General features: G+C 42.3%; 1 protein-coding gene across 1 annotated transcript; it reads left to right on the top strand.

The window, feature by feature from the left end:
* Positions 1-404: 404 nt before the first annotated feature.
* Positions 405-49287, top strand: LOC127582498 (mucosa-associated lymphoid tissue lymphoma translocation protein 1-like). The gene is made up of 16 exons (XM_052037804.1): positions 405-613; positions 1760-1926; positions 13037-13167; positions 16279-16423; positions 18498-18664; positions 22411-22507; positions 23962-24009; positions 25125-25178; positions 27819-28022; positions 32490-32667; positions 33570-33644; positions 34821-34948; positions 42769-42918; positions 44178-44335; positions 45460-45594; positions 46858-49287. The coding sequence occupies exons 1-16, from the start codon at positions 474-476 to the stop codon at positions 47386-47388; spliced, it is 2508 nt and encodes an 835-aa protein (XP_051893764.1). The 5' UTR covers positions 405-473; the 3' UTR covers positions 47389-49287.
* Positions 49288-60948: the final 11661 nt, after the last annotated feature.

The following is a 60948-nucleotide window of genomic DNA, read 5'->3' as shown; positions in this document are numbered from 1 at the left end:
ATAGAAGACCAGGTTGATTTCAAATGAATCTGTCAGACATTGAATCGTTGAATTACAGCTTGTTCAGTTTGTTGGTGATGATTCTTCATTTCATCCCATTTTTTCTTTCCACTTACTCTTATATATTCTTTCTACTTAGGTACAAAACCTGTTACCTTTGAAATTATCCTGCATCCCCCCCTGTAGGAATAACTGGTTGTGACAAAGCATTCCAGTTACACTCATTTGCAGAAATGCAACACTACTTCCCCATTCATTCTAGTTCTATTTTTGGAAACAATACTTTCCTGCTTCCTCTTTTATGTTTTGAATTAGGACTCAGAAACAGGACAGATCATTATTACTCAGACTTTGTCAATATGATAGTTTCTATCCCTCTGCCTGATTTGTGTTGGTCACGGCATTCACAATTCCTCTTTGTGATGTGCTTCCAATAGTGTATTCCACTCTGTTGTGAAATTGAAGTAAAAACCATGGATTACTGGAATATGCCTTTAAATAGTCTTGGGGAATTAACACTGAAGAGACTCAGCTCATATCTGGACAACTGCACCATGAAAGGATGGAGGAAACTGGCTGAAATTGTAGGCACAGACAGTCGGTTCAAGTGCAGGTAGGCACCTATTTAATGTTCCATCTGAATGTTAGAAAGGGTGACTATGTTACCATATTTACCAAGATATCAGTTGGTCCTGATGGTATAACCTTTCAATGGGAAATGCTACACAAAAACCTCGACCGAGTGACCATCTTAATGCAAAAGCCAGATTGTGAAGAACAATGGGTTTCTTGACCACAGAGTAACATAACAACTGATCTCAGTTCTAACTCGATCAAACATCATGAACCTATAAAGAAAAGGTTGATGTAAAGTGACTAGGAAGGGGAGCCCTGGTTAACATTTGGCCAGGATTGTTTTAGAGCCAATAGTATTCTCTCTACCAGCATTAGGTACCAACTAACTCACCACAGATTGAATGTGGAATCATCACTTTTAGTTGTTGAACCATTGGGAATGACAATATAATTTTATTTCATCATTCCCACAGTAACTTGTATCCCCATTGAAATTCTGCAAGTATCCATAACTCTGTGTAATTTACTCTCAGCTGCCCACCCAATCCACCTAACCCATCCTTGGGTATCTTTCATTTTCTTCTCCAGTGCCCCTTTCTTCACATGTAGCTCGTTCTTAAGAATCCCTAACTTCCTGTATAGCTGACTCCTAACTGTACATTATTATTAGTTTTAATTAAACACGAGCCCCAGTTTTCCTTGCTGAACAGAATATTCAATAGAAAGTGAAAGGTTTCTCTCTCCTACTATGTCAGTTTGGTTCACCTTATCTGAAATCAAAATACTGCAGGTACAAATCCTATTCCTGGCCATAATCTAGTGTGACGGCCTGCAGAACTGGGGAGTGCCCCATTGTCAGAGGTGCTTCCTTTTATCTGAGGTATTCAATTAATGGACAGACTATCTGCTCAAAAGACTTGTGGTCCATTGGAAATTTTCTCTGTGTGTTAGGCAATATGGTGGGAAGGTGAGAATGAGAGATATGCTATGAAAGTGGGATTAACGGAAATGGTTGGAGAAGGGTAGATAAGGTTCATATCTGAAAAGGGGATGGAATTTTTGGGCCCAATGTCCTTTGCTATCCTAAATGTTCCTGGATTATGTTTTGATCAAAGAGTCAGAGAATGTTACAGAACAGAAGCAGGTCATTTGACCCTTCATTGATGTATAATTCTGTTGCTAGTGAGAAGGAGCTGGAGACCTGCTCGCTGAAGGTTCTTGATCCAGATGGAAGCCCAAGTCGATACTTTATCCAATTAATCGCAGAGCGTGGCTGCCCTGTGAACTATGTACTCAGCTGTCTGGATAAGATGGGTCATACAGAGGCGTTGCAGTGCGTGATATCAATGGGTGAGTAAGATTATGTTGATGACACAATATGAATCATTTAAAGCAGATGCTCAGTTTAGGTAGCAGATGTACTCAGGATGCTGCTCTATATTTTTATCTTATTAGTCATTTCAAGAATATCAAACAATTACATCTTGCAGCCAGAAAGGGTCACCCACCTATATGAGCAATAGAATGAAAAATAAGGTAGATCTTCTGATTCCAAACTGACATCTGTAACTGCAGGCACTTACTGGCAATGGAAGGTCAGAACTCTAGAACTGGTGTGTGTGTAACTTCCTAACTTCCAACTTGTCTTGCCCCTTTAACTTGCTCCCTGCAGTGTGATGCTGAGCTCAACATTGAGTTCAGTGTGAGAGCGTGACATTGTATCTTTTGCTCTCCCCTTGTCCTCTGCTGGCAGCTACTTTGCCAGTGCTTGCCTGGGTTGGCTAACCTGGAGAGCAGAGAAAGCAGGAAAGTAAACAATAAGGTCCACGACCAAGTGGTAAATGAGCTGGCTGGCAAACTACTACTGGCATTCCCACTTTGAGTAATAGATCCTCTAACATATCCTGAGGATGCTTATCAGAGATTTCCATATTTCCTCATGACACAGAAGGAGGCCATTCAGCCCATCGAGTCTATGTTGGAACATAGAACAATCCCATTCCCTCTTCTAATTTTTCCAGTAATCTATTCCCCCACACTCCTAATGATTCTACCATCTGTCTATATTAATGACAATTTACAGTGGCCAGTTAACTTACCAGCCCGCATGTCTTTGGGATGTGGGAGGAAACTCCAGGGAAACCCAGGTGGTCTGAGCGAGAACATGCAAACTCCACATGGGCAGCACTGAAGGTCAGGACAGAACCTGTGTTCACTGAAGTTGTGAGGGAGAAGCTCTACTAGCTGTACCACTGGGCTGACATCTGCTCATAATGTTATAATAGTGCCAGATATAGTGTAGGTTTGATAATTTCTCACTCATTTTTCAAGGCTTGCATTCAAATTTTTGTGCCATGTTTAAAAACAACCTATGGAACCCTTTGTTACTGAAAACAGTATATTTATACAAAGGCAAAATCCTACATTTGACAAAATCCTGATACTCTGGAAATCTCAAATCTAAACAGAAACTGCAGAAAGTATTTGGGTCTGTCAGCGGCTACGGGAAGAGAAACATATTTATTGTTTAGGTCTACGATCTTTCATCAGAACTTGAAAAGGCTACAAATCTAAAACTTTAAACAAACACACCCAAACAATAGATTGCAGGCCAAATTTGACCAGCGGCAGCTCTTGCCTTTCTTCACCATGTACCCAGTGGAATTTTCTCCACAATCTACTGCCATTGTGGAGATCGCAGAGGAATTAGTAGTGGGTTGGGAGAGGACTATCAAGAGAATGGGGCAGAATGGGAGTGAAGGGGTGGTATATGAGGAGTGAAGGGGTGGTATATGAGGAGTGAAGGGGTGGTACACGGGGAGTGAAGGGTGGTATATGGGGAGTAGATTTCTAGGGAGAGCTTCAGGCATGTGCTGAAAGATCCACATAGAGGACAAATAGACCCATAAGTTCAGTCTGTCCATGGAACTTATTTCTGCCCATCTCAACAGATTTTTCTCTCCTTACCTTGTCTCTTCCAGTCTATGTCTCTGATTCTTCCATCTTATTTTAGCAGATTCCAGTTCTTGGGTCCATCTACTTTATGTGTGCTCAGTGGGTTCTTCATCTCAAATGAATTCCGTAGCAGAATGTGCACACTTATATACATGAGGCATGAGAAGTTCAGAAGTTCTCGCAATCTGACTCTGTAACTTCCTGCAAAACATTATCACAACCTAGAGAGCAGCCAACTGACATATTGCTTAAAGGGTGATAGTCTTAAAGTAGCAATCATTGACCACAACCAATATTACATGCTTCACACTAATTAATTGAATGCTTTTATGAATTTCACAAACTTAATCAAGTGATTGATTACTGCACTTTCTGCCATCTTTGTAGTGGTGCTGGTATTGTTGAGTACTCCAAATTGACCTGGTGATTCTAGAACTTGAACACCAAGTTATTGTTGGAGCATTCAAGGACTTTTTGTAGACTATCTCTGGAACTTTCTACAAAATATTGTTGCAATTCAGTGTGCAGTATTATATGGCATAATCTTAAAAGGGGTTGCATCTATTTCTGAACTTGAGCAAGTCACGTCACCTTGATTCTCATCAGAAACATCACACGTTTACTCTTAAGACCAGAAGATATAAGAGCAGATTAGACCATTTGGCCCATTGAGTCTGCTCTGCATTCAATCATGGCTGATTTTTTTTCAACCACATTCTCCTGCCTTCTCCCCATAACCCTTAACCCCCTTACCAATCAAGAACCCATCAATCTCTGCCTTAAATACACCCAATGATTTGTCCTCCACAGCACTCAATGGCAACGAATTCCATAGATACACCACCATATGGCAGAAGAAATTCCTCCTCAGAAGGACATCGCTTTATTATGAGGCTGTGCCCTCGGATCCCAGACTGCAATGGAACTACTAATGGAAACATCCTCTCTACGTCCATTCTATCCAGGCCTTTCAGTATCCAATAGGTTTCAATGAGATCCCCCCTCATCCTTCTGAACTCTGTCGAGTACAGGCCCAGAGACATCAAACGCTTCTCATGTGTCAAGCCTTTCATTCCTGGGATTGTTCTTGTGAACCTCCTCTAGACCTTCTCCAGGGCCAGCACATCATTCCTTATATACGGGGCCCAAAATTGCTCACAATATTCCAAATGTGGTCTGACCAATGCCTTATGAAGACTCAGCAGTACATCCTTGCTTTTAAGTTCTAGTCCTCTTAAAATGAATGCTAACATTGCATTTGCCTTCCTTACTACTGACTCAACCTGCAAGTTAACCTTAAGGGAACCTTGAACTAGGACTCCCTTGTCCCTTTGCACCTCTGATTTCTGAATTCTCTCCCCTCTTGAATAACATTGAATACTCTTCTTGAATAATAATTGAACTTCAAAATTGCTTTGATCTCGCGGTCTCCTCTGCTACTTTCCTGGGTATGGTTCACAAGGGATGAGTGGCCAAGGTAGATTTTAATGCAGCTAGTTGAGCTGCTGCCTCACAGTTCCGGCAACCTGGACTCAATCCAGATATCTGGTACTGGAGTTTTTGAGTGGGCGCTAGATGATTAGTGCAGACTCAGTGGGCAAAAGGGCCTGTTTTTGTACTGAATGCATCTATCACTCCACAACTCTAATTTCTTTCCAATTTTCACAAGATAATTCCTAAATCTGTATACTTCCACTATTTTACTGATGTCCTGTCTCCTCATCTCCAATCTGCCAAGGGGTCTCAGTGCATGAATCCTATCATGCGGAACAAACCTCTTCTCCTAGCTGCTTGTGCCAAGGTACTTTGCCTTTCAACTACATTCTGAGCCTTTTATTCATTAATACTTCAGCAGGAATAAATCCTGACTTGAGTGTGGTGTCGTCCCTCAGCTCAGAACAGCTTCTTTCATGGCGATGTTCAATTGAACTTCCATAATCTGTTTCTCCAATGCCTCCTTTACTCTGCAAACCGATCTTTCTGCTTCCCCATTTGAAGCTGGGTGGTAATGAGAAGTGAAATGGTGTTTAATTCCATTTTTCTTCAAACTGAAACAATCTAATCTGCTGACCTTTATCAGGAAGTCTGTGCGGCAAAGATAGATCTTAATTCCCCTACTAGCGTCCTGTAGAGGAGCATGACTCCTTGTGCTTTCCTTCTAGCCACTTGAATGGCTGTCAATTGACACTAAACGCTTGTCCATTTCTTTCTCACATTGATCCTGAAGGAATGGTTTTGTAGAGCCCTTCCACATGTGGAGTGGTGCCTTAGGAGGTTATGTTCTGCCAGGGGAGCAATCCCTTCCATCCTACTTCCCCTCTTCTTATTCTCTGATACCCCAGGACCTTATTTCCTCTCACATGTGCCCATGATTCTTTTTGACATTAACCTTTCTATCAGCAGTCTGTGGGACGGAGGAGGAAACTTGAGCACCAGAGGTCAGGCGAGAATGTGCATACTCCTCACAGGCAGAACACGGGTCCCTGGAGCTGTGAGGCAGCAACACTAACTGCAACACCACCATGCTGCCCTCACGTGAAACTATCCTCTATTTGCGCTTGATTTTTTTAAAATTTTAGCTGCTACTATGGCTGATCTTTCTTTAATATCTGGTGAAATGGTCCACACAGGAGCAAAGTCTGATCAAAATTCCATATAGTACTGGGTCATTCATATCTGGAAATGACAGGAGCTTGGTCATGTTCTTGGGTTTTCTGGTTCTGTCAATGACTTTGACTTTCTCTTTACCTGACTGCAGCCTATTTTCATCTGTTCTGAAACCAAAATAAATTGTTTCCTTTTGCACCAAAGCACATTTGTTTTTTTTTAAGCTTCGCATGACATTAATGCAATCTTCTACATACTTCCTCAAGAACTTGAGGTTTGCTCCTTTCATGGCCATTACAATTGTGTCATCCTGTTGCATAGCCAGAGCAGATCCCTCACTACAGTGTATCCACTGTCTGGAGTATTTTAAGTAATTATGTATTAGTCATAAGCAATGCTATGAGAATGCAGTTCCCCTGGAAATTACAATCAAATATTCATCATCAACTTTACCCCATTCTGTAGCTTGGTATACCCATCTGGGTGCTATTAACATTACCAGCCATTCCCAGGTAACAAACGGATTCTGTTTTTACGAACGTCCTTAAGTCGACTTTGTCCTTAAAGACAGAAAATACACAAAGGTCACTTGATATGGTAACAGTATTGTAATGAATGACAACAAAAGTACGTAAGATTGATAAGAAAGAACAATTACTAAAATCGAGAGAGAGAGAGAGAAAGAAAGAGAGAGAGGTGGGGACAGAACTAATTCTGCCATTCTTAGGAACAAACATATGTATGTATGTCAAACTTTTGAAATTAGTAACATTACAGGAGCTTGTTCATTTTTAGGGGTGTCCATAAATTGACCATTCTTAACCCGGGGATGGCCTGTAAACTGACTATAAGATTAGAAGTGGTTCAGTTTAGTGAAGAGTTTTGTTCCTGCCAATTCAGCATATGAATCTTGAGATGTAGTTAGTGGGTAGTACTGATCAACTACTTTATTAAAGGCTCCTTATAATCTCCGCAGAGTTAGACAGCTTTAGGTCGCGCAACAATGGATGTCACCCGTCACTCTGTTCCACTTTCACTGACAATCCACATCTCTTAAGTTTTCTTATCTCTTCAACCTGAGTTTTCAGTGTGTAGGGTACTGGGCCAGACTTAACAAAGTTGGTTTGGCTTTCAATTTTATATATAATGAGCTTTGTGTCCTTCAATGCCCTTGAATCTTGGAAGATATCCTCATTGTGTTCCAGAATCTGTTATTCCAATTCATTCTCAACTTTTTCTTCTGTTGCTTCCTAACAGAGCTGATTTGTTGTTGTAATCAGCCACGATAATCAGTGGTCTAGTTTTTTGCTCATTATTGCATTATAGAAGACTACACATGTCATTTGTCACGACAGTATGTTCTTAATTTTAGAAAGTTGCTGGCTAGTAGCAGATTAATGTAACTTCCAGTTCTACCAGTCTCTTCCCGTGTTGGAGCAGTCTGCAGCTATTTGTGTCAATGTTTTGATTATTAATATAAACAAAAAAATGCTGGAAATACTCAGCAGGTCAGGCAGCGTATCAAGAAAGAGAAACAATATTATTGTTTCAGGTCTGAGGCCCTTCATCACTGTCACCAGCATCTTATATTTTTATTTCAGATTTACAGCATTTGGTTTTTTTTTGCTTTTTTTAGTTTTAATTGTTAATTTGAACTCTAATTTTGTAATCGGTGTTTCTTTTTATGACCACTAGGGGTTTATATACTGTGTAAAATGCACTCCTCTTGTTGGTTATTTGTCTCAGTGTTGTGTGAACCTCCCTTCTGAATTTCCTTTACTGTAGTTATTTTCCCTTGACTGGGACACCACTTGTCTGCACGCTTGAGGCTTGTCGTGTCCTACGTAGCTTTACAAACAGCAGCTCTGTGTATTGCTTCCTGCAGGTAAAGCATGTGGCAGCTCTAGATTGACACATGTGCTAAGAGATTGGCAAACATTGGCAAAAGAGATTCACTCTTCATTTCACTCATGCTCACTTGAACCAGACTCAATGTTAGGGTTCCCGGTATCGCTCCTTCCATTTGTCCGCATACCCCATTTACACCAATGTCCTATGCTGACCAGAATTCCTTCATTCTTTTGAAAGATATTTCCATGGATATAGCTGTTTTGTATGCTCATTTGACCAACAAATCTAGGCTGCTTGGTAACATGGACTGGATATGCTCACCCACTAGTCTACATGCTAACCTATTGGCAGCATGTGAAACAGAACTTGACTAAAGCTAAAACGTTGCTCACTATCTCTCCTGACCTTCAGTAGTGGGTTCCAAACTTAGAACCTTCCACACACTCCGATGGTACTGGGTCGAAATATTGTTGTAACTTCTTTATTACTATATTAATTGCTCTGCAAAGAACAAGCAAGTCTGCCAATGTTACACATGGATCTGGCCCTATTTCTATGAACATGATTGTTTTTTTGCATGCAGGTATGGCCACATTCTGGGTATCTTCACCCTCACTCTCTATTTCAATAATGCTTTGCACCAAAGAAAACATTTCCATCCTGTGGCTGGAAGAATTGGAGAGCTCCTTGACTGTTGAGATTTCCAGAACGACCTGGTCTGCTATTTTGTATTGCCTATCACTTTGACAAGTACTAGGCTTGACATTTTATCCAATAATTGCAATCCACTGTCTTTTTGTTTCTTTCCTCATGCTTGAGTCTGCATCTCAGGCTTGCCACAATTAGTCATGAGTTTCACAGGCCTGCCTGACCAACACAATCATGTAGTCACTCAACGTGTGCATTGACTTTGCCACTCTTGATAGTTGATCCTCTATTCTTGTCCTTGCTAAGGTAAATATATGTATGTTTATGACCTTTAACAAAGCATATTGCAGAATGTATCGAGAAATTATATGAGACATGAGGAGCTCAACGAAGGTGGATTATAAGGATTGTTAGGGTAGGCGGCAAGAAGTTTTTTTCTCGTGATGGAGGTGTCTAAAATAAGAGGGCATAGGTTTGAGGTGAGGGGTAGGAGGCTTAGAGGGAATCTGAGGAGGAATTTTCTTTCACGAAGAATGTCATTGAAATCTGGAATGCCGTGCCTGAGGAGGTGATGGAGGCAGATACTCTTACAACATTTAAGAAGCTTCCAGTTTAAGCACTTGAATTTCTAAGATAGAAGGCTAGGGACTTAATGTGGGTAAATGGGATTAGTGTAGGTGGGTGCAATAGTTGGCATGGACATGGTGAACTGAAGGGCCTGTTTCTGCACTGCGTGAATCTATGGCCCTATGTTGGATGTGGTTTTATTCCATCACTTTTCACAGACTATGTAATAACGTGTGCAACCTGCTCATGAATGAGATCATCTGATCAGCTGCCTCTGCCGCTTCCTCCTTTCCACTAGTCCATGAGCCAAACTTCTTCAAAGGTTCCACTCATCCTGACACTGAAATCCTCTCTTTCTGTAGTTTATCTCCTATTTCTCCTCATTGACCCTCCCCTTCCACAAGATCCACCTCCTCTTCCCTTGACCATAATCCCCAAAACCCTAGCTCATTCTGATTCCTCTTACTTCTCACCAAAATGCTGTCCATATTTGCAAACTTTAATTTCCGCAAGATCGCTGGCAGCACCTGCTTTACCTCATATGATTTCTCTTGACCCCTCCATTAGTATGAAGTTCTAAACTGTCTGCATAACATCCAGAAATGGATAAGCCAAAATTTCTTCCAGCTAGATATTGGGAAATCTATTTATTCATTATCTTTAGTCCCCTTCACATATACGTTCCTCTTTCTTGCAACTGTTTGTATTTGAATCAGATAGTTCACAAACTTGGTGTAATTTTCTGTCTCTGAAACATTACCTGATTCCACCTCTTATCTACGTCTTTCTTACCTCTAGGCAATGATTCCAATTCATTCCTGATTGGTGTATCCCACTTTCTCATAACACTTGAGTTCATTCTGAACTCAGCTGCCAATGTATAAAATAAGGTCATGCTTAGATAGAGTAAGTAGGAAGGACCATTTTCCCTTTGCAAAGGGGTGAAAAACTAAAGGCCACAGATTAATAGGAATTGGTAGAAGTATCAGAGGGGAGAGGAAGAAAAACCTTTTCGCCCAGAGGAACTCTGTTTATAAAACTGTAGAGGCAGAAACCCTCAACACACTTAAATAGCACTTGGATGTGTACCTGAAGAAGGTGTACATGATCTGTAGGGCTATGGACCATGTGCTGGAAAGTGGGATTAGGCTGGGTAACTCTTATTCAACCAGCGCAGACACGATGGACCAAATGATGTCCTGTATCGGAAATTTTCTACACTTCTACTCCATGATTCTGTGAATCACATGTCTGATGTAATCATCACTCTGGTTATTGCTGATTTATGTGGTTTCCGATTAAGCAATTTCCTGGTTTTAAAATTCTCTTCCTTGCTTCCAGAATCATCCTCCATCACCCCACCTCTCCCTATCCCACACTCGAGCTACTTGACTTATCCACAGTCTTCCAATTCTGGTCTCTTAAATATGTCTAGTTTTAATCACTCCACAACTAGTGACTGTCTCCTCAGCTGACAAAACCTAAGCTCTCCCTAAACCACCTTTCTACTCCTTTCTATTGTAAAACACTCTAAAATCTACCTCTTTGACCAAGCTTTCAATTATCTGCCTTAACATCTCCCGATATTGATTGGTGTCACTTCTTGTTTGGTAAGACTCTTGTGGCAAAACATGGGGCATTTGATTATTATAAATGCTATATAAATACAATATGTTGTTATTGAGCAATTTCATCCATTGAACAACTGTTTTGCTGACTTGTCTCATGTCTTCTACATAAAAGGCTTTACTATTGGAATCTGTATGTGTCCTGGTTATGGCGATATTTTCCTGGGACTCATGGACAGTCCTTTGTCCCAGTTCTATGCTTATCTCCATCTGTATGGTACATCACTTTCTGGTACAGTGAAAATCCATCAGTTCTACTTCCTGCTTCTGCCCCAAACTGGAAAATTTCACCAACTTTTCAACCAACTTCCACCCATCCCTCATCGTCATGTGATCTGTCTTCTTGCCATCCTTGATTTCTGGGGCCAAGATATTGACCCATATTGAGCATTGAGTATCCCACCATGACCTTACCAAACCTTTCCCCTGCCAGCCAGCTTCCATTAAGGATATTATTCTGTTTCCCCAGTAAATATTATTTTCATTCTGACCTGCAGACTCCTTGAGGTAGAGGACTGTTCACCACTGACTCCAGTGAAGATGCAAAGTGTGACTATGAGCTTTCAGTCACTCACCATTATTATTCATTGTCCCCACCCCCTCCCACTGTAGTCTTTCCATCCTCCAGCTTCTAAGTTGTACCAGTAAAGCTCAACAGAAGCACAAGTCATAGCACTTTGTTTTTGATTGACATGTCCCACCGGTGAGATCCCTGAGCCCTGGCAGTGCAGACCTCTATGGATTATCTCACCAGTCTAATGGTCTTTTTTGTGGGATATAGCTGTGCTCCAATTGGCTGCTGCATTGTCTGCATTACAAAAGGGATATAATTTTTAAAGAAAAGATATCATTGACAGCCAAATGTCCTGCAATGTCCAAGCTTAAGATATGGGAAGAAATGCACACCACACAACAGGCGAGCAGAAACTCTACTCAAGTCGCTGTTTCTCAGCACTCTTCCTCAGAGACACCCATACACAGATAGGTTTGCCCATGTGCCAGCATCTGACCTACAAAAACATTTTTACAAGTGTCAAAACACAAATGATCAATAGAATCAAAACAGTCGCAAGAACATTCCAGAAGCTCTCTGTAAAGTTTCCGTTGAAAATAAAAATTGAAGCTTTGCTCAAGGATGTCAACTGAACTGATTGCTTTCCAATCAAAATAAATCAGGACAGTACAGCCAGAATACAGTGTAAGATACATCATGAAGGACCCTCACCACCCGGGACATGCCCTCTTCACGTTAGTGCCATTGGGGAGGAGGTACAGGAGCCTGAAGACCCACACTCAATGATTCAGGAACAGCTTCTTCCCCTCCGCCATCAGATTTCTGAATGGTCCATGAACCTATGAACACTACCTTGTTATCGCTCTTTTGCACTATTTATTTTTATAACTTATAGTAATTTTTATGTCTTGCACTATACTGCTGCCGCAAAACAACAAATTTCATGACATATGTCAGTGATAATAAACCTGATTCTGATCAGTTCCAATGTAAGCCTTTAACCCAATTTGATTCTATCCTTGTGGAGTCCCCACTATATTATTCAGTGATTTCTTAAGTAACTCTGGAATGTTGGCCTTTGCCACCCTCCCTGATAACAGACTCCTGCTGCTGACCGGTATCTGGGACATCTGTCCTAGCCTTATCTTTCACCCCCAAGGACACAGCAGTGTGGTTATGTGATTGCAGTAATAAACAGGCTTGAAATGATAATCTGGACAGTACATTCAAATTCCACGAACAAAATCTAGAAATTAAAACTTGGTATCTGAAGGAGTGTCCTTGAAGCTGATAAACTGGTTCACCTTTTGAAAAAGATACGACTCCAGGCCACACAGCATGGTTGGCTCTTAACTGTCCTCCAAAGTGATCAGGAACCAATATCAACATCACTAGTGCAGTTTTAGAAGGCAGTCACTGCTACCTTTTCTAGACTAGGAGGTTTGGGCAACAAATTCAGACTCATGACATGCCCCGATCATCAAAATGAAAAGAAATGACTGTAAAGTAAATTATAATGTAACGTTTGGAATAACTTGCTTAGGAGGGATAGAATTGGATGAGAGTGAATAAGACATGAGAGTGAATGGAAAGAAGGAGCTTAAAGGGGATGTTGCTGAAAGAGTAAGTTCTATTTCTTGCTGTATCCATCATGCGTTGTTACAGTTACTGATGTCTGCCTTTCCCACAGCCTTGGACACTATACAAATCATTGTGCAGCCCAAGTCACAGGATGTTACTGTTGGAGACAGGGTGTCTCTCTGCTGTCAAGCCATAGGGCCCCCAGGTCTCAGCTACCAGTGGTTTCGAGGAAAGAACGAGGTGAGAATGGTGACTTCAGCTATCTTCTTCTACGGAAGGTACAGAAAAATAAGAAAATGGGGAATGGAAGCAATGCGATTGCTCTCCTGGGAGCCAGCTAGCAGCCAATGGGCCAAATGATATGTCCACTGTGCCATCAAGATCGATGAAGTTCACAGTGCAATTTGGGGAGCAGCTCTTCAACCATTACAAGGTGTCAGTTAAGGAGGACACTCGCAATGACGTTCCCTGTGGCAGACAGAAGGAAAACCTCTCTCTGGTTACTGTAGTTTGATTTGTCTCCTTTCTTGAAGATGGTGCCTCCCTGGCCTGTCTTCCCCTTCCCAGATTTGGGAGATGTGATTGTGAATTTGTGACTGAAGGTCTTCTCTGCCGACTGTTAGAACTTCACCAGGGATGTGCTTGTCCTTCTTCAGTTGGCAAATGGTCTTTTCAACTTCCTGTCAGTCTGGGATGGTGGCCAGGCTGGATCAGATAGAGTCAAAGGGATTCATGTCAAAAATAGAGTCATGGGTGAGGAGCTCTTCAAACTGGCCATCACATTAGACATTCATATGATAGCTATATCAAATTTGTATTCTATATCATCTAGAATATATGAAAGATATCTGAAAGCTTTAAAATATTGGGACAGATGAGGTAAATGTCTCTTATAGTATGGCAGGTGAGGAAAAGCCAATTGTAATTAGAAATATCCCTTCATAGAGGATGTGCAGTAATATAGCAGTACTAAATGAGGTAGCTGGATAGGTGAGATAGCTTTTCTTCTTGGGCAGTCCGTTGGAGTTGAATATGACTTGCTTACACTCAAAATTTGTGGGCTATGAGGTGACTGGTATGAGGCAATGTGGGAATCACAGGCTGCTCTGCAGATGGGGCAGGAGGTGGCTGATGGGGTGGGCATGTGGGTAGGTTGTGAGGTGGTACACTCCTTCCATTGCTTCTGTATGCTCCCTATGTAAGGCTGTGAGGTTCTAATACCATCCTGAATGCTTCATCTCCACTTTGAATGATCACGATGTAACTATCATGATAGTGGAACAGATGAAGTGTCTCCCATTAAACTGATTTGGAAAGTACTGTATATCCCATCACATGATATGAACATACATGAATTAGGAGTAGAGTAAGCTCCTTGGCCCTTGAGCCTGCTCTGCCATTCAATGAGATCATAGCTGACACAAGTGTAACCAGAACTTTACACTCCCACCTCACTTCAACAGCCTTCTCACCTCTTGCTTGTCAAAAATCTGTCTTAAAAATATTCAAGGCTTGGGTTTCCACCAGCCTTTGAAGAATAGATTTCCAAAGATTCATGACCTCCAAGAGAAAATTTTTGTCTTATCTCCCTCTTAAATGGGTGACCACTAATTCTAAACAGTTAAATCTAGTTGTAGAATCTCCCACAAGAGGGACTATATGTCTAGACCCTTCAAGATCTTGTGTTTCAATCAAGTCTCCCCTCAACTCTTCTAAACTCCAGAAAGTGTAAGCCCAGCCTATCCAACCTTTCCTGCTCACTCCAGGTATCAGACTAGTAAGCCTTCTCCAAACTGCTTCCAATGCATTTACATCATTCCTTAAATCAGGAGACAAATAATGTACACAGTGCTCCAGACATGGTGTCACCAATACCCTATATAACTGAAACATAACCTCATTACTTTTACATTCAATTCCTCTTGTGATGAATGATAGTATTCTATTGCCTTTCCTAATTACTTGAGATACCTGTGCACTAGTTTTTTTGTGAATCATCCAGATCCCTCTGTGTGTCAGATCCATGCAAACTCGCACCGTTTGGATTACATGCTACTTGTTTAGTTTTCCTGCCAAAATGGACATTTTACCACATCTGCAAGATCTTTGCTCACTCACATAACCTATTTATATTTGTCTGTAGCCTCCTTTGCTCCACTACATCCTTACTATCTTACCTATCATTGTGTCATCAACAAATTTAGCAATGATACTTTCAGTTCCTTCATCCAAGTGATTTATATAAATTGTAAAAGTTTGAAACCCCAGCTCCAATCCCAGTGGAACACAATTCATTACATCTACCCAGTCAGACAAAGACAGGTGAGGTTTCTCCTACAATAGCTGGACAGATAAGGTAACTCCCATTGTATTGGGGCAGCTGAGGGATTCCCATTATAGTGGCTCATGTGAGGGACCTCCCATTGTAATATGGCAGATAAGATACCTCCCATTATAGTGGGACGAGAGAGTAACCTCCCATCATATTGCAGCAGATAAGCTACTTCCCATTAGAGAGGGACACATGAAGTATCTTTCATTACAGTGGGACAGGTGAGGTAGCTCCCAATATAGTAGGGCAGATGAGGTATCTTCCAAAGTAGTGAGACAGATAAGGCACCTCCCTTTGTAGTGGGATATATAAGGTACTTTAAATTATACTGGGATGTGAGATATCTCTTTTGATAGTGAGACAGGAGAGATATCTGCAAATGTACTGAGATAGGGGAGGCATCTCTTAATCTAGTGAAACAGATGGGATATTGACATTACTGGACTTACAAAGAATCAGCTGCAGACAGCAAGTGTTACTGAGAGACAATGGGGTAGGTTGCCCAGGCTTACGACAGCAGTAATGAAAAATATAATATCTTGCAGTATCCAGGGAGGTGCTTCCACTGTGCTGTCACCCTAGAGTATAGTCATGGAGTGCAGATTGCTAAGTTTACAACAGGAGAACTCAATCCAATGGAAAATCTACGAAGGCACATTTTTACAGATCCATAATGTAATCATCTTCAGGAGGTTTTGGATATTTATGCTGATAAGTTCAGTTGAGGTCTGAAATACCTGTACAGTCTGAAATACCTGTACTCTTGTGGCACACTGTTACCTGCCACCAAGGTTACAGTGAACTTCCAACAACCTGTCCATTGCTTCTGGGCCAGAATGCACACAGGATGGGGTTGAGTGGTAAAAATTGCGAGGAAGAATTAAAATGTTGGTATTTGCATACAGTGACATTTTCTCATGCCTTTTGTCTTACTTGTACTCATCTGCCGTATTTGCGGTTTGTTAAGGGTGAATGCCATTCCATATGACTTAACTATGAAATTTGTTTCATTTTACTAGGTCAGGGGTGGAAATTCTTCAGAGCTTCTTTTTAATTGTGTGGACCGTGGTGATGGTGACTGGTATGTCTGCAGAGTTCACTGTGGAAACCAATATTCATTTTCTGAATGGGTACGGCTGCGTGTTTATAGCAGCCCAACAACAGGCAAGTCAAAGCATCCTTGTGAAATCATACATTAGAGGTCTGCTTGGTATAAAGTTGTAACCAACCATGGCTAATACAAACCTGTGCCAAGCCCCAGCATTTATAATTCTTTCCAGACCAAACCTGATCCAACCATTGCGGGCAAATGGGATTAGTATAGATGGGCAGAAAGGTCATCTCACTAGGAATGGGATCTGAGTGGTTCTATGTAATGGTAACAAATTGGATGCAATTGCTTTGATCCTTTGTTTTCCCATCCCATTTCCTGAAGGCACTGACTATCTCTATAGTACAGGATCTCCATCCAAAACTGAACCAGAAGCAAGGAATGGTTTCGGTGGTGATCATCACTGACCACCAAAGAGCCATCTTGTTTAAATCTGAGCCACGAGCAAGTTGTATAGAGAATTTCTGAAAGTTTTAAAAAAGGGGCACTGTCACTTTAAGAAGTTGTGAAGTGCAAATTCTTTGCAGCATCTGTGCCAGTGGCTCAATATTCTTAGCTCTGCTAGTTCCTTCCTCTTTTTCACACCCTGTATATTGATGTGATTATTTTCTATTAGTAACGTTAGCCACTGGTTTAACTTTGAGCCAGCTAAATTCTGCATTCTCACTATGGTTGTTTGATGTGGTCATGAACAAGCCTTCAGGTGTCTGCTTGTCAGCTATTCGGACCTAACCAAGGCTCTCCCTCTAAATCTTTTTATGTTTCAAAATTAGTGTATGTTTCAATTAGTGTATGATTAGAGAGCTGTGAGTAGATCACAGTTATTCACTGGTTTGTCAAGGCAATGCTCCCAGTTATTCTCGATCATCATACTAATGGGAGGCCCTGTGATCACACAGTCTGATTTCACCCACACTTCTGTGAAGAGGTACAAGATGTAAAATTTCTGAATTGGCTGCTCTCATCCTGGGGGCTGTTGGGTGCTATATTTGACTTCAGCAGCTGGAACTAAGAGATCAACATAGATCTGTGATGAAAATCAAAGCAATTGCGGATATTAGAAATTTGAAAACAGAAAACGTTGGAAACACTCAACAGGTCCTGCAGCATCTGTGGAAAGAGAAACCGAGCTAACATTTAAGGTTCAAGACCCTTCGTCAGAACTGCATCTGTGATCAGAATCAGAATCAGGTTTATTTTCACTGACTTATGTTGTGAAATTTGTTGTTTTGCGACAGCAGTACAGTGCAAGACATAAAAATTACTATAAGTTACAAAATAAATAAATAGTGCAAAAGAGGAATAACGAGGTAGTTCATGGGTTCACGGACTGTTCAGAAATCTGATGACAGAGGAGAAGAAGCTGTTCTTAAAACGTTGAGTGTGAGTCATGCAAAATCACTGTCCAGTGTTCTAGTACAATGAGATGGACTCTTGACCTCACAATCTACCTTGTTATGGCCTTGCACCTTATTATCTGCCTACACTGCCCTTTCCCTGTAACTGTAACACTTTATTCTGCATTCTGTTATTGTTTTCCCTTGTACTATCTCAGTGCACTGATGTGATGAAATGATTTGTATGGATAGCATGCAAAAGAAAGTTTTTCACTGTACCCCAGTACATGTGACAATAACAAACCGATTTACCCGTAAATGTACCCAGAAGATATGTTTGAGTTTTGGAGGAGGTTAGGATTGGATTTTGAAACTTCCTGTTAACATGCAGATTAATGTTTATTTAGTGAAGCACATCAGAGGGTGGAGGAAATGCCAGAGTCCACAATTAGCCAAATGATACCCAGGGACACTCTCCAACAAACCTCACTACAGAGAGCCTGGCTGATCTTTCACCACTTTCAGCAAGACTGAGACCAATTGTAGCTTATGTAGCACTACTGCACCCACCCACTCCCTATCCCCCTCCATCTGCAAGAAAACTCTGCTGACCATATTAAAACCAGGACCTGCTGCCACGTCTGACTGAGTCGCAAAAAGTGCTGTGACTTTTACCACCGTGATTAGCATGCTTATTGTGCTGCAGTGTTGTCTGATTTATCTGAGACTAAACAAATTTGATCTTGTTATCTCCCTTTATGTTGATATATTTATTTTGCTCTTCCTGCAGTAAGTAAATTTTGCAAGGTCAATATCTTGGTGCATCCCATCTCCCTGAGCCTGAAGGAGGGTGATACCATGGTGCTTTCATGTTCTGCAGTGGGCAATCCTCCACCACAGTACCAGTGGTTCCGAAATGACCAGCTGTTGCCTGAGGCGAATAAACCAGACCTGGAGGTTTGTGACCATTCCCAGCTCAAGAGACCAGCTTAACCTTGAACATTCAGACTCAAATAGAGGTTCCTTCTTTCTCAAGGGTTATAAGCATGAGTGATAACTGATGCTGTCAAACTACAATGATGTGTGAATGGTGTAAATTAGGACACAGGCAGCAGAGCTTTGGATGAATTCAAGTTTACAGAGGTAGAAAATGGGAAGTTAACAGGAATGCATTGGAAAAGTGAAGCTAAATCCAAAGTCATTGATGGGAATTTCAGCACCACTTGGCAGATCAGTGGAGTGGGTGAATTTAAGGAGCTGGAAATAGGCAATTCTTGTGATGACATTGATAGGAAACTCATCTCACAATCAGATTAGAGAGTCAGATACAACACGAAACAGGCCCATCATTGATATTCATCCTATCCTAACATAGTTCATTCAACACCCCCATTCACATCAACTCCCCCCATATTCTACCACTCACCTACAGACCAAGGGCAATTTGCAGTGGCCAATTAACCCACCAACCTGCACATTTTTGAGATGTGGAAGGAAACTGGAGAAAGCCCACACGGTCACGGGGAGAATTTACAAACTCCACTAGGCAGCACCAGAGGTCAGGATTGAACCTGGGTCACTGGAGCTCTGAGCTCTGAGCTCTGCCGGCTGCACCACTCTGACACCCTGAAGCATTAAGGTCATGTGCAGACTGATTCTGCCTGGTACAGTTGCCAATGGGAGGGATTGAGCCAGTAGCAGTCGAGTGGCATTTGGCTTCAGTTTTCCTAGTATTTGGGCAGGTGATATTGCTTCTCATTCAGTACTCGATGCCAGAGGAACAGCATGACATTTCAAAGACAGGATGGGTTGAGAGAGGTGAATAGAGCTGAGTATCACTTGACCTCAGAAGATGTTACTGAGGGGTCAGGGAGAGATCCTTGTGACCATCTGAGGTAGTGGCAGGGAGCAGGAGGCCATTGCAGGTGATTCTTTGGGTAGATTGGATGGGAGGCAGGCATTCCATACAACTGCAGGATGGGGAGGATGATGATCAGTATAGGCTGAGGCAGGATGATTTACTGTTGCAAGAGTCACATAGGATCTCACTTGTGATTATGATAAAAACTGTTTTGATACCATGGTGGGTGAAGGAAACTGATTGGAAGAATACAGAGGTTACTAGAGAGATGGGCTTGGAGTTTGGAGCATACAACATATCCAGGGACCTTGGAGAGGAAAAAGACGTTGTTGTTAAGGAACGAAAGGTCAAGGTCTACTTTTTATTAGGTGGTATAAACTATCAAAAAAAAACAATTTTAAAGAAGGAGAAAATTGTCCTTGGCTGCATACATTAAGTGTGCATTATAGCAGCAAAGTCAATGAAACTGACAATGTGGGTAAGCCACTATATCAGGTTTTAGCACATCTGATGAGTAATGAAGTTCTACACCAAGGAGCCAACATCTGGAATGGCTGGTGAATTTAGCAAGCAAATGTTTTTTAAAGGAGGAGTTAAGGAAGAGTTACCTATTTGTTTTAAGTAATGAGGCAAATCTTACAGCTAGATCGAGCCATATCTGCCAACCAAATAAATGGGCTTTACTCCACCGGAGACTGAAGTACAACTTTGCATTACACCAAGTCAAAGTCCTTGGATCCAGGCTCTCAGCAGGAGACTGGACCCAGGGCTATGCTGGAAGGAACAACGTGGTCCAGCTCTAGTAGATGGTAGGTTCATGTTAAGGCTTCCCCTCTACCACACTCGGCCATTTGACAAGCACAACAAGCTCAGTGAACTTAAATTTAATTTGATTTTTCCCTTCACCTCTCAGTTCCTCTCCAAAATTGCTGGACGATACTGAATGACAATACACAGGCTGCACCAGTGTCTTCTCTTAAAAGGGAGAAGTTTCATTTCCTCAGGATATCTAAAATCACAAGGCACCTAATGAAAATGTATGAACCAAATTGTATGTGGTAAGATCCCATAAACCAAGTAGAGAGGGTGGTGAAAAAGGCATTTAGCGTGCTGGCCTTCATCAGTCAGGGCATTGAGTATAGGAGTTGGGATATTATGTTGCAGCTGTATAAGTCGTTGGTGAGGCCACACTTGGAGTACTGTGTACAGTTTTGGTTGCCCTATTATAGAAAAGAAGTGGTTAAACTGGAAATAGTGCAAAGGATATTTATGAGGACATTGCCAGGACCAGAAGGCCTGAGTTATAGGGAGAGGTTGACCAGGCTAGGTCTTTATTCCTTGGAATGTAGGAGAATGAGGGACAACCTTATAGAAATGCTTAAAATCATGAGGGGCATAGATAAGGTAGATGATAACAGTCTTTCCCCCAGAACAGGGGAGTCCAAAACTAGGGGGCATAGGTTTACAACGAGAAGGGAAAGATTTAAAAGGGACCTGAAGGACAACTTCTTCACCCAAAGGGGTGGTGAGTATATGGAATGAGCTGCCAGATGAAGTGGTTGAGGCAGGTACAATAGTAAGCATTTAAGAAGCACTTGGATAGGTACATGGAGGGACAGGACTTCGAGGGATATGGGCCGAACACGGGAAATTGGGACTAGCTGAGTGGGCACTGTGATCGGCATGGACTCATTGGGCCAAAGGGCCTATATCTGTGCTATGTTGCTCTATGAGTCTATGCTCTATGACTCTAAGTAATCAGATAAATATTGAGCGATAAATATTGGCTAGCAGTACACCCCAGCTCTTCCTGGAATCTTTTACACTGATCTGAGAGGACACAGGTGGCTTCCATTTATTATTATTATTCATTCAAGGGATGTGCACTTTGCAGGCTAAGCCAGCATTTAATTCCCCATTCCCAATTACCCTTGTGTAGGCAGTGGTAAGCTGCCTTATTGAACCACTGCAGTCCTTGCAGTGTGGGTATACCCACAATGCTACCAGGGAGGGAGTTCCAGGATCTTGACTCAGTGACTGTGAAAGAACAGCGATATATTTCTAAGTCGATGATGTGTGGCTTGGAGGGCAACCTCCAGGCGGATTTGTTCCCATGCTTTTCCTGCCCTTGTCCTTCTAGCTAGTAGAGGTCGTGGATTTGGAAGGTGCTGTCTAAGGAGTTTAACTGTCTCCGCTGACACCTGCCACTTCCATCAGTCCAACACACACCTACTATAGGGCCAGAATATCAGTCGAGACTACCTATTCAATTATCTGGATCTAGGATTCAGTGACAAGGTTTCCCTTTCCAAGTAAACAATCATTTTTCTTAGTGTCAACAGGATGTAGAATTATAGAGGACATGGATGACAAGCCCATTTCTCACTTAACCCAATGTCCATATGCACATAATTCTGTCTGGGTTCCCTGACTAGAAATTTTGTCTGATCCTGTCTGTTTTCTTCTTCCTAAACCATGGCTACCCCTTCCTCTCTTCCACCTCCCTCCCTAGGTCTGAGCAACTAATGAGGACAAAGGTCCTCATTAGCTCCTCAAATGAGGAGCTTTAGTGACATGGAGCCTCCAAACCAGTTTGCTGCTGAGTGACCAGGGCAGGTTGTAAGTTACCAATGGAAATCTCAGTGTCTTGTGGCTCAGCATCATGATACTAACTTCTTGTCAGACGCTAGTGAGCAAATGTAAAGTGATTTGAGGGAAATTCATTGATTTAAGTCCATGGGTGCATCCAATTTACTGTCCAAATAAGAATGCCCAAATGTCGTCCTCAATATTCAAACAAATAAAGATTTCTTTATTTCTCTCATATCAATTTTGATTTCAGGTTAATGGAGTCACAACTGCTGATCGTGGGAAATATTGCTGTCATGTGTTCAATCTTTATCATGAGGTCCGGAGCAAGGTAGCTGCAGTAGAGATTGGTATGTTCAGTGCAATTCGGTGTGAACCATTTTCTTAGTTTATTTCCTTCATCTCCTAAAGATATTGACTCTCCTTGAGATACAGGTGTACAACCATTATCCTCTGCCTGGAACATCTCCAATGACGGGCAGCTATATAATTTGTCACCCTGTGAAGGCCTAGCTTAAACTCATTAGGCCATCACAAACATGGCAAAGGTTTCCGCATGGCAATTTGCAACAAGAATCTTGGATGCCTTTCCCTATCCTTGGTCAAGGGCCTTTGAGGCTATTTGCTGCATTTCTATTTCTGACTTAGATAACTGTATGGTTGTTTGTGCTGCAGGACTAGCAACCCAGAACTTGTAAATTCACATGCCACTAGCACACAAGAATACAAGAGAGTAGGAACAGGAATAGGCCACTCAGCCCCTCAAACCTGCCCTGCCGTTCAATATGATCATGGCTGACCAGCCTAAATCTCAACTCCTCTTCTGTGCCAGTTCCCCTTAGCCCTCAATTCCCCAATCACCAGGGAAAGTTGTGAAACTGAATTTAATCTAATTATGGCAACTTCTTGGCTAGCATCAACAACCATGATAGTTGTACAAATAAAATTTCCCTGTTAATGACCATTTGGAGAAGGGAGCCTTGCTCACGATCCTATCTGAATACTGCATACTTGACTCTCAATGCCCTCTAGTGCATGTTAGCAAATTACTCACATTATAAATAATTGCTCCAAAGTTCAATAATAGGCACCAAACTCACAGTACCCAATAAAATGAGCCTAAGAGCAGCACTTGGGAAAATACATTAATTCTTCACTCTGGTCCACATCCTGAGATCAAATTTTAAAAACTCAGCACTCTCTGGGAATTGAGCCTCAGACCTTGGGTTCTATTTGACTCTGTTCAACATTTGTAGTGCTGCATTTACAGAGGGAATATGGAATCAATAGCTATGATGCAAAAGGTAGAGGACTAGAAATTACATCACTAACTTTTAAGGGTGTTAAACAGTGTTATGGTTTATTCTAATACTGTTGTGAAGATGGCAAGAACAAAAAACAAACTGCTGGGGGAACTTGAGACCTGAAAGGTCAACCACCCCTCTGCCTCCACAGATGCTGCCTGACCCACTGAGTTCCTCCAGTACTTATTTATCTTTTCCTCCAGATTACAGTAGGTATAGTCTTTTGTGTCTCTGGAGATCAAGAACGTGAGGTATACACACAGCATTGTTGATGTTCCCTGGGTAATGCTGACGTCGCTAGTTTCAGCATTGCATTCTCTGTTGATGTGTTGCAGGATTTTGCAGCTGCTGGAATTTAGCCTAATAGTTGCAGCTGCTGTATTTGGCTCTTAAAGGGACTAAGCACAATATTTATTTGTGGACTTTATTTATTGAACGAAGTTACACTGTTGTCATGAATACAGCTGTCACTTATTCATACCCTTCCTGTATCCTTTCAGGGCCTAACACTTCCTTCAATAATTCATTTATTGTGGACACTGATGCAGGTAATATTTTCAGGATGACATGTCCAAAATGCTGCTGCTGCTGCTGTTCAGTTTCACTTTAAATCACACTCACTACAGCTGCTGATCTCACTTACCTAAAATGTCTCACAGAGCCTGAAAGTTACTTTTTTTTAACCTTCATGTTTAAAATCCCTCATAGCCTCCCACTTCTACTATCCTATTCCTCTCCAAATACTCAACTCTTTAAAAAGTTCTGCATTCCTCCAACTCTTGGCCTTGTTCATCTTCACCTGTCCAGATCTAGAGCTCTGGAACTCCCTCCCCAACCTCCATCCGTTCCTCTCCTGCTTGAAACACAATTCTTTTCCAAAACTTTTAGCTCGTAATATGTTGGCTTTTGATACATTTTCTTTGATTATCTTTATGTTATATGTGGGACTATTTTGGGTTTGTATTCATTAGGGTTTATCTTGGCGTGTACTTATTGGGTTTGATTTTTCTCTTAAAGAGTTTATGATCTTGGTATTGAATTTGTTTACTAGGTTTAATCAGGTGTTAGAATTTGTGTTAACTATCCAGGGGAACATCTTGACAATGGGTTTATATGTACAAAGATGAGCATATTGATGCTTTTGTTGTGTGTTTCTGTGTCACTAACCCAAGCGGAACATGGGGCAGTTTGTAATTCAGCTCTATACTAGCTATTAGATTTTGAACAAGAATTTGTCTTAATTTAGGATCATCAGCATGGCCTAGTTAAAATATAACTGGTAGTGCAGTCATAAAGTGACAGCCTGAGCTTTGTTAGTAGGAGATTGAGATCCCGATGAGTGATGCTCTGGATCCCAATGTGTCAAAGTTAGAACTCCAGTTAGTGACATCAGTGAATATCCATCAGAGCCCCAGTGAGATGACAGTCAGGAGCTGAATGGGTTATAGTTGGAGCACCAGTGAGCAGCAATTCGGGCCCTAGTAATTAACGGTCAGAGCTCCTATGAGTGATTGTCTGGACCCTGCTGAGTGATGGCCAGGACTTTATTCCAGTGAATTTGCCAACCTGTTGGACAACAGTTAGGGAGTGGGATAGTTATAGTCAGCTTTGTTTTCTCTCTGCAGTGAGTACTCAGTTGATTTTATGTTGTATTTTCTCACAGTTTCCAGCCCAGGGCTACAACTGAAGGTTGTCCATCACCCTACACGTTTCTACGGTAATTCTGTATGGTTTTCAAATCAGCTTTGTTTTTTTTTCTTCATGAAAGTGCTGACTCTTGCCGAGGTGCAGATTCCCCATGCAGGGGTTGGTGAATCTTCTGTGAACCTAGATTGAGTGTTAGCAGATATTTGATCTTGTTGGTCTCGTGCCCAATTGCCAGTGGGTGACTAGGCAGTCCCTGCAGAATAACCACAAAGGCCAGTGGCTATATATAGGAACACAAAAAAATAAAAAATAAGAGCAGGAGTAGACCAATCAGCCCCTCAAGTCTGCTTTGTCATTCACTGGGACCCGTGGCTGATCTAATCCTGGTTTCGCACCACTGTCCCATTATTTCCGAATATTGTTGACTCCCCTGTAGTTTCTGTCATTCTGTCTTGAATATATTCAATGACTCCACCTCCACACTTCTCTGGGATAGAGAATTCTAAAGGTTCATGCCCCTGGGAGAGAAGAAATTCCTCTTCACCACCATCTTAAATGGGAGGACCCATATTCTGAAATTATGCCCCTAATTCTAAATAACCTGATTAGAAGAAACATTCTCCTGACATCCTCCCTGGCAAGCACCTTCTGAACTTTTGTTTCAAAAAGATCACAACGCATTATTCTAAATTCTGATAAGTACTAGCCTAGCTGGTTGCACCTTTCTTCTTATGTCAACCCCTTCCTTCCAGGAATTAATTTTGTGAACCTTCTCTGCAATTCCTCTAGTGCAAGCACATGCTTCCCTCGATATGGAGACCAAAGTTGTTTGCAGTAGTCCAAGCACAGTCTCACCTGCACCCCTGCAAAGTTGCATCAAAAATTCTCTACTTTTATAATCAATACCCCTTGAAATAAAGCAACCAATCTATTTGCTTTCTTAATTAGAGAAACAAAGGACTGCAGATGCTGGAATCTAGATGAAAAACACGATGATGCTAGAGAAACTCAGCAGGCCAGGCAGCATCCATGGAGAAAAGCAGGCGGTCAATGTTTCGGGTCAGGACTCTTCTTCAGGTCTGAAGATAGCAAAAGGGGAAGCATAGGAAAGGCATTTCCCTCTTATATATTGGGCTTCCCCTTTTCCTATCTTCAGTCATGAAGAAGGGTCCTGACCCGAAACATTGACTGCCTGCTTTTCTCCACGGATTCTGCCTGGCCTGTTGAGTTCCTCCAGCATCATTGTGTTTTTCATGCTTTCTTAATTACATGCTGAATCTGCATGCTAATCTTTTGTGTTTCATATACTAGGACCTCCAAGTCCTATTGCTCCATATTTTGTAGTCTCACTCCATTTAACTAATAATTTTCTTTAACATTCTTCCTTCTAAAATGGATATCTTCATATTTTCCCACATGATACTCTATCTGCCAACATCTTGCCTACTCACTTAACCTAACTACAACCCCTTGCAGGCACTTTGCTTCCTTCTCACAACTAGCTAAGCCACCTACCTTTGTATTATCAGCAAATTCAGACCCCTCATCCAAATGATTAATATAGATTGTTAGTAGTTGTGGCCCCAGCATTGATTTCTGTGGTATGCCTCTAAGTTACTGATTGCCAATCTAAGAATGACTCATCTCCACTCTCTATTTTCTGTTTGTTAGCCAATCCCCTATCCATGTCAATATATTACCCCAAACCCTTATTTTGTGCAGTAACCCTTTAAGCACCACTTTATTGAATGCCTTTTGGAAATACAAACACTACATATAATGGTTCCCCTTTATCCACTTTGTCTGTTACATCCTCAAGGAATTACAGTAAATTTGTCAAAAATAACTTCCCTTTCATAAAACCATGTTGACTCTGATTTACTAAATCTGAGAAAACCGCGCCTTGCTTATTCCTTGGGTGTTGCAATGGATTGTCAGGCCAGATCTAAGTGTCTGGAATGGAATGATAAGCTCTGGTAGCATCAGGCAGCTGAATCTACGCATGTTTAAATGAAACAATCCTGCTCGGTATGGCCTGGAGAGACTTGTGCGGACTGGGTGACCTAATGGTTTGGACATGTCGTTACAGACTTGGTTCAAATTCAGCCCACTTTTGTAGGGAAATGTAACCACATGTGGGACCGGACCTCGGGTTCAAAACTGCCCCCAGTTTTCCAACTGAGAAATGGAGAAATTACCTGAGTCATTTCCTGAGCTTGAGACTGAATAGCAGGAACATCAGTTTGGCAGATGCTGTGCCTGACCTGGAAAAGCTGACTCAGCTCAGCCTGAGGGTTTCAGACACGGTGAAGTTGCCAGACTAATAATCCAGAGGCTTGGACTAAAACTGTTGATACCTGAGTTCAAATTGACAGCTGTTGAATTTAAAAATTCTCAAATGATAAAAAAAATACTCATTGTTAGTAATTCCAACCGCAAAACTACCCAATTGTTGAAAAATGCTATCTAACTCACTAATGCTCACTAAAGGGGAGAACTGGTCTGAGTATGTTTCCAGATCCACAAGCATAGTTGTCTCCTAAACACACTTTGAAATGGCCCAGCAAGCCCCCAGGCTCGAGGGTAGTTAAGGATGGGGACTAAATGCTGGTGATGTCCAGAATTGAAAAATGAGTACTGTATATAAAAATAACCATAGATGTAACTTGCAGTGTTAGTTCCAAATGTTCACTCACTCTGTTTCTTTCAGCGACAGACAAGGTTGCCCTGCTAATAGGAAACATGAATTATTTACACCACAAGCAGCTGAAGGCTCCTATGGTGGACGTACATGAGCTTACAAATCTCCTCCGACAGCTTGACTTCAAGGTCGTGTCCTTGCTTGACCTCACCAGACTCGAGATGCACAGAGCCGTCAATGAATTCCTGCTGCTTCTTGACAAGGGAGTGTATGGTACCAACATTTTAACTTCTCCAACCCAAATATGAACGGGTGAACTCCCCTCACTTTCTTGTTTCTTCCCTCCTCTCTGTCAGCTTTCTGTCAGCCCTTCATTGCTTGTGAATGCCAGAATATTTGGCTATCACAGCTAGAACTAAACCCTTTCCAACCTGGTCTTGACATTCTCACATTGGATTTTCTTGAGAAGGGTCCAGGAGCAGGAAAACAAGCCTCAGTTTCAGCTCTACAAGCTTCCAAGGGAAAAAAAACCTCATCTCCATCTTAATGGATGGGCCTCGTTCTAGATTCTCCCATAAGAGGAATCATCCTCTTCACATCCACTCTATCAAGGCCCCTCAGGATTTTACATATTTCACTTAAATCACCTCTCATGCTTTGAAAGACCCGCAGACACAAGCCTACCCTGTCCAACATTTCCTCATGAGATACCCTGCTGATTTCAGGTATCAGTCTCAGTAAATCTTTTCTGAAGTGCTGCCAGTGGATTTACATCCTTATTTGAATAAGGAGACCAATACAGTACTCAGTACTCCAGATATGGTGTCACCAGTGCCCTATATAACTGAAGCATAAGTGGCAAAGTAGTTACTGCTGGTGATTCACAGCTCCAGTGACCTGTGTTTGATCCTGACATCATGTACTGTAGGTATGGAGTTTGCATGTTGGCCCTGTGGCCAGGTGGGCTTCCCCAGGTGCTCTTGTTTCTTTCCACTTCCCAAAGCTGTGCTGGTAGGTTAATTGGCTACTGTAAATTACTCCTTAGTACAGGAAAATGGCAAAAGAATCAAAGGGGAGTTGATAGATACATGAGAGGAAATAAGTTGCAGGGTGACAGTGACTGCTTTGCTGGAATTAACATGAACTCAATAGGGTAAATGACTTCTTTCTGTGTCATAATGAGTAAGCTAAGTCATCATCTTCAATTTCTCTTGCAATAAACATTAACATTTTATTAGTTTTCTTAATCCCTCTCCATGCAATCTTTCACCATTTAAGCAATCTGCTTCTTTATTTTTCCTGCCAAAATGGACAATTTCACATTTTCCCAGATTATACTCCTTTTGCCAGATCTTTACGCACTCGGTTAACCTTCCATGCCTTCTTCTCAATTTACTTTCCACCAAGATCCCACAAACAGACAGCCTAAATGGTGAGAGATTGCACAGCTCTGAAATGGGTGTCTTACTGTACGCTGGGCAATGCAGATTGGGTGGTCACTTTGCAGAACACCTGCGTTCCGTCAACAGAAGTGACCCTGAGTTTCCTATTGTCTGCCACTTTAATTCACCATTTCACTCCCACTCTGACCTGGTGTTGGGCCTCCCACACTGTTACAGTGAGGCCCAACACCAGCTTGGCCAACACCTCATCATTGTCTAGGCACATTAATGCCTTTCCAACTCAGGATCTAATTCTCCAACCTCGGGTAACTTAATCTCCTTGTCTGTATCAGAATTGGACATTACTGCCAATCATCATTTTAGCTCAGTTTTTTCTTTGTCTATTAGTTTGTCTACCCTGCTGGTTATGTCCCACAGCCTTGCTATTAGTACACATTACAGAGACAAAGAAACAAGCTGCTTCTAACTGCTTTAAGTCATCTGGTCTCACCCAATCAAAATATTCCCTTTATTCTAGCCATCCCTCTCCCACTACAGCTACTGAAAACTAATCATGTTTCCTCTCTTTCGTAGTTCTGGCAAAGGTTGTCAGACCTGAAACTTTAACAGATGCTGCCTAACCCCCTGTGTGCTGGAATCTGGAGTAAAAAACAAACTTCTGGAGGAACTCAGTGGGTTAGACAGCATCTGTGGGGGGAAAGGAATTGTCTGCGTTTTGGGTTGAAACCCTGCATCAGGACTCAGGGACCCCCGGACGTAGTACCATACAGCACAACAGCACAAAACAGGCCCTTCGGCCCACCATGTTTAGATGTGTGCAAAGTGTCTGTGTTAGGTGTATGTAGGATGTCAGTGTCAGAATGGTTAGGTCATAGAGTTATACTTCAGTCCACCATGTCCATGTCGACCTGTCCATACTAATCCCATCTACCTGCACTTGGTCTGCAGCTCACTATGTTACAGAAATTACAATGTTGTCTGGATACTTCTAAATGTTGAGAGAGTACCTTCCTTCACCACCCAGTCAGGCAGTGCATTCCAGATTCCAACCACACTCTGTGTGGAAAAACCTCTTCCTGAGATCCCTTCTGAAGTTCTTATCCTTTATCTTAAAATGTGTCTTCGAGTTTTGGATATCTCTGCCAAGGGTAAAAGTTTTCAACTGTCTACTCAATCTATACTTCTCATAATTCTGTGTACCTGTATTACGTCCCCCCCTCAGCCCCAACCACTCCATGGAAAGCAGTTCCCCCTCATGAATGAAGTGCTCCATCCCAAGTAACATCCTAGTGAATCTCCTCTGTACCCTTGCCAGTGCAATCACATCCTTCCTATGGTGTGATGTGCAGAAATGCATACAATACTCGGTGTGTGGCCTAACCAAGGTTTTATAACGTTGTACCATAATCTCCCTGCTCTTATATTATCGGTCCTGGCAAATATCCATGTACTTTCTTCACCACTATATCTACCTGTGCTGCCACCTTCAGGGATCCTTGAATTTGTACACCTCTGCCCTCAATCTTCCTTAAGGCCCAACCATTCATTGTGTAAGTCCTACCCTTATTAGTCCTCCCAAAGTGCATCACCTTGCACTTCTCAGGATCTATCGTTGCTCTGCACACCTCTACCACCTGATCAATATTATTCTGTGCATACCTCATCACTTTCAACAACACCACCAATATTCGTGTCATCTACAAATATACTAATTGTACCTCCTACATTCTTATCCAATTTGTTAATGTATGTAACAAACAGTGTTACACTACAGGCCTCCTATCACAAAAACCTTCCTCAACACCCTCTGCCTCCTATTACCAAGCTAATTTTGGATCCAATTTACCAGCTTGCCTGGATCCCATGGACTCTCACATTTTGGACCAGTCTCCCATGTGGGACCTTGTCATAGGCTTTACTGAAGGCCAGGTAGACTACGTCAACCACACTGCCCTCATCAATACATATTGTTATCTCTTTCAAAAATTCAAGCAGGTTAGTCAGACAGGATTTTCCTTTAACAAAACCACGCTGACTATCTCTGATGAATCCCTGCCTTTCTAAGTGCAGGTTAATCCCATTCCTTAGAATTTTGTCCAATAACTTCCTGATCACTGACATTATACTCACTGGCCAGTAATTACTTGGCTTATCCCAGCTGCTCTCTTGAAGATGGGTACCACATTTGGTCTCCTCTGCTTAACTGGTACTTACCTGTAGCCAGTGAAGATATAAAAACCTCTATCAGGGCCCCAGCTATCACTTTCCCTTGACTCCTATAGCAGCCATGATTTCACTTTTGAGTCTCTCTTACTCTTAGATGTAAACCTGTCTGCAAGTAGCTGCTCCCTGTCAACTTTTGCTGGGTGAAATATACTTTCCCCCAACTCAGGACCTTAACTTCCAGACCTCCCTTATCCCTTTCAATAACTGCTTTGAAACCGACAGAGTTATGCTCACCATCTCCAAAATGCTCTTCCCTTCTCCGGTAACTGCTCAAAAATCTCTCCTGGGCGTACTTTAAAAATTCAATTCCCTCTATACTTTTCACACTAAAGCAATCCCAGTTAATATTGGGGAAGTTGAAATCCCCTAGTACTCCAACCCAATTAATCTTCCGCTTAGAGTCATAGAGTCACACAGCAAAGAAACAGGCCATTCGGCCCACTACTGGTCAGTGAGTACCCATCTGTATTAACCCCGCCTACCAGCATTTGGCGCAGAGCTTTCTATGTCGAGGCGATTTAAGTGCTTGTCTGGACACTTCTTAAAGTGACAGCAAGTCCACCAATTTCTCGAGCAGTGTATTCTACATACTCACTACTCTCTGGGTCAAAAAAGTTCCCATCAGATACCCTCTAAATCTCTTTCACCTTCCCCTTTCCCCTGAATCTATGTCCTCTAGTTTTATCAACCTCTAATGGGGAAACATTTCCTACAGTCCACCCTATCTATACCTCTCATAATTTTATATACCTCAATCTTGTCCCCTCTAAACCTCTTCCACTCCAGGGAAAACAGACCTGGCGTCTCCTTGTACCAGAAATGCTCCATCCCAGGGTGAATCTCCCCTTCACTCTCTCCAGGTATCGCATCTTTCCCGTAGTGTGGTGACTATCACTCTGCTCCTCCTTCTCCTGCTGAGGTCTATGCAGGGTTTCTGGGCTGGGGAGCTGGGTATGCATGGTGTGTCTGTGTTGGGGGAGGGCAGGCAAGGTTAGGTATGTGTAGAGTGTCTGGGTTTGGAGGATTGTTCCATGTGTGGGATGACTGTGTCTGAGAAAATTAGATGCCTCTGTACAGAAGGAATAGCTTTGACCATCCATTTTCTCCTCAGGTTTGCTTTACTACGCCGGTCATGGATATGAAAACTACGGGAACAGTTTCATGGTTCCCATTGATGCTCCATATTCCTACACGTCTGAGCACTGCCTGTGCGTCCAAAATATTCTGCAGTTAATGCAGGAGAAACAAACAGGACTGAACATCTTCCTCCTTGACATGTGTCGCAAAAGGTGTGAAAAAGGAGAATTACGTTCTTGAACTCACTCTGTGTTCTTCAAGGGAGGGGCTCACTCTAAGGAAATGAGGCTGTCCCAGCGTCAAAAACTCCCAGGACCAGTAGAGCACAAATTAGACACCGTGTAAAGCTCCCTCAGCACTGTGCCATCGGTACAGCGACAGCACAGAAAGATACAGATTAAAGGTCCCTTCAAACTATCTAAGGAGAAAGGAACATACATAATAGTGTAGGAACAAAACAAAATGGGTGACATTCAGAGTAAAGCTCCTTTACACTGACCCATCAAACATACTCATGGCAGAAACAGCATGGGTGGAGATAAAACAGGTTAGATGAAGAATAAAGCTCCCTTAATACAGTGTCAGCAAACGCCATTAGGCACAGAGTAAAGTTTACTTAATTCTGTGCTTTCAAACTGTCCCAATGCAGGTACAGTTCAGAGACCGAAGTTTCCCCAACATTGGCATCAAACACTCCCAGGGTGGATTAGTGAATATGGTTACAATTAGTGGGGAGTTTGTGTGGGAATGTTCACAGAAGGTGGGGCGGTCATAGTTGATTGGATGGATATGGTTGATGGGGTGGTCACGGTCAATGGGGTCATCCCAGTAGATGAGATGGTCATGGTTGGTGAAATGGTCACAGTCGATGGGGTGGTGGCAGTTGGTGAGGATGTCATGGTGGGTCGGTGATGGTTGATGAGGTGATCATGGTCAGAGGGATGGTTATGATTGATATGCATGGTTGTGGAGTTATGGGAGTGAGGCCTTTGGAAAGAAAACAAAGAGGCAAAACTGATGACTGTACGTGATAGAACGAGTCAAGAGGGTAAAGCTGGGTGGAGGGTGATATAAATATGGCAATTTTGACTTCATTCCAACTCTACCTTCTCAGGAACATGCATGATGAAATCATTCCACAAATGGAAGCCTTGAGAGTCACAGCAAATATTGTTTATGGTTATGCCACGTAAGCAGTTCACCTTTTCTTCATCCTCTCTAACTGTAGCCATTCTGCCAGTTTAATATATTTTATAAAGGTAACCTTGACTTCAGTTACTGCATTCGAACAGAAATGACTTGTCTCTATATACCTGTATATATCACCTTTTGTGACCTCAAGGTGTTCCAGAGCTTTACAGCTAATTAATTCATTCTTGAGTTACAGATACTGCAATAATATAGGAACTGCAGGAACCACTTTGTTCATGCCAGCCCTTAAATCTGTTATCTTTACTGATTTTGATTGAGACATACAATATTAGTTGGGACAATGGAAAGAACTCTCCTTGCCTTTTTTAAAAAATTGGCTGGGTGGAAGTTGTTATCCCATGTTTCTGGTGACAGTTATCAATCTTCAAGAAGTAATTAATTGGCCGTCAAGCAATTTGGGACATCTCTAAGGCACCGTGTAAAGCAAATTCTTTCAATTACAATCCAGTAGGTTTTTGGTTATATTGTTATGGGGTTTCAGTTTAACATCTTGTCCAAAAGACAGCACCTTAACTCTCCTCCAGGACTGCCCTGGAATGCCAGCCTGCATCTTGTGTCCAAGTCTTTAGAATTGGATTTGAGCCTTGTGATTCAAAAGCAAGAGTGCTGCCAATTGATCCATGATTGACAGTTATTCTAGGTAAGACAGAGACTTGAAAGACAGAGATGTTTATCCCGATTATCATTGATTTTGTTACTTTGCAGAACTGTCTCCAGTTTCCCAATGTGTGACTGTATGATGACCAGTGTTGGAGTTGCCAGCCAGATCCAACAATAACAGCAATGCAATTACTATAAACTCACAGTCATTATTTAATCTTCCTGCCAGCAGAGGTTCTCAGTCTGATCGACTAGAAGCATTAACGTTTCGTTGTCTGACCAGGACCGGTCACACATAGCCCCAAACAAACTGGTGACACCACAGGAAACAACAGTGTGTTCTTGTTACACCCATTGTCAGAACCTATAACATCAGTAAGGTGGGAGTGTCCATGTCAGGGATGGTCCCGACGTTTATGACAAGGTAGGAGAGGGTCCCCATGGTGGACTCTAGAGGTACAATGTAAATGAGGAGTGGGAGGCTTAATCAGCCCCTAACCACTCATCCTGTTTACTTCAGAGCATGCTAATGATATGTTATGAAACGTTCCAGTTGCCCAGACGCAGAAGCGTATGAAATCAGCCAGGGTGAGCTTACAAACGGAATTTTCATCAGCTTCCTGAAGAAGCGGTTACTGGAGGATGAAAAGATCACGGTGCTGCTGGATAAAGTTGCAGAAGGTGCGTTTGGTTTTGCACAAAGATCAGATTTCCACTACCCAGGGGATTGCGACACAGATCGGGGAACATGCCTGTCGATCTTCCTGTCGATTACCGTCACACCTCACTGGGCGGCACGGTGGCACAGATGATAGAGCTGCTGCCCTGCAGCGCCAGAGACCCCAGTTGAATTTGTGTGGAGTTTGCACCTTCTCCCTGTGACCGCGTGGGCTTCCTCTGGGTGATGTGGTTTCCTCCCATGTCCCAACGACATGCAGGTTGGTGGGTTAACTGACGACTGTAAATTGCCCCTAGTGTGTGAGTGAGTGATAAAGTCTGGGGAGTTGATGTAGGGGAGAATAAAAAAAAATTGGGATTAATATAGAATTAGTGCGGATGGGTGGTTTTTGGTCAGTGTAGATTCAGTGGGCCAAAGGCCCCGTTTCCATGCTGTATCTCTTTCCAACACCATGTGTCTTTGTCCAGTCTCTGCCTTGTGGCTTGGCTGTGTGTGGTACCTGCACTGACACTCCCTGATATTCAGAGCTTAGCCATCTCACTGACTCTTGTTTGTAGGACAATTTGTGTTTAGGTCAGGGTGTGAACTGTAACCCTCAGGAATCCATTGATCCCATTCCCCAACTGGAATTGGATTTGGTCTAACTGAACAGCAAGGATGGAGTTTCCCCCGGTGACGTGTGTTTCCCTGTGGACCCAATGGGTCGAGCACTGCTGGCAAGATGCTCTCCACCAATCAGCCTGTTGCTGCCAGCAAACGGCTGACTTTCAGGCTGCAGAGGTAATGCCTTGAGCTCAATTTCACCCACTGGCTTCAACAGAAATAAAGTGGGCTGGATCACAATACGTTAGGTGATAAACAGTTCCTTTTTGCTGTTTAACCCCAAGGAAGTGATGTTTATGAGGAGAACCAATCACATCTGACCTTCAGTTAATAGTTATCCACTTTCATTGTGATCATGGATCAGGATGGAATCCCTGGCTGACTTTATTTTCCTTCCTTAGTTAAGGCCCACCACCTCCTGTCCTGACTGTGATCAGCCATTTCAGTGCAGACCAGGGCTTGAACCTGGAACCTGCTTTGCATGCTTCAGCAGCAAGAAGGCAGCATTTAAATGTTGAAGCATATTCAGTCTTCAAATCACAGACTGACCTGTTGCTCCAGCAGTGGTTGATTACATTGTATGGTGACACAGATTTCCTGTCAAAAGAGGATGTGTTTGTGACATGTATCGAGCTTGTCTCCCCTCTTCGTTCTCAGTCCTGATTCAGAGTCTCCACCCTAAACGTCACCTTTCCCTCTGCCTCCACAGATGCTGCCTGATCCTCTGAGTTCCTCCAACAGTTTGTCTTTTCCTTTAGATTACAGCATCTACAATCGCTTGTGTCTCTGTCTATCATCATAGTGGCTCTAGGTTAGGCCAGCTTCAGTGCTTCATTTATTCTGTTTGATCTGCCCATTTCATCCTTTCCCTCACACAATATCTCAGAGATCCAGTTTCTTGATTGTTTCCAATTATTTGTGGTATCAGTTGCTTCACGACTATTTTCTTTTCCTTTCATCCTCATGAACTCTATTTTTCTCTTATTCTATTAACCAAGGAAATAGTCTCTCCAGTTTGCCAGGTTTTGTAAAATTCCAGTGTTTAGTTGGTAACTAATTATACTGGAACCAACAGATACAACTGCTGTTCTTTATATATTCCCTGAACATGATCCTGTATGTGAAAATCAAGAACCTGCAGATGCTGGAAATCTGAAATAAAAACACAAAACACTGGAAACACTCAGCAAATCGGGTAGCATCTGTGGAAAGAGAAACAGAGTTAAAGAGTTAAAGCTGTGAAAGGCAGGTTAGAGCTCAAGCAGTGTCCAGAAGAAAAAAATTCCACAGGGTTGATCCTAAGTTTCCAATTGCCTGTCACTTCAACTTTCCCATTAACTTAACCCTGATTTGTCAGTCTGAAGTCTCCTGCACTGTTACAATGAAGCTCGAGGTGATCCTGAGGAACAGCACCTCATCTTCCATCTGGGCACCTTACAGCCTTCTGGACAATGTTGAATTTGACTGTTTCATGTAACTCACTTTCTGGCCAGAACTGGCCAGTTCTGCTGTAGGCTGTCAATCTGTTATAATAACTCAATTTTCTCACTCCATAGATACTGCCCGATCTGCTGGGCATTTCCTGCAGTTCCTTCCTGCATTTCACAATCTTACATGTCCCTTTGTTTGTTCTCTCTCTCTCTCTCTCTCTCTCTCTCTCTCTCTCTGACTTCTTTCATTAACCTATCAACCAGATGACTTAATCAGCAGCTTATCACCACATCAAATGTGGCCTCTATTCTACACACCTTTACTTTCTTTGTCCAACCCATCGATACTTCCTCTGTCCTATCCGTTCCTCCCCCACCCTTTTTGCAACTTAAACCTGACTTATTTTCTCTCAGCAGTTCCGATGAAGGGTCTTCAACCTGAAGCATCAGCTCTATTACTCCTTCCACAGATACTGCCTGACCTGCTGAGTGTTGCCACCATTTCCTGTTTAATTTATGAACCTTTCCTTCCCCTTCTAACTCCCAGCCTCTCCCTTCCCTTCTCACTCTCAGTCTGTCTCTCATTTGCTCCGGTCTAGGGTGCCAGGATTTCCCTGGATGTATCAGGAATTAAAGAATAATCTCTTGGACACTTTCTAACAACCCAGCACAAGGAATTATTTTCATTTTCTTTTAAACAGTTTTGTTTTTGAGTTAAGGAGATCTTGAAACTGGAGAGAAGTCTGATTGAGTTGAGACTGGGGAAGGGAGGTCATGTAATGAAATCTCCAGGAGTAAATCCAGTCAGAATTGGCAACACCTCTCCTGCCCTATCCCTCCCTTACTGATTTCCTGTTGATCATTCTTGGCCCAAATATTTGTTCAGTATAATTTAACAAGACCGAGAGTGGTTGCTAAGTAGCCAACACTGGCATACAGAAGGAGTACTGCAATATACCTGACCTGTTCCTGCCTCCATGCCCACAGCTCACCCACTCACAGAACCCCTCCCCCTCCACCCTTCGTTCCCATTAATTTATGTTGAAAAAATTCATAATCCTCTCTAACTCACTACACATCTTCCACTCCTCTGTTAATATTTCAATTTAACTCTGATTTAGAGTCTCTCTGGAAATAATGCCAATTTACTTTAACACAACGTGTATCTGCATTTTCTCTGTGGTAGCTTTCGATTGCTTTATAATACTGTACCATACCCTGTGAGTGGTCTCTTTGCCTGGGGCTGGGTTGCTGAGAGTGTAGATCTGCCATCACCAGCAAAATGTGGGGAGCTACAAGTCCCAGACACCTGGCCCTGCGTATTACTGGCTGATTACTGTGTTCGCATTACATGCCAGATTAATTGTTTAACAGTTGAGGCCGGAACAGGAACAAATGATACAGGATTAAATATAAGAGACTTAAGTCAGAGAGGAGGGAAATATCTTTAGTCCTAGGTCTGTATATTTCACTTCAGTATTTTCAGTATTAATGGTTCAAGCGGAAACAACATCAACATTCAAGATGAAATTGGATAGGTGCATGAAGGTCTGAGAACAGAGGAAGAAATGTGACTGGAGTTCGTACTGAATGGTCTTTAGGTTCTATATATTTATTAACAAAATACCACCCTTTCCCACTAGGTGGAGCCTCTCACCATACATTAGCTCCACCTTTCCTTCAGGGATGTAAACTTCCCGCCAAGCAGAATCTCCAGCAGAATGGGGAAAGGGCACAGCTCTAAAGGCACAGGCATCATGGACGTGGCATTGTATTCTCCATAATGTGTCAGAGCAATGAGGAATTTCTGATAAACTGTGTTAGTTATTTCAGATGAAAAACACGATGATGCGGGAGGAACTCAGCAGGCCAGGCAACATCCACGGAGGAAAGCAATCCACGGGTGCTGCCTGGCCTACTGAGTTCCTCCAGCATCATCGTGTTTTTCATCTAGATTCCAGCATCTGCAGTCCTTTGTTTCGCTAGTTATTTCAAAGTGATGTGTAAGCGGGTATAGTCTGTAAGTACTTGATGCGGGAGAGAGAAGGTGAACCTGGTGTATTCATGTGAGGATGTTAACTCTGACAATATATTTGGGAGCTTCTCGTGCAATTCCAATCACCCAACTCAGGAAATTGTTTCCCTGTTTCAAATAAACTTGTAAATAGTAAAGAAAGAAAGAAAGGAAAATGAGTGATAAAACACTATTTCCTGATTTTCTTTCAGCTTTTTCCACAAAATTAATCTTTAATTCCTGGTGACTCCAGGACAAGCCAGGATGTTGGCAACCCCATCAGCTTGATGTCAAACTATAGGGTCAGGGCTGTGGGAGGAGGGTTCAAGACAAATGTGAGGAAACATTCAACTTATCTTCTGGCCACTTATTTGATAACATTCTTGTTATCAAATGTTCACTGATGTTTGCACAATGTTCGATTCCATTCACAACTGCTCTGCAAATGAAGCAGTCCATGTCTGCATGAAGCAAGCCCTGGACAACATTCACGCCTGGGTGATAAGTTCCTTAGCACTGCAGAAGTGCCAGGCACTGACAAGAGCGAGTCAAACCACTTATCCTTGACATTCAATGACCTTACAATCACAGCCCACCACCTTCAACATCCTGGGGTGTCACCATTGGCCGGAAACTCATCTGGACCCGTTATATAATACCTCGCCTATAAAAGTGGGTCAGGTGCTGTATCCTGCAGTGAGTAACTTAGCTCATGACATCCCAGAGCCTTTCCACCATCTATAAGTCACAAGTTCAGAGTGTGATTGAATACTGTCCAATTTCCTGGGCGAGTGCAGATCCAACAACATGCAAGAAGCTCAACATCATCCAGGCAAAGCACCCTGCTTGTTTGGTCCACATCCACCATCCTCAACACTAATTCCTTCCACCACCAATGTACAGTGGTTGGAGGGAGAACCGGCTACAAAATGTACTGCAATTACTTGCCTAGGCTGCTCTGGCACAAACTCCAATGCCTAGAAGGACGTGTGCTTCAAGTATTTGGGAACACCACCATCTGCATGTGTCATTCCTGTTACATATCATCCTGACTTAGATATCTATCAGTGTACCTGCATTGCTCTTGGAACTCTATATCCAACAACAGTGTGAGTACCTTCACCAGATGGACTACAGACATTAAAGGCAGTTCACCACTGCCTTCTTATTGGAAATTAGGGACAGGCAATACATGTTCGCCTTGCCAACTATGCCCAGAAGTAAATAAAGTACTTTGGGACTTTTATTTGTGCTAAAGGTGCAATGAAATGCATGTTTTTGTGACTGTTTCATTACATGTGGGTTAAATGCCATCAATGCAACACGGGGGAAGGTGTCAGAAGACTAGAATGGTAATTGTGACATCCTTGTTCAAAAAGGTGTGTGATGACATGAAAGGTACAAGTTAGTCAGGTCAACCTCAGTTCTGAGGAGGTCTTTGGAAATAATGGTCAAGGAAGGAATGAATAGACACTTGAAGAGATTGAACTGATAGAGAAGCCAGCAGGCGTTTCTTACAGGCAAGTCGTGTTTGACTAACCTGATTGAAATTTTTGACATGGTAACAGAGAAGGTTGAGGAAAGAAATGCAGCAGATGTTGTTCACATGAACTTTTAGAAAGCATCTGACAGACTTGAAAATAAAAACCTGTGAGCAAGATTGAGGCTTATGACAGAAGAGTTAGTGGTCACATCGCAAAATTGGCTTAAGGACAGTAATTAAAAAGTCTTGGTAAACAGTTGTTTATCAGACTGGAGGTTGGTACACAGTGGTGTTCCCCAGGCATCAGGACTAGGACAACGGTTTTTCTCATGTGCTATATAGAGCCATAGGATCATAGAGTCAGCAGCACAGTAAAACAGGCCCATTGGCCCACTATGTCCATGTCAACCATCAAGTGCCCATCTATATTAATGCCATCCATCAGCACGTGGTCTGCAGTTTTCTATGTGTTGGCAATTCTTGTCCAGATACTTCTTACCATGTGGTGAGAGTACCTGCCTCAAGCAGTGATCCAACCACCCTTTGGGTGAGAATGTTCTTCCTCTGATCCCCTTTGAACCTCCTACCCCTTAACTTAAACCTATGCCTCCTAGAATTAGCTGTCCCTGCTACGGGACAAAGTTTGCTACCATCTTCCCTGTCTATGCCCTTCGTAATATTGTACGCCTCTATCAGATCCCCCCCTCAGCCTCCTCTGCTCCAAGGAAAACCCACCCCATCCGGTCTCTCCACCTATTGGAAATACTTCATCCCAGTGAACCTCCTCCACACCATCTCCAGTGTAGTCACGTACTTGGTATAGTGTGACAATCAGAACTACACACAGTACTCCAGCTAAATAATGCTTCATAAAGTTGTACCATAACTTCCCTGTTCTTATATTCTGTGCCCTGGTTAATGAAGGCAAGTAACACATATGTGTTCTTCATCACCTTATCTACCTGTGCTGCCACCTTCACGGATCCTTGTACCCATACACCAATGTCCCTCTACTCCCTTGGGTCCTACCGTTCATTGTGTGTGTCCTATCCCTATCAGTGATCCCAAAGTACATCACCCTTGCACTTCCTAAGACTTAATTCCATCTGCAGTTGCTCTGTCCATCTTACCAACTGAGCAACGTCATCCTGTAGGCTGTGACTATCCTTATTGTCAACAAGCAGTAGGAACACAGACTGAAAGTTCAACTTACAAACCACACTAAAAGTTGGAGGTGTCTCTAACTGTCAGAGGACATCGTCTGTCAGACTGTGAAGGTGAGTGCAGGTAGAATTTAATACAGAGCAGTAAGAAGTTGTTCATTTTCCCAGAAAGAACGAAGCAAAATGACTCAGGCTAAAGTACACAGTTGTAAATGGTGAGCAGGAATAGAGGAACCTGGATATGGACATAAATAATCTTTGAAAGTGGAAGGGACAGAGCCATAGAGTCGTTCAGCACAGAAACGGCCCTTCGGGACACCACGTCCATGCTGACCTTTTAGTTCATCTACACTAATCCCATTTGCCTGCATTAGGTCTGTATCCTTCTGTGTCTTGCCCATTCAAGTGCCTGTCTACATGCTTCTTAAACAAAGTGATTGTATCTGACTCCACCACCTCCTCTGGCACGTTCTAGGTATCAACCACTCGCTGTGTAAAAACTTTCCCCTCAAATCCCCTTTTAAACTCCTTCCCCTCACCTTAAACCTATGCCCACTTGTTTTTGATACCCCTACCACTGGAAAAAGATTCTGGCTATTTACCCTATTTATGCCTTTTATAATTTTATCTACCTCCCTCAGCCTCCAGGTATAACAAACCCAGCCTATCCAATGATTCCCATAACTAAAGTCCTCCAGTCCAGGCAACATCCTGGTGAATCTCCTCTGCATGTTGGGAGAGTGGTAAAGAAAATTTATGGGATAAACAGAGGCACGGAGTCCAAAAGTTGGGAGACTAAGAGACAGCAGATGCTGGAATCTGGAGCAACAAACTGCTGGAGGAACTCAGCGGATCGAGCAGCATCTGTGGGGGAGACAGAATGGTTGAGACAAAAGCAGGGAGGTGATGTTGACATTTATAAAACACTAGTTTGTACACAATTGGAGAATTGTGTTCAATTCTGTACACTTTGGGAAGAATGTGTAAGTCCTACAAAAGAGGTTTACTAGAATGGTTTAGAAGAATTCCTCCTGTAACCCTGGTGTTGAGAAGACCAACAAACTGTGTCAAAGAGTTAAGACAGACAATAAATTGTCCCTCACGGTATCTTTCCCTTGTGTGATTTCAGATATGGGGAAATGTGAACTTACAAAGGGAAGGCAAGCTTTGGAGATCCGGAGCAGCCTGTCAGAGAGGCGGTCACTAAGAGATAAAATCAACCCACCTGACTATTACGATGAGTTTTCAGCCAGGAATCTGCAGTGGGCCAAGGCCAATGGTAAGAGTGCTCCTCCTTTTAATGATTCAATATGTCTTTCATATTTTACCATTTATAAAACCGCACGGGTAAGTAATTCTCCTGGGTTTGGCACTCATTTTAAAAAGAACTTCCCATGAATTTCCATTTCCCTTCTCCACTTTAATGTCTTTGACAAGGGAAGGTTCCCTCAGAACCAATGTGCTCCCATGTCTTGCTCAGATGGCTGTTAATCACATGGAACTTTCACAGTGAATGTTGCAGAATCTCTCAGCTACATTCAGGGTTGCTCACACCAGACCCAAGCTCTGGCAGACTTTCCGCCCCCTATCCCTGGTGCTGAGCCAATTGTAGCCTCCAGCTGAAATGGGCCAACACAATAAGCATGGAATCTGGAGCCTTCACCATCTGCATCACTAATTACCACACTGTGGTACAATTAAAAAATGAAGCACAAGTATGCTGAAAGATTAATAGCAGGTCAGTTGTTGATGTCCAAATAGTGCAGCTTTCTTAATGCAATTATTGTTTCAACAAACCAAAAAATTGAACCATGGAAGAGAAATAGCTCTCCCCGAGAGGCCATGGTGAAGCTGGGTCATGGAATCAGGAAGTGAGGAAGGACTGGGTTGTTGTTTGGGGAAGGGGACATTTCGAGGTAAAGTTTTACAGACTCAGGAGGAATTAAACAAAAATGTTGGGAGCAAGAATGGAAATTGGAGGCAATGTTTACTCCAAGGGTTAAGTGCCCAGAAGAAACGGAGCACTGATTCAGCGAGCAATTGTGTGGTGAGTTGACACTAACATGGGGTTTTAAAAACATGGTAAAAGGGTCTTTGACCTTGATCCTATGGCCATATGCAGGTTTTGGCCCCTTGAAGTCCAACCATTAAAGATCAGCTGCTTCTCCATTGAAATGATTGTTCTTTTGGGATGTACTGGGTCCAAGACCCTTTCCTGTCATTGGTGGATACACCCCAAATCACAACGCCAAGGTTTGTTGGTGTCAATAACTTCAGAGCAATAAGAAGACCGATTTAAACCTAATACATGGGTCCTGAGACTCCTTTGCATGGATCCCATTAGGCCTGGGAGGATACAAAACTTTCTAGTGCTCTGGAACATTGAAGAATGTAATGCTGAGGCAAGTGTGAGTTCCACAGTTCCGGATGGATGTAATGAGTCTCAATCTAATGGTTGTGGGGTTGGGGTTAGATGATGTGAAATCCTCCACACAAGATCAGAATGTTCACAGTAACTAATGGGGCTGTTCTCTCCAGTTCTACCAGAAAGCAAATATGTCCAATTTGAATGTGGAGCCTTGATTCGCCTGGGATTTGCAGCAGAGTTTTCAAACATTATGATTATTTATGCCAGCATAGTTCAAACTCCCCAGCACATCATCAAATGTGAGGCCAGACTGACTGACTTTTCAGAGGTAAGGAACAAGTTTTCTCAGCAATCTTTTAAAGTATCTTTCACACTGTAAACATCACATTAGTGTGAAATTGTGCTGCTTGGTGATAATAGTGTAAATGTGGCTCAACCTAACAACAGCATAGGTGCAAGGTACAGCCAAAACAAGGACAAAAATCTGGTTGTTGGCTGTGAATGTTTTCCAGTAGAGGCATTGCCAAGGTTTTGGTGAGGAGGAGGAGTTCATGTTGAAAAGGTCAGCTACTTCTCCATTCAAATGATTGTTCTTTTGGGATGTACTGGGTCCAAGGCCCTTTTCTGTCATTGGTGGATACACCCCAAATCACAACGCCAAGGTTTGTTGGTGTCAGTAACTTCAGAGCAATATGAAGACCGATTTAAACTTAAAACATGGGTCCCGAGACTCCTTTGCATGGATCCCAGTAGGCCCAGGCTAGAAATCACAAGTTATAATTGTGACTTCTAGCAAGAAGCATGTATGTACGATAATTCCTTGCTGTCACTGGCACCCTCCAGGGCTAGCTACCAGTGGCCCCATTTACAAAAAGAATAGATTGAGACTACACATAAGCGTCAAATGGGAGATTTGACCCAAGTTTTCATCATTCCAGGAGGTGGCAACTCTTTGGTGTTTGCACTCCCCTCATTTTCCCAGTACCTAAACAACACTGAGCTTGGCACACAGATTAGAACAGGCGGGATTAATCCCTGTCTGTGCTGAGGTTGCTGTTCTCAGCTGGAGGAGGAATTAAGGCTACAATCAGCTTCAGTGCTTCTGGGTTAAGCAGGGGAAAGGTGAGCTTCACTGCCATCCAGTGACATCTCCTGGAAGGTGGTGTCTGAGGTTGATGAGGTAGTGCAGGACTGCCAACCACATCCCTACAAGAGAGTCCTGCGGGAGAGCTGGGGAGGGGAGATACGATGAAAAGGCAGTCTGATGTGTTGCAGTGTGTATGGCTCAGTGCAATGATGGAACAATTATCATGTTAAAGGCAACGTTCCAGTTCATTAAATGACAATGTAATTAGGTTGGTGTAAGTGGGTGGTCGATGATCAGTGCACACTTGGGCCCAAAGACCTGTTTCCATGCTCTGTGACTTTCCTCTTTTACTGTCTGAATGCCAGGACCTGGATGTGAACCTCAAACATACCAACAAGGGCTGTCCTGAGGAGACAGGCAGTGTCATCTTCTCATTCAGCAACTTTAACTTTCCAGAGCAGTGTCTCTACACCAGGCTTAGTGGTCTACAGAAGCTAAGGGTAAGCATCCACTCACTGAATCCACATGTTGTGTATATTTATGCATAGTTTTAGATTTTATATATTTCCTTACAACATAGAAAAAGGCCATTCTGCCCATCAAGTCTATGCAGCTCTTTCAGAGCAATACCATCAATCCCATTCACACACTTATTTCCTTGTAACCTTTTCTCTCACATGTACCCATTGACACCAACCAATTCTCGAGTCATGCAGCTACACTAGGCCAATCAACCTGACAACCTGCACCTCTTTGGGATGTGGGAGGAAACGAGAGCTCCCAAAGGAAACCCCTGCAGTCACATGGACAGCGTGCATACTCCACACACAGCACTGGAGGTCAGAATCGAACCCAGGAATTGCTGGAGTTGTGAGACAGCCATACCACCTTGCACTGCCCTGTGATATCCCATCAGAACACTATTTAAACCATCAGGCTGCATTTGTGTAGAATCAAAATGCCATACAGTGCTTTATGTACTTTCCATAGGTTATGGAAGTGATGGCAGCCACCAGGTTGTGTAAGGCAATGTCCCACAAATGTCATTGACACATTTTTGGTTGGGAGAGAATTGTCGGACAGGACTGCTGGGAAACCCTCATGTCCTTTGAATCTTTAATGTATATTTGAACTAGCAGACTGGACATGTGTTTAACCTCACATAGGACAATAATTATTCTATGTTAGCCTAAATTATGTGTTAAATTCAGGAATGGATCTTGAACCCATAACCTACCGACTTAGACCAGACTGCCATCAACATTGCTGTTAATGCATTGGCTTAATATATATCCAGTAACTTTACAACTGTCCACTGGCTTAAAATGTAAATGCACTAGTGTGTGTTGATCAGGAAGGTTCCAGTTTTGATCCAAAGTCAGAGTTACTTGACCACAGCTGGTGTGTTACAATTGACCTTGGTGTCCTTGGGTTCTATTGAGGATTAAAATGAGACAGGTTTCTATAAGTACCCAACTGAAATTTCCAGAAAGTCCATCCATAGGGGATTAGGCATGGAGCCTACAAAGCCAATGAGCCCAATGGCTTACCAGACACACACACACACACACACACACACACACACACACACACACACACACACACACACACACACACACACACACACACACACACACACACACACACACACACACACACACACACACACACACGATAAAGTACTGGAGGAAGGAGGAGAAAATTGGAGATGACATCACATAAATAACATGACCTGTTTTTTTTGTTTTCCCAATATTCCGCAGAAAGAGCTGAGCTTTTCCATCTGTCTACAGTATCAGTACAAACAAATGGAAGAGACCATAGAGGAGAAGAAAGTAGTGAATATTGGAAAGCCCCTTGTCTCTAAACTCAACTTGCATGGATCAGAGCATGAGAGTAGTTACATATCAGTTTACGGCTTATTACAAAGTTCTTCAAGTGAACCTACCCAGATGTTGATGAGCAATTTAAACCAGACTTACTCTCTACCAGTCACTTCCAAGAGCTTGAATTGCTTTGAGGGCTATACTGATTCACACAGATCTAAGAACAAGTGCACCTATCAATATCACAGCACCCAGGAGCAACTAAACCAGGACCAAATATCACCAGGAGCTTCATCTGCATTAAGGGCCAGTGAACCCGATGAGAAGATTACTGCTCAGATTAAGTCTCTGGGCTTCTCCCAGTGGCCAAGAGACTTGGGTCAGCCTTTGGGCATGAGGAGGGACAATCAGCCCAATGATGGAGAACTACATACCAATGCACAAAGCAAATACTTCTACGGATATTAATGAGAAGGGCATAAATTGTGGAATGCAAGGACAAAATCTAATTCCGTGAGATGATGCACAAGGCAGGTTTCCATTTTTCAGTTTTATTCAATCCTTCCTAACTCATAGCCTGTTATAGTTCCATCCCCCTCTTTCTTCGGCCATTCTTCCTCAGCATCTGACAACCATCCTATGTATCTCAGGAGTGGCCAATCTGTGATAAAGGGAAGAGAAATCCTGTTGCTGTTAACTGCACCACTGGCAATGTCAAGCCTCTGAAGCACTGGTTAAACCTATTCTGTGGCTTGCACTGGCAAATGCCAATCAAGATCAGGGCACACACCTCATCCAATCAAAATTGGCTGCAGCTCCCTCCTTTTTAAAATAGTATCATTCTTTCATTCTAAGATACATTAAAGCTTGTTTTTGTTGCCCTGGTTATTTGCTGTGTCACTGAATCAGATGAGTTCTGCATGTTAAATCTGGAGTTTGTGTGAGCTAGCTGATCTAGCCAGGGCAAGAGCTGAGGCATCATAATTGACCTGAGCACCCTGGACTATGGAAGAGTAAACTAGGCAGAAGTCCTTGCTCCTAATCACTGTCCAAGTATAAATGAGATGTGTGTGAATATTGGGCAAGGACAGAATCATGCTTCAGAGCTCCAGACTTTTCCTAAGCACATTGTCCAGGCACAGGCTTGGGTGAGGGAGTGGAGGAGTGCAATGTCTTCAAACCCCAGTGAGTCCGAACCCCCAAGACCAGAGAGAAGAGTTTGGGTCAAATTCTCATGTGCATTAGGGTTCTGCTGGGTCTATTGTGAATTGATTTATGATGGTTACTGAATATGTCGTCACCCTTTAATTGCTCAATGGTACTTTGGACTGTCAGGATCCCTGTGTGTCATGGACATTCACCAGAGCAAGTTATTAAAGCAGACTTATGACAAATTACATATTTATGACTTTTCAGGTTTTCAAATATGCAAATTATGTCATAGTTATACAGGTAACCTCTTTCCAACTGAGCTAATGCACAATCTGGCTGTTGTGTTGCACATTACAACAGTGATCACCCTTCAAAAGTGTCATGTTGGTTGTCGAGTGATCGCGATGTCATGAAAGACACAAGTATAAAATATACAGTGTGGATATGAGCACACACACAGCCTCACACAAATGCATACTCCTCCAAATATAGTACACCCTTTTACAAATGACATGTGTGTGCATGAACAGATCTCAATGGAGTCACACACAAGACACACTCTAGTAGCTATGCATACAACAGTCATACAGACACACTCTCACAAAGGTACATTTACACTTGCACACATTCACATATAGAAACATCAACAGGCATATCTACATGCAAGCACCCACTTCCAGACTCAGGACTTCATACACTCAAGAAGAATCACACATGGGCATCAATGGAGGCATTCAACCATAGGCATACTCACACACACAGACTCACGCATGTAAAAACACGCAGACCCATCCATATATTCCCAAATGCTCATGTACGCAGACAGGAATATCGCTGTTTGTTGTGGGCCACTCTAACACTGTGGACAGAATGATGGAGTGACAGTCTGCCACAATATGTGCACTGTATAGTCATACTGTGACCAGATCACACATGTCCTTGTGTTCACCTGGAAGTTGAATTCTTATCCACAGGAAATGTCACAAAAACTACCTATGTTTTTAATCGTTCTCTGTGATGAGATCCCTAATGATGTGTGTTGGGAGCTGGAAAAAGCCTGACACTTAATTTGCTCTTTAACTGGATAAGTGACAGTTCGGAATTGTAGCTTGGCCGTCACCCCACAGGTAAACAAATTGACCAAGGGTGAATACTGATGGGTGTAGGTCCTAAAGTAAAGTGTACTCTTCCAATAAATTAAACATGTCATTAATTTTTAAAAATAAAAAAAATGAAAACAGCTTTTTTATCTGATTTCTTTCAATTAGAAGATCAGAAATGAATGGAAGAGCAGTCTTGTGAGGCTGTGATCTACTCTTGCTCCTTCTCCATAGATTCTTTCTCAGTTAAATTTCACTTCCCAACCTAGTACATGCCACATAACCTACCTTGGGGCAGAATACAGTGCAGTTGATGACTGAGCCCTCGTGTGGTGGTTACACATGACAAGGAAATGGTCCTAGTCATAAATATCAGGTATAACCATGGTTGTCTCTCATTCCATTCCACATGACTGGCTGTCTTCCTGCAGATTTTTAAAGTTGAAGGAATCAGTGCATTGGTTTAAGCTCCTCTGATGCATGGCCACAAGAGTCTTTGTAAGACCAGCTTCTGGTTCGTGTAGTCAGTGTGGAGAATGTAATCATGTGTGTCAGTCCATTGACCAGCTGAGTCACAGTGGGACCAAACAGCCTCAGGTTCTGAGAGTTCCTCCTTATTCAGTCTTAATAAACATATCAGGCTGGACAACTTCTAGAAATGCCTGGTCAAAATGTGTTGCAGCTGGCTGAGATGAGGGAACTGCATTCAGGAATTCCAAGAATTTGACCTGTCTGGTTACAGAGGACCTTAAACGGAGAAAAGTGTTGGATTGTCAGTACATTTTTGGATCAAGTCAACCACTTTCACAATTGCACAAAAAGTTGAAGGATAGGAGATGGAGCAGAATTCCCTGGCGATTTAGCTTTCAAATGAGAGCAAATGTAATCTAATTACACCTCTTGTAACACACCGTAAAGTATCGTAGAGGCAGCTGGTCAGTGATCTCTGACTGCCTTTAGGGAGAAGAGAAAATGAATATTGTTTAATCATTTATAAGGCTGAAAGGATTACTCTTTTCTCCTCCTGCTATCTTATTAGATTAAGAACAATAATTAGAACATGAACTTTCAGATGGGGAAACATCTTTATATTAAAAAAAGACTTTTTTATGTAATACTTCACAATTGTCATTTGGCAATTAGATTCCATTTGTGCATTACATGATCCCGCAAACGGATTTTTTTTTGGTGGTGGTAAAGAGAGGAGTGTTAGGCATCAGGAATGAGAAGAGATAATGTCACAGTAATATTTTCTGTGTAAGATGAAGACTGATGGTATTAAGAGGTGTGAAGAGGGGGGTGTAATGGGAATGAGCAGAGGATGGAAAGAAGAGGGTAACAATGTGTGGGTGGTTTCTCAAATTTATCGAATCCAGTCAGTGGCTTGACCCATGGATCTGTCCAATTCCCAAATGGATAAATTTAACATGGAGAGTAATATTAAACATTTCTTATGGCACCAACTTTAAGACCAGGCAGACAGAAAGAGAAAATCAAGACAGGAAAAGCAAGATGGTGCCGGAGCTTGGTGACTCGTTGCAAGCTGCTCTCTGCAGATCGACTCATTACTTCTGCTATAATCGTTACACTTTACTCTGTATTCTGCTATTGTTTTTACCCTGTACTACCTCAATGCACTGTGTAATGAATTGATCTGTACAATCGGTATGCAAGACAAGTTTTTTCACTGTATCTTGGTACAAGTGACAATAATAAACCCATACCAATGTCTGAAGACACAACAATCAGAAATGAACAGATTGCATGGCTAATGTGCCTCAGTTTGGGTAGAAGGGAAGAGACTACTTTGGTAAATTGAATGAAAAATCAATGTACACTAATGGAGTGTATAACATTGAAATGGAGTAAATGCTACAGTACCTCAGACTGAGAAGCAGAGCATCCCACACCTTCTGGTTTGACCACTGCTTGAGAATAGACTTTGCACAGTTTGGGATCATCAGTGGAGAAATCTGTGACTTTGTTGGGTGGGCATCAGGAAAAGAAGAAAGGATTAAAGGAACAGGGAGATCATTTACAAATGGGATTGTTGGTTTTAGACCATGGAGCACTGGAACAAATTTAAAAGCAAAAAATGATGAGATGATAATGAGCATCAATAATAGGCAAAAGCATTGTACATGATTTTAAGAGTTCCTTTGTAGAAAGGACATTGGAGTCACAGAGAAGTTTCAAGAGAGAGTCCTGTTGCAGAGATCAAAAACCAGGACAATATTCAATGGAACAGAGAAAGTTAAAATGAGATCTTGAAATGTTCAAGATTATAAATGATTTGAGAGGTAAATAGTGAAACCTTCCTACTTGTTATTAAATAAGGGACAGTAATATAGGATTGGTACAGAATATAGATAAGGGAGGTTAGTTTTTTTTAAGTATTACCGGAATAAAGGAATCTGTTCCTGCAAATGAAATAGAAATACAATAGGGAATATGATAGATGCTTAAAGATAGAAAAATATTTAAGAGTACAGGGAGCGGGGAAGGAAGTAGAATTCCACTGCATGGAAAAGGAGTCATCAGCAGCAAAGGCACCATGGATCTTTCTCCTTAACTGGCTATCGCTTGATTTAAATGCCAAAAATCATCCATTTTTATTTAAAATGCTTATGTTTGTTTTGGAATGTCTGATTTAGCAATCTGCCGATGCATTCACTCCTCATGAATGAGGATGTTGATTTACCATAACATTTTGTTGTCACAATACATTAGCTGTAAACTGAAAAAAAAATCAATGGCCAGCAAAATGGAATTTCAGTGGATGCTTTGGCAAACTAAGGGTTAACACATGATAAATATGTAAAGTGGGCTCAACTGGCAATGTAGTGAATTTAGCCTGTATGACAATTGCCATGGTGTTGGCTGTGGTGGATCCTTGGAACTGATAAGGTTGCAAAATGGATACTAACTGAGAAAGCAGCGATCCAGCTTAATGAGAATCAGCCCTAAAGCCACAATTACCAGACAGAAATCAGCTCAAGGCCTCCTGCACTTCCTTCCGACTGACATTGTCACATGGACAAGAAATTATTTCTTTCTGTATTTACATTAATTAAGGGATTGTCTGTGACAGAACTCATGGAGGTTAAACCATCTATTAAGCAAAGTATTGTTTCTGTTGCTAAAGTGGGACTATTATCCAATCTCTTCCCTTTAAAACAACAAAGATTATTTAGTAAGAAGGTGCATCCTGGAATTAATCAGGTTTGTAATCTCTCTCTAAAGCTCTCCTTGTCAGCCTCCCACCTTCCACCTTCATTAACTCAGCTCCCTGTGTCCTAGCTCTTACCAAGTCCTGTTTGCTCATTTTCCCTGTTTCCCTACCAGTCCAGCAATGCCCCAATTTTAAAAGTCTCATGGAAAACAAACAAAATTTGCAGATGCCGGAATCTGTAAACAAATCCAGAAATGCCGGAAGAACTCAGACAGTTGAGCAGCATCTGTGGAAAGAGAAACCAGTAGATGTTTCAGATCAGTGACCCTCCCTCAGAACTTGGGGAAGAGTGGAGAGCTTACAGTCTCCAAAGCAAAGCTGGGGGAGGAGTCAGGTGTAAGATTATGTGGAGATAGGGTTAAGATCAAGGACATCTTCAAGAGGTGGTGCCTCAAGAAGGTGGCATCCAATATTAAGGACCCTCACCACTTGGGACATGCCCTCTTCACGTTAATACCATCTGGGAGGAGGTACAGGAGCCTGAAGACCCATACTCAATGTTCAGGAACAGCTTCTTTCCCCTCCACCATCAGATTTCTGAACGGTCCATGAACCCATGAACACTACCTCGTTTATTCCTCTTTTGCACTTTTTTTTGTGTAACTTATTGTAATTATTATGTCTTTATGTCTTGCACTGTACTGCTGCCACAAACAACAATTTCACGACGTATGTCAGTGATAACCTGATTCTGATTCGGTGTTCGATCAAGTGATAGGAGCATGAGTATTGACCATTAGTGAGGCATTCAAAAGAAATGAGGTGAGGAAGAGACATAAGCATAATGGGAAATGATGAGAGAGCAGTTTACCTGAAGTTGGAAAATTCAGTGTTCATATCCCAGAAGGCTTGCAAAGTGCCCAGATGCAAGATAAGATATTGTTAAGTGGCACACAACAGGAAGCTCAGGATCATCCTTGTGGACTGAGCTGGGTGCTTCACTAAGCATCACCCAATCTGTTTTTGGTTTCTCCAATGTAGAGGAGGCCATGTTGTGAACACCAAAATGCGGCAGACCTACATCGGAAGAAGTGCAAGTTGAGTTGATGCTTCACCTGGAATGATTATTTGGGCACCTGGATGATGGGACGGGAAGAGGTGAATGAACAGGTGTTGCATCTCCAGTGGTTGTATGGGAAAGGGAATGGTGGTGAGGATGGAAGACTGGACCAGGAAGTCATGAAGTGATGAGGGGAGGAGAGGAGGGAGGGGGAGGGGACGGGAGGTAGTGGGATCATGTTGGAGCTGGTGGAAATTGCAAAAGGTAGAACACTCAATGTGAAAGCTGGTGGGGTGGAAGGTGAGTACCAGGGGAACTCTGTCTTGTTCTGTCCCATGGGAGGGAAGGCTGGGGGATGAGAGCAGATATGCAGGAAATAGAAGAAATGCATTGGGGGGCTCCAATCCACATGGTAGAGGGGAAGCCAAGTTTCAGGAAGAAGGAGGACATTTCAGAGGCACGAGAGTGGATGGCTCATCACTGGAAGGTCTCATCATTGGAAAGCCTCATCATTGGAAGGTCTCATCACTGGAAAGTATCATGGGAAAGCCTCATCATTAGAAAGCCTCATCATTGGAAGGCTTCATCATTGAAAAGATCTCATTGCTGGAAGGTCTCATTGTTGGAAGGTCTCATCACTGTAAGATCTCATCATTGGAATGTCTCATCATTGGAAGGTCTCATCGTTGGAAGATCTCAACACTGGAAGGTCTCATCATTGGAAGGTCTCATCGTTGGAAGGTCTCATCGTTGTAAGGTCTCATTGTTGTAAGGTAAGGTCTCATTGTTGTAAGGGCTCATCATTGGAAGCTCTCATCACTGGAAGCACAAATCTTGATGCAGAGTTTTGACTCAAATGTCAACAATTCCTTTGCTCCCACAGATGCTGACTGTTTATATGCTCATCCTTGGAAGGCTTCATCATTGCAATGGAAACAAAGAAACTGCGAAAAAGGATATTTCTAAAAGTTCTCATCTTTGTTTTTAAATCCCTCTATTGCTTTACCCTCCTTATCTCCAAAATCCATCCCTCCAAACCTCTGAGGCTTTTGTGTTCTTCAACTTCTCATGTCTGAGCATCTCCTCTCATTCCTCCAGCATGGCAGCCATGCTCACAGCTCCTCTGCCTCTCTCCCCCTTTAACATTCCTCCATGACATCAGTTTTATTCGGCTAAACTTTTGGTCACCTGCCCTGATTTCACCTTACATTGCTCCTTATGAACCAACGCCTATTTGATAACATTCCGATGAAGCATTTTAACAAATTTTATGATGTTAAAAGTGCTATATAAAGGCAAGATTTTGTTGTTGTTTGTAGTACTTCTCTTTCTGCTGACAGAAGCAAGGAATGATAGGTTTTCTGTTCCTTTTTTAATACTTATTTGAAAGAATGTTTTTGCCTTTCTGATCGTGTGATGTCCAAGCTGCGACATTCTCCAAAAACTGTCCAATCACGTTGCTCGGTGAAGGGGGTGAATTTGAGCTACGCTTGATCTAATGCAGCAGCTATTATTTTAATTATACGTCACTGACTAATTAAAGAACATGCTAAGTAAGTTAATTGACGTAATTCATTCAAAATAATTTAATTAATTGAACATTTACGTAACATTCTACGTAAAGATTCTAGTACAATTTTAGAAACTTGGGGAAAAAATTGAAACGTTAGGTTAAAATAAATGAATTAACATAAAATAGATAGAGTAGTACATGATAAGTGGAATGGGCAGGCAGATGGCTCAGTAGTGCTTCATGTTCTTGTTTTTCCAGTATGTGTTCCCATCTATGAAGGAAAACCACGTTTACAAGCTTGTCGCACTGCCATAAGACCTCACATCTACACCCTGTTTTTCCAGCAATTATTTCAGGTTATTCTGAAATATGTTACAGCTAATAAAGTACTTTTGAAGTGAAGACACCTTTTCACTATGAGAAATATTTCAGACAATTTGTGTGCAGTATCCAGTGGTTGCTCACAAAGCAACTTATAATGACCAGATAACCTACTTCAGTGATGCCACTTGAGGGGGTATCATTGGTCATGGTACCACAGATAGTTGTCCCACCTTCTCTGAAATAATGCCTGGCCATGAAGGCTCTCACACTACCTGCTCACCTGAAAGGTGGCACCTCTGTCAGTACAACATTTCCTCAGTGCTGCTCTGAAGTGACTGGAGCGTTGTGCTGAAGTTTCTGGAATGAGCCTTGAACCCACGGGCTTCTGACTCAGAGGTGAAAGTGTTATATCCAAACCATTGGCGACAGATATTTCTAAGTCCCTCTGACTGCTCCCTAATGTCTTAATTTTTAAATTGTGCCTCTTGGGATTTGAGCCCTTCAACAGCAGAATAATAAAAATAGAAATAAAAAATGCTGGAAACACTCAGCAGGTCAGGAGTATCTGTGGAAAAAGAAAGAAAGTTAATGTTTCAGGTTGGTGACCCTTCAGGATCAGAGGTCAGAACTCAGTTCTGACGAAAAGTCATGGACCTGAAACGTTAACCCTGTTTCTCTTTCCACAGAAAACCCTGACCTGCTGAGTGCTTCGAGCATTTTCTGTTTTTATTTCAGATTTCCAGCATCTGCCATTTTCCTTTTTGATTTTCAAAGTAGTAAAAATCTCTTGCAAGCCTCTCTGCTCTTTGCTTTCTACAACATAACCTCAACTTCTGAAAATGTGCCTTAAAACTTGTTTTTTCTTCTCCTGGAGTGAACCTAGTTGATCACCTCTAGCTGATGTGAATAAATCCTGAAGTTAAGAGAGAGACTGGAGTTGACTCAACCGCCACTAGCAGTTATAATGCTTTGACTTGTTTCATGTTCCTTTGTTTTCTAACTTGCAGGAACCCACTCCGACTTTAAAGGGCTTCCACATAAAACAGACCCATTATACAGCGGCTATTTGCTCTATCAGAGAGCATGCTCTGTCCATGCAGTTCCAGAAAAGCTAAGATGCAGGTGTTCAGGTTAGTGACTCTGTACAAGGGGATATGACCGGACCTTAAATGGTTAAAGCATGGACTTTACAGTGTCTTGCAGTAAGTTTTCCACAAAATGTCCATGTCAGAATTGTCCTATCTGTTGAAGAATAAACTACAGCAAGTAGCATAAATCCCAGTCTCGCTGACAAAAGAGAGACAGGCAAGCTGCCCATTCATCATGTCCGGTACTTCACACTCATTCACATGTATATAACAAGGAAGAAAGGTAAGAAGATGACGTGATTACAATTTTAAACATATCTGAGACCTACCTGACCAGTGTCATCTTATGTGAACAAAAAACACACTAAACTGGACACAGTATTCCAGCCATGGAGTAATCAATGATTTAATAGGTTTAGCACTACCCCTTTTGTAGTTTTTATTCCTTAGTTTATAAATTTAGAATTTCATGTGCTTTGTTTATTGCATTTTATCCTCATTTGTAGCTGAATAACGAAGTTCTCATTATATACGGCTCTATGGACAATGATCACACTGAGGGATGGGTTTCCTGCATGCACACCGTACAATGGATTCTCAGACTGATGAGTCTCCCTTAGGGATATGGTTCCCGGAAGCTGGTTGTCAATGGGGTACAGGTTCCCTGGGTACTGTCTCTCCCTGGAAATAGGTTTCCTGGGAACTAACGTCTCTTTGGGAAATAAATTCCCAATTACTGTCTCTCCCTGGGAATGGGTTTACGTTGAACTAGTTTTCCTTGGAAGTTATTTTCCTGGAAACTGGCTCTCCATGGGAATGGATCTCTGAGAATTTGCTCTCCTTGGAATAAGTTCCCCAGTTACCGTCTCTCCCTGGGACTGGGTTTCCCTGGGAAATGGCAGAGACAGAAACAGAAAATGCTGTAAATACTCAGCAACATCTGTTGAAAGAGAAACAGAGTTAATGTTTCAGATCCGGGACCCTTCATCAGAACTGGGAAAGAGAGAAAAACAGTTTAGTTTTCAGTAGCAGAGAAGATGGGGAGGGAGATGGCTAGAGCAAAAGGAATAGTTATGGTACAGTGAGACCAAATAGGGTAATGGGGGCAGTTACAGACACGTTGTGCTTCTTTATCTGTGGAACGTGTTAATAGCAAGGCTGTGGGTCATGTTCAGCAGGAAAGACTATATGAGCAGGATAGAAAAACTGAGCCAAAGTGCCAGTTCTGGCACAGACAGAAAGAAGGGTGAGTTACCTAAAGTTGGAAGATTTAATATTAAGTTCTGAAGGTTGCAATGTGCCCAGATGGAAGATGAGATGTTGTTCCTCAAACTTGCTCCTCGCTGTGACCATTCAGCAGGTCACAGACAGCACGGTCTGAGTGGGAGTGGGGTGGACAATTAAAGTGGCAGTAACTGGAAGCACAGGGTCAACCCTGAGGGATGAGCACAGGCGCCACAAAAGTGATCGGCCAATCTGTGCTTGGTTTTCTCCAGTGTAGAAGAGATGACATTGTGGATATGAAATGCAGCACACTAGATGGGAGGAAGTGCAAGTGAATCGCTACTTGGGTGCTTGGATGCTGGAAGTGTCTGTGTTTGTGTGTGTGTGTGTGTGTGTGTGTGTATCTGTGTGTATATGTATGTGTGTGTTGCTTGTGTGTGTCTGTGTGTGATTGTGTGTGGATGTTTGTGTGCGTGTATAGTGTGTGCGTATATGTATGTGTGTGTATTTGTGTGTTTGTGTGTGTTTGTATGTGTGAGGGTGTGGCATGTGTAATATGTGTGGATGTACGTGGGTGTGTGTCCCATATGTGTGTGTGTCTATGTTTGTCTGCGTCTGTGTCTGTGTCTGTGTCCGTGTATGTGTGTGTGTCTGTTGTGTGTGTCTGTGTCCATGATTGTGTGTCTCATATTCTTTTTATTTAAATCACGGAGGCACTTCTTTTCTATCTCTTTCCATGCCATACAAGTGTCTTTGTTCTCTGAATGGGATGAGAGCTTGGTGCGGGGAAGCTGCTCAGATGGAGCCCTGTACAAACTTGGCGCTGGGACAGCTCCACTGCGGGAATCATGTCATGTGAAAACTCAGTGTCTATTCAAAGGGTATTTTAATCAAACTCAGTCTCAATTAATTCCGCTTCTTGGTCCATTATCTTTGCTCAGACGTGGGTTCTCTCTGAGTTGGCAGTTAATTTGAAGCCATTCCCATTAGTGGGACTCAGGGAATCGATTATGTGATTAATTACTAGTTAGAGACTTAATTGTCCCTAATGAATCAGAAAGTCCTGAACCACCTATAGGGGAGTAACAAGCGGAAAAAAAAAGCTACTTCACTTTGCACTCTCCCTAATTAGAAGGGGGTCTTGGAGCTTTCAGGATCTTGTAACAGAATGGGCTTTGTCTCCAGAACAAAAATTAGGAGGGGAATCAAAACAAATTTAAAACAAACCTTTTGAGAAATGTCTGCTTGGTGGACAGGCTTCATTCAAAGATGAATAATCCCATTGATTAAATTAAAAGCAATCAGCTATATATATATTTAATATAAGGGGAAGGTAAACAGAGATGAGAGAAAAGGCAGACTAAAAAGTACAGACAGGCAGAGTAAACAAAAGTAGAACACCAAGAAAGTGCAGAGTAAAGAAGGAAGCGTTCCCAGGACAGAGTAATAGAATATGGGAAAATGAAGAGCAAAAGGATTAACAGGAGGACAATACACCTGATCAGAACAGGTCAAGGCACAGGTGAGAGGTTCTTCTAACTTCACGCATGTTGCCAGCGCACAAACCCTCGCCTGTGCCTTAACCTTTGTTGCCTCATTTTTGCTGCTCTCTGCTGTCAAATGGGATGAAAACTGAGCAAGTGCCCAAAGCTACCCAGCAGTGCAGCTAGAGTCTGATCAATGTCTAAGGAACAACGGTGCAACCCCCTTTAGGTTAACTTTGGCCCTTTATTGATCAACCCTGTGACTTACTTCCTTTTTTTTACTTCAGTTGTAATATTGAATAACTTCACGGGATTGCACACTTTCACTTCCGGATCTCCTGATCAGCACAATGTACAAGTCTTTTCTGTTGTTTATACAATCTACCTTCTGACCATACTGTCTCACTGTTACCTTGATTTACCCTACAATCCCTGGAAATCCCTTCTGGTCCTTACTCCTTTCCACTGTTCATTTTAACACACCGTGTTTTAGATTTCTGTTCCTTGCAATTTTGTACTTATCCACATTGAAATATATGATTCATTTAGTGACCCATTCAAATAAAATAATTGAAATCCTGCTTAATCTGTCCTCAACTTATTTGCTGTGCCATCTGCTTTGTGGTACATCAGTCCATCAGTATGATAATCAATACAACGATAGGACATAATGGATTGGTGCAGGATGCTGTCGTGGTTCGATTCTACAAACTACCTACATTTTTGGAAAGCAAGTGAGCAACTTGCTCTCTGAGCCAGGGGACACCTGTGACAGTGATGTAGCTCAAAACACTGGTCGGATTAGTCTTGTTTTTGACTGAGGAGCACAAATGGCAGATGAGGTCCGCGGCTTGGCCTTCAGTGGTGTTCTGAAATCAGAGCTGGAGGGGTATGGCAGGACTTGCAACACAGGCCGCAAGCTGTTGAGGGAGGGTTGAAATGTTAAAAGTGCTGCTTGCACTTGAGATGTTGAACTGGTGTCCCATCCACCTGATTAGCTGAACATGAAATAAGTTCATGACCCTACTAGAAGGTGCAGAGCTGTGTCCTGACTAATGTCCATTCAATAAAAAAGCAGCTCTACTTGTTTCATTTCATTGCCTCTCACATCGATATTTTTTAAAACATAGCTAATTGCAAAATATTGACATTAAAGTGTCATTAAAGAAATTAAATATCAAAGGCAAGAGTGGATTTCTGCAAATGTTTCTGGCACAGTTCAGTAGGTCTGGTTCATGCCTCATGCAGCAGCAAGTTGAGTTCCACTCCACACGTTCGAAGGCCAAACATGTGAATGGCCACTCTATTGCAACCCTGAGAGACTGCTGTAGGTGTTCGACCTCTTTAGATTTTAGCTGATCTCCTATGGCCAAAGGCCCACATAGAACTAATTTGAAGATTTGGAGAGTTATCCCTACGGACATGGTCAATATGTATGTTCTTCGTCAACATCACTGAAATCAGACAGTCTGACCGTAATCAAATAGTGAACGGTTGGGATATATGCATAAACTGACTGCTGCATTTCCCACTCCACAACAGTGACTAACTTCAAGAAATATTTTGTTGGCTGTGCCCACGGTCTTGAGAGGCAACATCTAAATGCATCACTGCCTTATCTCCTGAAGTTTCACTGGTTCCTAATCCCCAGTTTGCCATGCTGTATTCCTGTTGGAATATACACGTGAGGCTGAGGGTAGGGTAGATTTTTCCCAGTTGAATATTCAAATGCACCACGTTTAAATTGGGAAGAATTTAATTTCAAATCCTATTGCAAGAGTTTCAACACAGGATCCAGGCTAATTCCCCAATGCAGCACAGAGGGAATAGTGACCTGTAGGAGATGCAATCTGTTGGAAGGTAAACTGGCAAAAGAATAAAATAAACATTGGAAAGGGCACTGGAATTCTC

Source organism: Pristis pectinata, chromosome 24, assembly GCF_009764475.1.
Source record: "Pristis pectinata isolate sPriPec2 chromosome 24, sPriPec2.1.pri, whole genome shotgun sequence".
Taxonomy (NCBI): domain Eukaryota; kingdom Metazoa; phylum Chordata; class Chondrichthyes; order Rhinopristiformes; family Pristidae; genus Pristis; species Pristis pectinata.
The sequence above is the reverse complement of the archived record's forward strand: the minus strand, read 5'-3'. Positions and strand labels throughout refer to the sequence as shown.

What these genes read in the sequence shown, in the direction of transcription:
- LOC127582498 (XM_052037804.1), top strand. Translation starts at nt 474, where the DNA reads ATGGATTACTGGAATATGCCTTTAAATAGTCTTGGGGAATTAACACTG. An exon ending in CGAATAAACCAGACCTGGAG is followed by an intron (nt 18,665 to 22,410) that starts GTTTGTGACCAT and finishes TTTTGATTTCAG; the next exon opens with GTTAATGGAGTCACAACTGC. An exon ending in CTTGACATGTGTCGCAAAAG is followed by an intron (nt 32,668 to 33,569) that starts GTGTGAAAAAGG and finishes CTACCTTCTCAG; the next exon opens with GAACATGCATGATGAAATCA.